We start from the raw sequence: 70,183 nt of genomic DNA, 5'->3' as shown, positions 1-70,183 counted from the left end.
ACCTTTCGAAACGCTTCACTAATTCATTGGGAAGCCGAGAATCCCACGAAGCTTTGATTTTCCAACATTCTTGTAAAATTATTTTGGGTATCAAAGTTATTGGGCAAGTAAAACCAATCGGATCGAAAATTTGATGTGTAACGGACAAAATAGTTCTTTTCGTGATTGGTCCATCTATTGTTATTTTTCTAACATCGCACGACAGCGTGTCTTCCGCGGTGTTCCACAAAAGTCCTAAAACAGATACTTGCTCATTATTTTCAAAGTTAGCGATTTCAGGAATTAATGCATTACTTTGCCAACCTCTAAGATCAAATTTTGCGGATGACAAAAGTCTGCAAGAATGTTCACGGAAATTTTCTAATTCTGCTACGCTGTCTACGCTGGCCACACAATTATCCACATAAAGAGAATCTCTAAGTTTTTTAGCAATTTCTTTAAGTTCATCTGGGGCTTGATCGAGATGGCAAGCAAGTGTACCGGCCAGAAGAAAAGGGCTGCAACTTACGCCAAAAACGACACGAGCGTGGCGATAAAGTAGTGTCTTTTCTGGATTGCCCTCTGCCCACCACAAAAAACGCAAAAAATCCCTATCGACTGATTGTAAAGCTATCTGTAAAAAAGCTCTACGAATGTCAGCAACCACTCCAAATTTTCCAATCCTGAAACGGTTTAAGATGTTAGGGATCAATTCTATCAAATTAGGCCCTTTCTCGATACAATCATTAAGAGATAGACCTCCTGGTAAATGAGTGGATCCGTCAAAAACTGGACGAATTCTAGTAGTCGAACTTTCCTTAATTACTGCTCTGTGTGGGAGATAATGAGAAGCAGTTTCAATTTTATTTTCTGAAATTGGAATTTTTTCTATTATTCCCTCTGTTTCCCATTCACAAAAGACCTTTTCATAATCCCCTAAGTTTCCTGTGTACTTTAGATTTTTTACCGTATTTTTCAAACGTTTTTCCGCTAAATTTTTATGATCATTTAGCAAATGGGGATCTCTTACCCACGGTAAAGAAACAATATATCTCCCATCATTTTGCCTTCCTATTGTATCTCTAAAATGCTTTAACGCCAATTCTTGGACTTCTTGTTTATTTATTTTCTCACTAGGATCAAGAATTCCTAAAGAATCTAAATTCCACAAATCATTTATTTTAGCGTCATTAACATGAAGAGATAACAGTAACAGTGAATTATCTATGTTAGCTTTATTTGAGTCTTTTCCCATGAGTGTCCATCCCAACTTAGTTTTAACAGCGACTAAACCGTTCGAAAAATGTCTAATTCCATTCGTGTATAATTTATCTGCTATATCCGCTCCTAACAACATGTGTATTTCATTATTATTTTCTTCATACAAACATGTTTTACCCATTGACGATATATCACTCAAAAATATACCAGCCCGCTTCAAAATTTTAATACACTGACCTGTCTTAGCCTTCGGAATAAAAGCGCAAATTTTCTTCTGATCCATTACTTCAACTTTAAAACTATGCTTCCGATCAAGACTACTCAAGAGCACAGAATAACGATTATACTGTGCTGTAGTTTCTATCCCTCCAAAAAGCCCATGCTTAACAATTTCAGTTCCCGAACTCTTTAACCCCATTTTATTTGCAGCAAATTCCGAAATGTAACTTTTTTGTGACCCTGAATCGACAATTACACGCAGTAAATGTTCTAAACCTTGATTTCGAATACGCACAATTAAAGTTTGCAAATAAACTTCATTTGACGAAGATTGGTTTGAGAGGACGGAATTTTCAGAAGGGACATTCTTATCTACGTTAAGTTTCTGCTTATATTTAGTAAAACACATTAAAGAAGAATGTTTTCCCTTACAATGCTTACAATTTACGTTTGCTTTACAAAACCGAGAAATATGCTTCCTAATTTCTAAACACTTGAAACACGCTCCCTTTTTCATCAGGATATTTTTCCGTTCTTCTAGCGGCAAATTACTAGCGGATTCACATTCAGAACTGAAATGGGTAAATGAATCGCAAAATACACATTTAATTTTTCTGGGATTTTCTATCTCATCGGTAGAAATCAGCTCAGATGCGGTAGCGATTTGTTTCCTATTCTTCCTTGAATCATTTCTAACACGGTTTTTGACAGTGTTTTGCCTATGTGGCGGGAAAGTCTCGTTGGGAGAAATTTGATTTATGTTAACTGACATAATATGCATTGCTCTTTCTCGCGATATCAAAGATTTTGACAGAAAATCAAGTAAGTTTGTCAGATTTGAATGGGTATTACTTTCTAATTTGCTATATTCTAAAACTTAATCCGCAGGAAGGATTTGTAATAGCAGGGGGCATAATACACTAGTGTAATTTTCCGATGACAAACCTAATGCTTCTAAACACCGTATTTGCGTTGTACAGTTGTCATAAAATCTTCGAAATGCACGAACATCATTAGAGTCTCTAAGAGGTTGCATATTGATGATATTATTCATATGAGCACTAATTAATAAGTCAGTTTCAGCATATCGGTCCTTCAATGCTTTTATCGCGTTATCATAATTTTCAGCTGTAATTGGAAATCCTTCAACTGTGTTCATGGCAGTTCCACCTAAATACGCCTTTAGGTAGTTGAATTTGTCAACCTTATTCAAAAGTTCATTCTTATGTATCGCAGATTCGAAACTGTTCCAGAATGTTAACCATTGGCTCACATCCCCGTAAAACTTCGCGATAGTCAAGTTCGGAAGTTTAACTCGTATAGTACTGTTGCTGGTTGTTTCAAAGCTTCTATTTTGATTTTCGCCGATGCGACTGACTTCCAACGAATTCTGACGCATTTCATTAATTCGTTTAGTAGCTCGAAACTTCCAAACAGTCACTTTCTCGCGATATTCTTCCGAAATTTCATATTCTTTTTCGAGTTCGTCCTGTTCAAAATTAACTTCTAGTTCGCTGTCTACAGCGCTTAGCATTTCAAATTTTAAAGTTAATATTTCTACAAGTTCTTCCACGATGTTTGTATCTACCTCACTCTTTGCCAATTCTGTTTCTAGCTTATTTACTGCTTTTGTTACAGCAACTCGCATTACAGCACGCTTTTTACGTAAATTTTCTACACTTCTTTTTGACATTTTAGATTGAATATCTTCATTTGTTTCAGACATTTCAACAAAGTTCTTAACTTTTAAATACAAATCAAATAACTTCACTGCAATCCCGGCAGGGATGCCATGTTGCGCGTCAAAGTAAGTTTCTAAATTCAAAAACTCTTACCATATTTTTAACCTCTTCAACGCTTCCAAAAGTCGCGGGGCAATGAAATCATTTGTACTGTAGTCTTCAGATATTCCTTCGTGTAGAAATTGTGACACAAGCAACTTGGACTTTTTAACTTAGAAAAATTTAATTATAGCACAATAAACTACAATGTTAGTTGCAAATAAAAACTTGTTAATTAATAAACACAACATAATGAAGATATCTGTGACGAACTCGCGCGAAATGTGAAGAACTGTGAACTATTACATACTGCGATAAGAACTGCTACGAGGTGCGCGAGTCCGGCTAATTTATTTAAACTTAACTACTCAGTTCAGTTCAGTTCTTGGGCGTTTTCCACAGTGGTGTTGTACGTAATTGGTTAGAGAATACAGTATATATGTACACTCCTGTTTGTGAAAATTGCAACACCATGACGGAAGCATCATAGTTGAATGAAATTTAATACACAGTTGAGTGGTAATGATACAAATAAATGATTACATTTTTAAACCAAACAAACAATAAAGAGAGATAGAAGTAAGTATTTTGTGTGGCCACCACGCGCCGCAATAAGAGCTGCTACACGACTCGGCATGGAGTGAAACAAAGTTTAAATATCTGTCTGCGGAAGAGTATTCCATATTGTTTGTATGCGCAACCAAAGTTCGTCTGTCGAAGCAACAGGACGAGGATCACGAGCAAGACGTCGACCAACGAAATCCCATACTTGTTCGATCGGTGACATTTCCGGGGAATATGCAGGCCAAGGAAGAAGTTGTACCTGCTGCGAATCAAGGTAGGATTTGACAGTCCTGGCGACATGTGGACGGGCATTATCCTGCTGGAATACAGCACCTGGCAATCCTTGCAGGAAAGGAATAGCTTGGGGCTGTAAAACTTCGTTTATGTATCGGGTACTGTTCAAACTGCCCACAATTCGTAGCAATTGTGATCGTCCATGATATGCTATGGCACCCCAAACCATAACTCCAGGTGTTCGTTCACTGTGGCGTTCGATAAAGCACTCCGGAATGTGCCGTTCACCGGCATAGCACCTGACACGAATTCGGCCATCATGATGCCACAAATTGAAGTGGGATTCGTCAGAAAAGACGACCTGCTACCAATCAGCACGCCAGCTCTTATGCACATTGGCCCATTGTAGCCGCAGGCGGCGATGGTTTTGCGTGAGAGGAATCCTGTATAAAGGAATCCTTGTGCGCAGCCCACATTGCAGCAGACGTCTCTGAATCGATGAAGCACACAATGAAACAAATGTAGCTGTTGACCACTGTGCTGCCAATTGTCTAGAAGAAGCTGTGCGGTCCGTCAGCGCCATACGCACCAGTTGTCTGTCATCGTGAACTGACGTCACTTTCGGGGTCCACTTCCGGATTTCCGAGCTGTCCGACCCTCGTCCGTCCACTGCTTTCAAACACGCATGATTGTGCTGCTGTTGCGCTGCACACGAGCGGCTACTGCACGATAAGACAATCCAGCTTCACGAAGGCCGACGATTCTGCTCCGTTCAAACTCCGAAATGTGCTCAAATTTTGCTTTCTTTCGTTGAAGAGGCATAGTAAAGATTCAGCTAACGTTTACTCTAGCATATAACCAGTGATAATCATACACGCCTCGCTACAGCCGTCTATTTATATTCGGTTCGATCCGCCTTTCAGAGGGCGCTGCTCAGCATACGCATGCGCTACCGGTCTGCAATTCTAATCATTTGCATATCCTGCCCTACTTTACATTTCCTGCAATTTTCAGCTCACTCGCGTAAGTCCTTCGTGGTGTTACAATTTTCACAAACAGCAGTGTATAATGTGCCAGCATTTTGAAAACTATTTAAGATTAAGAAAAATACTTTATAAAAATTAAAAAAGAAAACGAAATTTCTATGCACAGTAGAAGCTTAGTTTATGGCTCCCCCTCTCATCTCTTGGCGCCCCCCTCCACCTCTTCGGATTGTCCTGGTCCTATGTTAAAAATTACCTTGTTTTTACGGGAAGAAGATATCGGGTTTTAGAAGACCAGCTTTTTAACTTCGCACCCCCAATCCCGCACGTCACTACTTTTTTGGCTTGATGTCCTAACGGGGGCGGAAAAGTGACCGAACAAAACACAAGCAGAACAAGTTTTTACTGCGCTGATACTGAGTAAGCCGTGAGCCCCTCTCCAGTCTCGAGGGTTGCTTTTCATTTATTTTTTCCTCTTGTCTTGATACACTTCCAAGAACATCATAGCTATCTAGTCTGCTTGGGCTGGTAATTGAGTGAACATTGGAAAAGGGGGGGGGGGGTCGTTTTGAGCAAACAAAATTTTTTGGAAAGTCAAAACTGATTTTTTTTTTTTTAATTTTTTTCTCCTGGATTTAGCATGTTGAAACTGACTTTGGCGCCCCTCAGGTGTGGGGTGCCTTGCACGCCCGCTTGCGGCGGGCCTGGGGTAGAAAGAGCCTTTTAATGCCTTTTAAGGTGCTAAAACTAAAATTGAAACAGTTCAGTACTTCTTTGCCGCTTGAAAATCCATCTACGATCCTTCTTGGATGCCCAACAAGTTTATCTCCCTGTCAAAATTGGTCGAGATCCGACATAAACTGGATTTGTATGGGGAACATGCATACATATATTCTTTGTTTTATTTATATAGATTTTCTGGAAGTAGGTAGCACAGTTCTGTATGAGGAACAGTGATGGGAGGGAGGTCAAAAATGGCTGAAATAAAAAGGTTTTTAATCGCTTTTTTCCCCTGTTATTTATTTATTGTTTGTAAGAATTTTGACCATTAAGCTCTAGGGTTTCATGGATTCCCCGAACCCGCCCACTCTCCCTTACATAACGAAAGAGTATCTACAGTTGCGTTTTTCGATAGTTGAATTTCGAAAAAAATACCGGCGATGGACCACCGAATATTTCCAATCGAAGACACCTAACCTTTCCAATTATCGTCTAAAACTATGTTTTTATAACTACAATTTCAAAATTTTTCCGGGGGAGAAAGCCCCGGATCCCCCTATCTGACCGAAATGGGAAGATTAGGCGCCGCAGATTGGGCGCCGTCGATTGGGCGCCGCAGATTGGGCGCCCGGAACATTGGGCGCCGAGCACTTTGGGCGCCGGGAACTTTGGGTGCCGAGCGTTTTGGGCGCCGAGCATTTTGGGCGCCGGGAATTGTGGGCGCCGGGAACTTTGGGCGCCGAGCATTTTGGGCGCCGGGAAGTTTGGACGCCGAGCACTTTGTGCGCCGGGAACTTTGGGCGCCGAGCATTTTGGGCGCCGGAAACTTTGGGCGCCGAGCATATTGTGCCAAATATTCCCGGGGCCCAAAATGCTCGGCACCCAATGTTTCCGGCGTCCAAAATACTCGGCGCCCAATGTTCCCAGCGGCGAATTCTGAAACGCTCTCAATGCTTGCGTTCGACGAGCTCAACCGGTAGCTACCGGTTAACCGATAACGTGACATCTAATGATCACGTGCTTCAATCAACTAATCAACAGATTAATACGGTTACCGGTTGATGATAGAACGCAGCGGTTAGCTACCGGTTACTCAGTGGTCGACCGGTTAGGATCGTCGAACAAAACCATTGGCGAAACGAGAAATAAAAACGAGCGCGTTCTATTAAACAGCATGGTAACCTGGATACATTAAAGCAACCCCGAGTAAAATGTAAACAGAGCCGCCCCTTTAAATTGTGAGGTAGAAATTGCATTGCGAAATATTGCTGTTTAAGTTTTAGTTCGTTTTAATTTCACGATTTACCGTTTTTGTGTTGTGAAATATTTCCGTTTTCGTAGGGTTTCTTCTGAATCTTAATTTACGTCTGTATTGTTGTTATGTATGGAAAATTCTACTTGCTGTAAACATACGCAATAAACTCACATTGAAAGAGACGCAGAACAGATTTAAACATGGTAGATAATACATGCTGTTTCGAAATGAGTTTCTTTGACTGTTGATTTTTTTTTATATTCTTGAGAATAGTAACTGAAACACGATCTGAGTGTGCTTCTCTTATGTTGTTGATGTTTTAATTTATTGGTTTTCTCAATGAACAATGGTTGAACAATGTTGAAGATTTTGGTTAATTCATCAAGTTTTTTAACGATAAAGATAAAAATGTCGTGAGAAAAATCTGTTAAAAATACTACCATTTATTGATCTAAGAAATACATTTTATCTCAGGAAAGAATATAATCCTTTTCATTTAATTTGTAATTTCACCTTCATCTGTCTCAGTTTTTAGTTTTATAAAAAAAAAAAAAAGGGGGGGGGAAGGGATGGGTGGGAAGATATTGAGTCACTGCTCCTGTGCTCTGTGGGGCTCGTAAGAATTTGAGCGACCAGTGTCAGGCAGGTACCATGGTACTTGGAAATTTCTCACAGCCACACCACCATGCTCAGTTTTTAGAATGAAGCTAATGATTCCCTGCCCATTAAGGACATGTCACGATAATAAAAAGAGCAGCTCTAAAGCATTTGACCTTATTTGCCATTTAAATTTTTAACACCGAGCGTACATTTTAAGCACAGGGATGTTTTTAATATCGTCAGCCTCTGAGTCCCGGCCCTTATGCATTTGCCTCATCTGCCCCACTTGTCGTCGGCCCTGCCAATGAATGATGAAGTAAAAATATTTACGAGAAATGTCATATGTCATTTAGCAAGAAAATTAGTGTTTAATAGCAAATAATTTTATTAAAATGAAATGTAAACTAAGTAAGCAAACATTTAAGCAGTAAGTGACGTCCCTAAACCAGTGCAAAAGAATTTACCATAAGCTATTCAATAAATAAAAATTAAAAACTTACTTTTCTAAAAGGAACCTAAAAAAATGTATTTAAAAATATTATGAACAAATCGCAGTAACAATGATTGCTTCTGAATTGATTACTTTATTGAGAAATAATTAAATGGATTAATAATAACCTACCATAAATAACAGTGGCTGTGAGAAATTTCCAAGTACTGTGGTACCTGCCTGACACTGATCGCTCAAATTCTCACGAGCACCACAGAGCACAGGAGCAGTGACTCAATATCTTCCCACCCATCCTTTCCCCTTTTTATTATTATTTTTTTTTTTTATAAAACTAGAAACTGAGACAGATGAAGGTGAAATTACAAATTAAATGAAAAGGATTATATTCTTTCCTGAGATAAAATGTATTTCTTAGATCATTAAATTAAATGGTAGTATTTTCTGTCATATATCGATATGCAACCGGTTAGCGGTAACCGTAACTGTTATCTTTGTGCGTGAAGTTTCAGTTCTAGTTCTATTCGTGATGTATATAGTTGTGTATGTGTGTTCGTGATGTATATAGTTGTGTATGTGTGTTCGTGATGTGAATGATGTGTAATAAAAGTATTGTGCCGTAATAAATGATGCCTCGCCTCTGCTATGCGCAAATACACACATGCCCACTCCATCTCAAAGGATAAATACATCACAGCTGGCGACGAAATGATTTGCGAACCCGTGAAGTGATGAAATTCTTCAGCGGAACTCTCGTGAAGTGTTTCAACAGAATCTAATGGATTAGGATAAAGCTCGATGCAGCCAAGGTCAAGGTAAAAGTTTTTTAATCAATCTTCTAGTAATATTTTATCATGGAGGCTCTGGTTCAAGCTTTAATTGAGCAAAACAAACTTTTAATGGACAGATTGGCGGTAACGCCAGAAACGAAACCAAATGAAGGTTCAAAAGTTTCTGTTCATTTTGAAAAGTTTGAAGAAGGTCAGGAAAGCTTCGATTCATTTCTTGAACGCTTTGAAGCATATTTAAAGGTTCAAAATGTTCCTGAAGACAGACGTGGGTTAGTTTTTATTTCACATTTATCCCCGAAAATGTATAATTTGCTCAAGAACCTGCTAGCTCCTGATAATCCTTCGGATAAAGATTTTGATTGCTTGAAAACTACTTTAAAAGAGCATTTAAATCCGAAACCACTAATTATACCCAGTAGACATGTGTTCTTAAATCGCAAGCAGCGGGAAGGGGAAACGGTTAGTGACTATCTAGCTGAGTTAAGATCCCTTTCAGTTCCATGTTGTTATGGGGAAGCCATGCTCAATGTAATGTTAAGAGATGTGTTTGTTAGTGGGTTGCGGGATAAAGCTATTCTTAACAGAATTTTTGAGGAAGATGATACGAATTTAGAAGGAACGCTGAAAATTGCTTTGGCAATGGAAAAAGCTCTCAAAGGTGCATCTGAGCTTTTAGATAAAACAGTAAATGTCCATCAGATGGGAGAAAGGAAAATTGAGAGGCCAGGTGGGAAAAATAAATATAAACAAAAAAGTAAACAGAAAGATGCATTCAAGGCTAAGAATAAATCGTGTTCGCGTTGCTCCGGAACGAATCATGATCGTAACAATTGTAAATTTATAACTAGTCAGTGTCATTTCTGTCAGAAGGTTGGGCACATAGAGAGAGCTTGTTATGCAAAACAAAAGTCTAGAGAATGTAAACAAAGACAAGTTAGTGTCGAACTTGATTCCGAAAATGGAAACCAAAACTCAGTTCCATTACATAGCATTATTTCGGAGGAGGGGAAAAGACCTCCAATTATGCTGAAATAATGCTGACGATTACAGTTGAGGGCAGCCCTATAGTGATGGAGTTAGATACTGGTGGAGCGGTTTCTGTGATGAATATAAAGAAGTTCAGGAAAATTTCTAAGAAGCCTTTGCAAAAGACTAACCTGGTTTTCACTACGTATAATGGGGGGAAAGTTGTACCAATGGGAGTAGTAAATGTAAATGTTGAATATAACAATCAAAAATTGAAATTAAATTTATACATTGTTAGGGAAGACTTAGACACCATTTTAGGTAGGGAATGGATTTTCAAAATCAAAATAAATTGGAATTCAATTAAATCAATTCGTGCACATGGGAAATATGATCTGAGTAAACTACTTAATGAGTTTAAAGAGTTGTTTGATGATAAATTAAGGGAAATAAACAATTATGAGGTAAAATTGGAACTTAAATCAGACGTTACACCGAAATTTTGCCGATCAAGGCCTGTTCCGTTCGCCTTAAAAGATCGTGTTGAACAAGAAATCGACAGATTAGAAAGGGAAGGAATTATAGAAAAGGTGGAAACATCTGAATGGGCAACGCCAGTAGTACCAGTCGTAAAATCAGATGGATCAATACGTCTGTGTGCAGACTACCCGGTAACCCTTAATCCTAGTATAATGGTACAACAACACCCTTTACCAAGGTTGGAGGAGATATTTTCTTGTCTAAATGGGGGAAAAGAATTCTCGAAATTAGATTTCAAACACGCTTATTTACAACTAAAGGTTCACGAAAATAGTCAAAAACTCTTAACAATTAACACAACTAAAGGGTTGTACAAATGCAAAAGGCTTATGTATGGGCTAAACGCGGCTCCTGCTATTTGGCAGTGCTATGTTGACGGTCTGTTCCAGGGAATGGCAGGGGTTAAAGTGTTTATGGACGATGTTCGTATAACAGGACCTACTCAAGATGCACATTTTGAGGCACTGCAAACTTTTTTTCAAAAATGCAAAGAGCACGGATTAAAACTAAATTTGAGGAAAAGTAAATTTTTTGAGGAAGAGATTAATTTTTTGGGTCACAAGATTGACTCCAAGGGTTTGCATAAAACAGATGAAAAAGTCTGTGCAATAGCGAGTGCCCCTAAACCAAAAAATGTGCAAGAAGTTCAAAGTTTTCTGGGGTTAGTACAATTTTATGGAAAGTTTTGTCCAAATTTGGCCACAATTGCTAATCCGTTGAATAATTTAATGAAAAAAGGGACAAAGTTCATCTGGTCGAAGGACTGTGAACAGTCATTCCATAACATTAAAAAGGTGATTTGTTCCCCACAAATTCTGGTGCACTATGACCCTGCACTTCCAGTAACATTGGCAACCGACGCGAGTCCAGTAGGGTTAGGCGCGGTGCTATCCCACAAAATGTCCGACGGAACAGAAAGACCTATAGCTTTTGCATCAAGAACTCTTAACAACGCAAAGAAAAAATATTCACAAATTGATAAGGAAGCCCTTGCAATTGTGTGGGCAGTTATGAGATTCTACCTATACCTAAAGGGACGAAGATTCATTCTTATAACTGATCACAAGCCATTAGTTGCAATTTTTGGATCGAAGAAAGGTCTACCAATTTTGGCAGCAACACGACTTCTTCACTATGCTTTGACTCTTCAATCCTTCCAATTCGACATCATCTACCGAAACACCAAGGACCATGGGAATGCTGATTTTCTCTCAAGGTTACCGACTCAGTCAGAAGAACTGGAAGTCCGAGATGATGTTACGCTCTTCCAACTGCAACAGATTGAGACACTTCCAGTCACTGCCAGGGAATTAGCCAAAGGAACAGAGGAAGATGAAGAAAGCAGACCACTGTTGCAGGCACTTCGAAGTGGAGAGGGTCTAAAGGGGAAGGAAGCGGAATACAGTCTCCAAGATGGTTGCATCATGTACGGATCTAGAGTCATGGTTCCAAAACAATTCCAGAGCCGGGTGCTACAGGAGTTACACGAAGGGCATTTAGGGATTGTAAAGATGAAAGCGATAGCAAGATCGTTCGTGTTTTGGAAGAACATAGACAAGGATATAGAAGAAGCAGTAAAGAATTGTGTCCACTGCGCGCAAATTAAAACAGATCCCTAAAAAGCCAAAGTCCACCATTGGGAGTACCCAAGCAAACCTTGGGAGAGGCTACATGTTGATTTTGCTGGGCCATTGTTCGGATATATGTATCTGATCATCGTGGATGCACATTCTAAATGGCTGGAAGCGTATCCAATGAAGAATACAACAGCATTGAAGACGATCGAGTGTCTTAGGGACTGCTTCGCGAGGTTTGGACTTCCACTGATGATAGTTAGTGACAACGGGCCTCAGTTCAAGTCCGATGAATTTAAGATCTTCCTGAGCCGAAACGGGATTAAGCACAGACCTTCAGCTCCATTCAAGCCTTCCAGCAATGGTCAAGCTGAAAGGTATGTGTTTACCGTCAAGCAATCTCTTCGCGCCATGAAGGAGTACCCCGGCACCATCCAGCAAAAGCTCAGCACCTTCCTGATGCAGTATAGGAAGGCTCCGAACATGACAACCCTCCACAGCCCTGCAATGCTGCTGATGAAGCGTGAGATCCGGACACGCATCGACCTGGTGAAACCCGATCTGCACGCCAGGGTCCAAGACAGGATTAGGAAGGATAACTTTCAGTTCTCGGATCGTGTCTTTCACATAGGGGACAACGTGGCAGTGCGCAACTACCGTCACGGTGATAAAAGGTGGAAGTTCGGGAAAGTAGTCAGTAAAGACGGACAACTCCACTATACCATCAACGTCAATGGGCAACTGTGGCGGCGCCACGTTGACCAAATGAGGGACGGTGGGAATCTGGAGAACCAGGAATGGGAACGAATCGGCAAGGCTCCAAATCTTGCTTCCAGGGCCCACTGTTCTACTACGACAACAGCAGCGGATGCTACAACAAATGGGAGTTCAGCAGAGCCACCAGCTGAACTAGTCGTCTTGCCGGCCAACACCAACCAGGCTGAACCAGCGACGGATGGCAACACCACCGCAGCCAGTCCTGTGTCGTCAACAGCAGATCCGCCTCCTCTGCGCAGATCCACAAGATCTAGAAAAGCTCCACAGAGACTGGATTTGTAAAGGGGAAGGGATGTCATATATCGATATGCAACCGGTTAGCGGTAACCGTAACTGTTATCTTTAAGTTTCAGTTCTAGTTCTGTTCGTGATGTATATAGTTGTGTATGTGTGTTCGTGATGTGAATGATGTGTAATAAAAGTATTGTGCCGTAATAAATGATGCCTCGCCTCTGCTATGCGCAAATACACACATGCCCACTCCATCTCAAAGGATAAACACATCACATTTTCTACAGATTTTCTCACGACATTTTTATCGTTATAAAACTTTATGAACTAACTAAAATCTTCAACCTTGTTCAGAGAAAACCAATAAATTAAAACATCAACAACATAAGAGAAGCACACTCAGATCGTATTTCAGTTACCATTCTCAAGAATATAAAAAAAATCAACAGTCAAAGAAACTCATTTTGAAACAGCATGTATTATCTGTCATGTTAAAATCTGTTCTGCATCTCTTTCAATGTGAGTTTATTGCGAGCAGAATTTTCCAAACATAACAACAATACAGACTTAAATTAAGATTCAGAAGAAACCCTACGAAAACGGAAATATTTCACAACACAAAAAACAGAAAATCGTGAAATTAATACGAACTAAAACTTTAAACAACAATATTTCGCATTGCAATTTCTACCTCACAATTTAAAGGGGCGGCTCTGTTTACATTTTACTCGGGGTTGCTTTAATGTATCCAGGTTACCATGCTGTTTAATAGAACGCGCTCATTTTTATTTCTCGTTTCGCCAATGTACTGTAATTGGTTTTGTTCGACGATCCTAACTGGTCGACCACTGAGTAACCGGTTGCTAACCGCTGCGTTCTATCATCTACCGGTTACCGTATTAATCTGTTGATTAGTTGATTGCAGCACTTGATCATGAGATGTCACGTGATCGGTTAACCGGTAGTTACCAGTTGAACTCGTCGAACGCAAGCATTCCTTGCGTTCGACGCACCGGCCGACCGGTAACTAACCGCAGCGTTCTATGATCAACCGATTACCGCATCGGTTACCATTTTAAGCAGTTGATTGGTTGATTGGAGCACGTGATCATTAGTTGTCATGTGATTAATTAACCGGTAGCTACCGATCGTGCTCGTCGAACGTAAGCATTGAGAGCGTTTCAAAATTCGCCGGCGGGAACATTGGGCGCCGAGCATTTTGGTCCCAGTGAATATTGGGCACAATATGCTCGGCGCCCAAAGTGCTCGGCGCCCAAAGTTCCCGGCACCCAAAATGCTCGGCGCCCAAAGTTCCCGGCGCCCAAAGTTCCAGGCGCCCAATTTACGGCGCCCAATCTTCCTAGACCGTATCTGACTGAATTTTATACATAAAGGTAATCCACTCTCTCTGTATTTTTTCATACGTTTGGAGGGAAAAAAAAAATCTCGAAACTTTTTTACTGGAAGTGAGACGTGTCAACAATCCAACAATATTTCGGTTCAGATGGCAGTAATTAGCGGCCCCTCCCCCCGTTAATTTGTCTGGGAATTATGAACTCTAAAAATTATTATCTTTAACCCTATTTGAAAGCGAGAAATTTTTTTGGGAAGGGGGGTGGGATTTTGCGCCATGCACCCCTGATTTGTGAGATAAATAGCATGTAATCTGGAAAATATTGCATATATTTTTTGAAATTTATCGTATACAAGAAAGATGCAACAAGAAAACGTCTAAAATAAAGTAAGTTCGTGTATTTATTTTAGAGAGTGGTTTTAGAAGTAGCAGTCAGTCCTTGGAACAACAATGTGATACCTTCCAGGTGAGACCTTTTGACCAAAAAATTGACGTCCTAACATTACTTTTCAATGACTTTTTGAAAAAATGATCATGCTGCCTGGATTGGTTTATTGGTTATTGCATTAAATTTGAGCATTACTTTACTATTATATCACCTTTCGAGGAAAACGCATTAAGAAAGACGTCGATCGAGAAAGTTGTTCTCGTTTCAGCGCCTCAGAGTTTGGTTATTTGTTAAAAATAAAAAAAGAGCACTATCCGTCTACTTTAGTTTCCACTTTGTCTCGCTAGGCGACTCAATTTCATTGCAGACGCAGTTTTGCCATTGGAGCGAATCCATCTGTTCTTGCGAAACCTTATGTTTATTTGTTTTATTGCGATGGCCACACTAAAAGGTTATCATGCTCAATCAGAAACTATGAATTATGAGAGCAGAAAATATTTATAGCCGGAGTAAAATGCATATATCACCGTAATCTGTCTATTGCATTTCTAAATTTATTGTTCAACCACTGCATAAATGTTGTGTGATTAAATCATGAATTCTACTGTATCTAAATCTGCTCCATCGACCCCGACAGAGCAAGCGAAGCAAATTCACACGAATATGTCCATAAAGAAAAAAGCTAAACGAAATAAAGGAGTGCATTTCCCAAATGATGAAAAGCTTGTGACTTGTTATTTGGATCCTCCTGATCCTTGGTCGAAAGGTATTAAACTTCTTACATATGCTGCAATATTTCTCTTGTGTTCTCCGATTCTTTAATTTTTTTTCTTGCGTAGTTGTGCACACTGCAGTTATATTCTGCGTCTGTTCCTTTCACTCTTTAATGGCTTTAACTCTTTCGTTGAAAACGACGCATAAAAAAAGCTGCACTCCGTAATAGTTCGGTCGCTAATATTTAACATAAATGCGGAATTATCGAAAATAACAAACTGATTTATTTTTATTTTTTTAATCTTTAAATTTGGTCTGATGCATTTATTGCAGAATTTATTCTAGAATATAAATTTTATACCCTTCGTAATTAAGTAAATATCTTTAACTATTTGAAACATTTTCAAAAATAGATGTTTTTATTTTCATAAATTTTTAATCATTAATTCGTTGTTTTTAAATTAATAATGATTATATATAAATTGTGATTATCAATATTAAGATGTTGAATAATGTAAAAAAAATCTGCTTATGTACATTTTGTATGCATTTCAATCAGCAGCATGTCTAATATATTTTTTTTTTGAATATTTGAATAAAGGTTGGTTTATTGTTAAAATATGCATTGTTTTCCTACTTGAGACTTATAAATTACAAAATAACTCATACTATCGACTGCTGGGCAACTAAATGAAAAAAGTGGCGGTTAAAAATTTTCTTGTTGATTGCCACCTGATCACAACCTCAAAAAATAATTTATTGACCTTAAAAGTGTACAAACAGCATTAAATAATAGTAATAACTTTTCAACCAAAATAAAGAGAGAGTCTTTAAGAACTAATTTGTTAAAAATGTACTTCACTAATTGAATTACTGATTAGTTGATTGAATTATTGGTGGATTGAATTATTGGTGAGAAAGGATACCTATTGGCCCGAGCCTGAAGGGGACCAGAAATATATGTATGGACTTTAAGGTAAATAATATGGAGAAGGGCCCGTAAAAGTCGCTTGTAACGAGCCCCAAAAACTCTGTTCATGCCTCTGTTTATTATTACTGCAGATACCTTGAAGGATCATTTTGGTGCACCTTAAAAACTATGTTGTCCAATACTTTAAGTCTTCAGTTGAAATTATCGCAAGTGCTAAATGCTTATTTATTTATTTTTAAAATTCCTATTTTAAATTAAAATATCTATTGTATATTTTCCTTTTAATGTGCAGATTATGGAAATACCATTGATACACTTGTTACGGCATATGTTGCAGCGTGTGATAAACAGTCAATAAAACCACTGGCATGTGTGATGGATCAGTTACAGGTATTTGTTTTATAAATTTGAATGTTTCATTTGTTGGTAAAGGGTCATTTTGTGTTTCTTGATTGTATTTAAAAATTCCAGTTAAAACATTACCATGTAAAAATTAAGGTCTTGTTTCCTGATTTTTACAACAACAGAACTGTAGCTGAGAATCTTGTAATCAGTTTAGATTTAGTAAGGTATTTTTACCAGGACAGCTTTTACCATCCCCCCCCCCCCTAGTTTTTTCTACCTTTGGCAAACAACCCTTACTTATTGAATCTGTCTTTTTGTACTATTTCTGGGGACACCTAAATCTGGGTTCGCCAATATATATCAGTCGATATATATCATGACATATATATCACAATGTATACCCAATATTTATTTTGAAAATTATGATATTTTTATCTTGCTGCCAGCCATTGGAGAAAAAAAAATCAACTATGGTATTTTTAATATAAAAATTATATTAACCATAGTCTTCTGGTTCATTTATTATTAAAAATAACCAAAAAGTTATGAACTACATTTTTATGATGTATTAATGCATTGTTAATATAACAAAGTATAATAAAATTCTTTTAATTTTATATACATAAAATTATTAGTAATGTAACAATTTTAATTTATGTTAAAAGTGTGTAGTTAAATATTAAACGTTAGTCAGAAAAAAAGAAAATGTTTTATGACTGTGCACCGACTAATGCATTTTTTTATTGCTGAATCATACATACAACTGTGTAAAAGTAGCTAACAGAAGAAAAATGAGTAAAGGAGCTAATGCTAAATTATCCCCAGTTAATTTGATAAATATGTAAAATGAAATATTAGAATACAAAAAATGAAAGAGACCTTACTTTTAAATTGACGTCTTGTAATAATAATATGAGAAAATAAAAAGGTATTTGAGGATGTGCATTTACTATTTAAAAGACTTTAGTTTATGCTGATTGAAAATATCAAATATATATCAAAACATCCGATATATATCAAAATATCGGATATTTTCGAAACTGTCATGATATTTTCAAACCCTGACCTAAATACATTCATGTATAAGTTAGTCAGATTGTTTGATAATCGTGAATATATTAGGTAAAATATTCTACTTTGTTGCACAAGAGCCCACCAGGGGGATGAAGGACATTGTCCCACCAGAAAAGTTTGCAGCATGTGCCTTGAATAAATGAATTAATTTAAATATTCCGAGTAACTTTTTAAGAATTCAGTCACTGATTATAGCTATAAAATTATCCGTGTGCGGATTATCCGGTTTGCGGATTATCCGTGCATCATTCCGGAATCGCACTTTTTTTAAAGCTTCTTTTAGCTAAAATCAAGGTAATACAAAGCGTACTCTACTATCCATGCACAGAGATCAAATCGGACACGTGTCCTACCCATATAATATTCATTATTGGATGCAGTGCATGGTATAGCAGCTGCATGGTCAAAGGTAAAATCAGTTACCCTTGCACGATCTTGGAGAAAAATCTTGCCACAAGAGTCATTGGATGAAGCAATTGATGAAGCGATTGAATCAATGATGTTATCGATATTGTCTCTAAGATATATTGCCGAAGATAATATCGATAACATCATTGAGGAAGTTAAAGAAATCGAAGGTTTCGAATTAGTTGACGCTGAAAATGTCGAAGAGTGGTTTAAAAGTGACGAATGTGAATCAGGATTTCAATGTCTAACTGATGAAAATAGCGTTGAACTTGTTATTGAATCAAACGCAAGTGATGATACCGAAAAGAAGATGAAATACATAAAGAAAATACAATTTCACATTCTACTGCTCTGCAATCTGTGGAACATTTATTAGATTGCATGAGTGAAAGAGGTTACGATTACGGAGAAATAATTGCAGTAAGAAAAATTTGTACGGACATACGCAACAATTTAAAAAAAACAAAGAAAACAAAAATGTATCACCAATTTGTTTAAGCAATAAATTTCGAGGAAAAGTTCCTGGTCTGTTAGTATCTATATATATATATATATATATATATTTATATATATATTATTTATTTTTTTCTAATTTCCCCTTAAATAGTTAGCCTGCATATTCCTTAAATGATTTTTTCAGATTATCCGTGTTTTTCGATTATCCGTGCTATGCCACCCGGTGATTAGCACGGAAAATCGGGAGTATACTGTATTATAGCTGATTCTAGCTATGTATAGCCGATTACAACTTTTGAATTATTTCAAAGTTGAATTGATCCTTGAAATGATCTTTTAAACTTTTACTACCTTTTAAAAACTTATGCAGCTAATCTTGGTTTTATTTATACCACTGGCTGTTGCAAAAAAATTTTTAGTACAGTATACTCTCGATATCACGAAGTCGATAAGGCAGTAAAAAAAATTCGAGAGATCGAGTTTTCGAGACAAAGTCACACACATAATCATAATAAAATAATATTAAGAATTAGTCAGGATAGTTAAAAATAAGTGTAAACGTGAAATTAAATTTGAAAAAAAGTCTTAATACAATAACAAAAAATTTGATTTTTAAAATGAGCCAAAAATAATAGAGAAAAAGGAATAAAAAGGAACACTTTAGCAAAGTAGCAAAATGTAGTGATTTACCACGATTAAACTTATCAAAGATTTGGAATACCAAGTTGCAGAATGGTTTCAAACGAGTTTCGAGCACCCCGGAACAAAAGAAGTTAGACAATTCCCTGTGTCTCTAATACCGGTATTCTCCATTCCGTTTCAGTGGAAGTTTGAACTCAAATCATGGCTCAAGAAAAAGGAGGGTTTCCCCTTCATCTCCCCTTTTTACGAAGGTGGAAATAGAATTAAGAGGTTCAACGAAATGGCGTGAAAAGAGGGCGAGAAGTTTTAGATAGGTTTTTTTGCGCTTCTCAAGACTTACATTTTCTGACACCCCTGGGCTCTAGAATGAAAGTGACAGTAGCTAAGCTTCTTGTGAATCATTCCTTACTCCTGAGAGAAATTATGAAGGGTTTGAGAAATATTTGGAAAACATTCCACAAGTTGCTTCAAGACAGCGGGTTTTCCGAAAAAATTATATGTGAATTCGGAAAAGGAAGTCTTTATGTCAAAGAAGGTTTGACATAAAGATGAAAAAGAACATTAGATAACTAAGTAAAATCAAGGGGAAAAATAGTTTTTCGTCATATCAAGGTTTAGATATCAAAGTTCGAGATACCAAGAGTATACTTTAATCCCTTGATTATTTGTTAATACTTATTGTCTTATTTGATATGCTTTTATTACTGTTATTCAAATATGCTTATTAGCCTACCTTAATCATTTTGTTTATTAAAATGTTGTGGTTTTCATATAGAGTGTTTTTACATAAGCAGCAACAATTTTACTGTCTTGATCTAAACATTTTTTAAAATTAGGAGTACGAGAGTAGTATTTACAAATTGGAAAGCAATCCTCGAGCATTTGATTTGATCATTTTGGGTAAGTTTTAGTTTTTGTAATTTTTTTTGAATTCTTCCTTTATTCATTAAAATTTAGATCAAAATCTACAATGTTTTCCAATAATAATAACAATAATTAAATGATATTTTTGCTAAAAACTTGTACGTATATTTTGGCTGTTTTGATAGCAAATTGATGATTAAAATTTTAATTTGATTCAGAAGAGACTTCTTTTCTCAAAGGTATACTATATTTATGGATTGTGTCTTTTGGGCCCTTAAATTCTTAAAATTTTGACTTATTATTCCGAATATAAGTTTTTGGTATTGTGTTAAAGCCCAGTCTTTTTAAGAAGGGCGCTGTGCCCCGTCGCTTTTCAGTTAAGGTTTGATGCACCCTCCTTGCCCCTTTAAAGTTTTAACAGAACATCATCACAAAAGCAAACTTTTTTTTTCAAAAGATGAGCTTGTGTAGTGAAGATTTACCTTGAAACGTAAATCTCTCGTTTTACTTATCCACTAGAATCTGATTTGAGTATAAATCTGAATGTTTTTAGCATTACTTTTAAAACTAAATGTTAATAAACATATCATTGTTTTAAACAAAAAATAAAAGTAATTATACTATTGAAAAGTACTTGGGTTTTTGTATGCATATAGTTTTCCAAAAGGTCTAAAAAAGCACCTTTTCTAGAACAAAATTTCTATCAAAAAGTGTCCTTTTAGCTGAAAGCACTCTGCCCCGTTTTTGGTCTGGGGAAAACACTATGTGGTATATTAAATCTTTGTCACAATTGTTTGAAAATCAGTGTTGCTGCAGTAATTTTACTTTGCCTGGACTAGATTTATAAATTAATGCAGAGGAAATTAGATCCAAAAAAGAATTTAAATCCAGTCAGTGTTTGTTGTTTATTCATTAAATTTCCAATATTATGATTTGAAAGAGGTAGACAATTTCTATTATTCACCCCTCCCCCCCCCAAAAAAAAAAAATTCAATAGCCCAGTCTACTCCATGACCCCCCCCCCCCCTGTAGGTGGGCACCCTTGGGAAATAATGTTGGAAGTGAATACATAGCAAAGCTTAGATACAAATAAATGTGACATTTTTTATATGCACTTAGCTTACTATATTTTGTGACCTATTGTTTTAAGAAATAAATCAACTGCAGTAAACTCCAACTATCCGCTGGGCGGATTATTCCTTGAGTCAATCAACAATCAGGCACATGTATTTTCGCAGTAAAAAGGAAATACCAATAACTGTTTTCATTAAAAAATTGTAAATTTAAACTCTGTTGTTTTTGTTTTATTCATTTTTTAAATTTTTTGTGCTTTCTTCATCGCATATACTTTTGTTCTTTATTGATGTTAAGTTCTATTGTTCAAAAATAGGAAACATTTTTGCTGTACTATATATATATATATATATATATATTATATATATATATATATATATATATATATATATATATACAGCCTGAGTAAAAACTTTAAGGCCAGTGTAATTTTCTTTGAAAAAAGGAAAATGAAATTAAAGGGATTTTAATATTATTGTATTATTAATTATTAACGTTCATTGGTAAGAAATAACGCAGCAGATAGGATTTGTAAAGCATGTAATAACCAGAAAAGCAGTGGTTTATTCAAAGTTAGCATTTCAGCTTGAGTAAAAACTTTAAGGCCACTAGTATTTTTAAAAAACTGCAAGTACTTATACTGTAACAAATGTCACCTCAGTTAACAAGATTGTGGAAACCCTTCAACTTGAAGTTTTGTGATTAATTTCTTCAAAGTTGTTGTCCTACTTGTGACGATATCGTAAGGTAAAAAGTTAACTGTTCAAGAAAGAGGCAGATTGAAGCTTTTTCTTCAGCTAGGATAAGTAGGCGTACTATTGTGAAAAATAGGAAGATCGAAGACTGAAGTCAACATTTGTGTTTGATTAAAACACAATTAGGGTAAAAAGAAAACCCGGGAAAACTTAAAGCTTTGTCCTCGCGTCATGGAAAAAGAGTTTGGAAATTATTACATTACCTGAAAAGTACTCAACCAGGAAACTTATTCAGACGATAGGTTTAAATGTTTGCCAAAAACGATCTATAACACAATTAGAAGATGTGGAAATTTTACTAATGCGGCAAAAATGCTTAAACCTCATTTATTGAAAATACACAATATAGAGCGTTTCAACTTTAGCTAGGAAATCATGACCTGGGATAACTAATGAATACAAATAATTTTTTCTAATGAAAAGAAGTGGAGTTTGGATGGACCAAACGGACGGAAGTACTATTGGCATGATTCACGAAAAGAAAAAGAAATATTCTACAAGCGTCAATTAGATGGGGGCTCTTTCAGAACTTGAGAGTGTTTTGTTTACAATGGTGTGTGCTCAGTTGCGTTTGTTTCAGGTATAATGAACTCAGAAGCATATCAAAATGTCCTCCCAAGTCATCTTTTACCAAATGCTGAATTTATTGCTGGAGAAAATTGAAAATATCAGCAAAACATTGCATCTATCTATCGGAGTAACAGTGCAAAAAATAGGCTCCAAGTAAACAATGTTGAAGCTTTGAAATGACCAACTAAGTCTCCAGATCTTAATCCAATAGAGAACTTATTGAGTGACTTAGCAAGAAGAGTTTATGCAAAGGAGAGACATTTTACTTCATCAATAGAGCTGAAATCTACCATCGAAGATGAATGGTAAAAAATACATTCTGAATTTTGTCAAAAACTATTTTTATTCATGAAAACAAGAATATTTGAAGTAATTTGAAGGAATGGCTCCCACACAAGCTTATAAATATTTGAATTTTTGTCCTCATATGCTTTTTCTATGTTGGCCTTAAAGATTTTACTCAGGTTCAAATATTGATCTGTAATATTTTCTGATAATGAAACACTTACAATTAATTTTTTTTGTCTTTTTTACTTGTATTTAAGGTTAATAATTATCACTCATATGACTTTTTGATCCTAAGATTAAGATGTGTCCAATTTCTCAAAAAAGTGCACTGGACTTAAAGTTTTTACTCAGACTGTATATATATATATATATATATATATATATATATATATATATATATATATATATATATATATATATATATATATATATATATATATATATAGCCGCCTCGACTGTGTTTTAGTCGGGTTGAACCTGTCTTCGTTTTTATTTGCACTGATAATGGCACTTGTATTTTAGAGTGCCCTAACAGCTGTTTGCTGGTTTTTCAACCTTTTTTCATTTTGAATTTGTACTTTATATACGTTGTCATATTTTATTCACTATGCAGTACAAAGTTTTCGACTACTTTTTATGTATATATATATATATATTAGGGTGGTCCTTATTTATATGGGAAAATATTTTTTTTCGAATTCAACAAGTGACGCCCCCTAGTTTTGTGACATTATAATAAAAAGTAACATGTGCAAAATTTGAACTCGATCGGTCAATAATAACACGTGCTCCTAGGCCGTTGAACTTTTGACAATTTTCCCACAAATCTTCGAGTTTTTACTAAACATCCAGTACATTGTTCCTCCTAGGTTAGAAAAATATTTGTTCAGTGAGGTAGCTCTAAAATTAATCTTTTTAATTACTTTATATCATCTAAAGATTTTACGTTGCATAAGAATGGAATAATAGTTCAGAAACTTTACCTTATTCGTTCGCTTTTCTTAATGTATCTCAATCGCATGTATTTTTTTCCGATCGTTTTGCTCTGTCATTAAAATAATTGCTTTTGTGACTCATATTTGGTAAATTGGTTGTGAAATTCTTTGATTAATTGCGCTCCTCTTTCAGTTGTATCATTCAAAACTTTCAGTATTTTAACGATCTCTCTTCCCTTTAAATAGCTTCCTTCATTTTCCAGTAATCAGGATCAAATAAGAAATAATCTTTTGTTATTTGTAACAGGGTTGGTAAGGTTTTGGACACTATGGTAAAAACCCTGGTTTTTACCGTCCTGTCCAAAACCCTTGTGTCCAAAACTGTCCAAAAGTGTCCAAAACTATATTTTAGAAAAATTGTATTCTGTTAGAAAACATCAAAAGCAGAATAAAATGTATCAAAGTAATGTTTTAGATAGAACATTTATTCAATGAGAACATTCAACTTATTTATGCAGCTGATTTAAAACTAGTTATATAGAAGTTGGATTCTTGATTAAAATTTCAATTTGTATGCACGATTTTATTTAGCTTTTTTATATTAGTAACCAAATTTCCCTATGTTTATGCAGGTGGGCAAATAAAAGCAGGGTTTTTATCATCGTGTTCAAAACCATTGTGTCCAAAACTACTTTTTGAGATTTTGTGTGAAAATATCAAAAACAGAACATATAAATATATATATATATATATATATATATATATATATATATATAACTTATTTATGTAGCTGATTTTAATCTAGTTACATAGAAATTAAATTCTACAATAAAAATTTCAATTTGCATGCAGGAGTTTTTTTTTTCCACAAACCAAATTTTTCAACATTTATGCATGTATGCAAAAGAAAGTGTTCAAAATATGGTGCTATAACTGACTTAAATGCAATAAATTACAATTTTTTTTTATAGTTACAGAATGTATTATATTAAAAATATGAACAAAAAAAGAATAGCACTAGTTTTATAACATAAGTGTTTCATCATCAATTTCTTGTTCTTTCATCTATGATTTAAAAAATAATTTTTGTTAAACCATCAGGTAAAACTTATTTGAAAAACCATTTTAAATTTTTTTTTCTTTGGTTCCTAAATATTGCACATTTTGTAATATTCCTTTGAGTTATAAATGGAACTGAAATTAGTTGTCTTGGTTGTGTTGTGAATTTCCTTTCATAACTCTACCAACTGTTACATAAGAAAGTTTTTATGTAGTAGTTATTGGCAATTTTTTTAAGTAAAATATTTTTAATTAACATTTTGGAGAAAAATATTACCAAATATTCATTAATTAAACCTCATTATTATCTATAATTATGCATTACAAATATTGCAGTAAATACAAATTGATTAGATAACACCTGTAGCATAGTTTTGGACAGTTTAAGACAGTTTCGGACATTTTTGGACAGTTTTAGACAGTTTGGGACGGTAAAAACCACCTGTCCTGCCCTAAACCAGTTTTGGACAGTCCAAAACCCAACCCTGATTTGTAACTTATCAAACAGTTTTATTGACTTGTAATTGATTCTATAAAGAGTTAGATCTTTACTAAGAAAGTATTTCAAATCATGTACTGTTATCTGAATTTTTTATGCGGTCATCAGACACGTCTTCCTTATCAGCAAGCATTTTTTGGAGTAGTCTTTTCCTTTCTTAAAAGTTATTTCTTTCATCCAATACGGACAAAGCTACTAGTTCATCTCTAAATACCATAAGAAGTGATTAATGAATTTTCCCATCGCTGCTTCTGCTGCATGTTTGTCATCATTTTGTACGCTACTAGTTTTTTAGACACATTATATTATTAAAGGAGCCTCGATTTGGTTCCTGCAAAAAAAAAAAAAAAAAAAAAACATATCTTCATACAGCATTTAACTGTAAAACAGCATTTAAGGGCTTTCTCTTCATGTAAGGTCAATTTAAACTGTTTCCTAAAAAAAAATTTCAAACAATAAATTCCTTTTGTCACCCATCTGGCCCAGGGCTGAGCTCCAGGTTGCCGAAAACATATCCCTCTAGGAGGGAGTGCACCAGGAAATACTATTACAAGTTATGGTAATTCTCTGTAATCTTAAAGGAAAAGATTTGTCTCAATTCCGCTTTTAGCGAACAATAATATGTCATCAACTTTGTCTATTAGAATTTAAGTGGTATGTGTACTTGATTGAAATGTTATAAATTCTGAATGATGGAGATCTTTCAACAAACTTTTGAAGCGCTTAAATATTGGAATATCGGGTCTAGAACTATAACAGGCAAGAACTGCTTTAAAGACACACTCTGCAGTATGATTTCAAGTGCATGATGATGGCAATCCAAATGTAATATATCACCGTTCAGTTTTTATTTTAAAAAAATGCATTAACAATTTATACGACCAGTATTGCAAGCCCATCAAGCACTACAGCTTGAACCGTTAGCAATAAAGAGCAATCATCTAAGATATCATCTACAACTGAAGAAATATCTCAGGAATTCTGAGTAGCTGTTCAACATTGGGATCTGAAGCTACCACAGTAAGCCTATCGGTGTTCTTTTTCCAGTTACATCTGGATGTAGCTTTGTATTCCAGTGAATAACTACAAAATGTAAATTTAAATTCATGATATTTGATTTTACCTCTCAAAGATTTTCTCTTGCTCTCTTAAGGGATGCACGATTGATCACAAGGTCATTCGGATTTAAATTTACTGCATCAACATAGGTTATTATAAATGAACAGCATCTTTATCCCTAATATAGCATTTGTCTAACAGTGATGAACAGCAAGCAGATATCAATAGTTGTCACGCTTTTTTGCGTTTATTAGACCAGATGTAGAAAAAAGGTTTAACAGGTGGGAATGGATACTCATTTCGGTTTCTAAATCTTTTAAATCAGAAGAAGAATTTAATGATAATAAAAGACTATGTACTGAAATAAAATAAAATTAATTTAAAGTGTAGATTTTTACATTATTCCAATCTGAAATATTTTTTTAAATTTATATTTTAGATATGGAAAATAGTGTTATTTTTATGTTAAAGTAAGTGAGGATTTTCCGAAACATATTTAAAAAATTAAAAATGCATAAACATTTAAGCATATTCAAAGATAAAGAACAGCGAAATAAAATATAATTACCATTACTTATTTTTATAGCAATGGAACCTAGTGACCCTATTTGCCACAACTATTACATACACAGGAAATTTTGTAAATCAACACTCCCAAAGCCTGGAGGAGGAAATTTGTTGTTATCAAAGATCATTCATTAATGGCCTAGGCCATTCATCAATGCTCTTTAGAAACCCTTGTGTCCATCTTGGTAGAAAGAAATGTTCCCCGGGCGCTCGGTTTGGAACGAGCACAGAAGAGCAGTATGCCTGACCCAAGGCCTTTGGTGTACATGTACCCTCTGTAACATGTAAAATTTTACAGAATGAAAGTGAGAGAATGGTCGGTCTGGAAGTAGCAGCATCTATTGAGGTTCAAAATTACTTTAAATGTAAAACGTAAGAATATTTTTATATAAAAATGAGAAAATCCGCAATTTGTTCTTCGAAACTCAAAAAAGGGGGCACTAGGGGCACGGGTTAATATTCATGGATTGACTTAAAATTTTGCAAGGGTCATTTATTTGTATAATGGAACAAATTGAGGGGGCGTCGCGTAAAATATCTACCACTTCAAAAATAAGTACCACCCTAATACATATGTTCCGTGGATTAATTGGGAGGTTACTGTATCAGGGTTGTTTCATTTATGCCTGTTTTTTAAATATACACAAGTTTGTTATACCATTATGTAGACTTTTTCTCCCGCTAAAAAAACATTTTATGCTATTTTTGGTCAGATGAGTGCAAAAAAAGCAGTTATGTGGCTCTCATCCAGAATTTTTTCGAAACTGAAGTCCTAAATTTGCAATTTTAAATTATATTGGGTAGCATTTGGAAAGAGCATGAGAGTCGGAAGTTTTCAGAGAGAGGGAAACTGCTTCTCCTTAGAGACCCTGCCCCCTCTGGCTATGCCTCTAGTCATGCCTAGAGGAGGGCCCTACCTCCGTCTGGCTATGCGCATGTGTGCAGGAATGCCCACCTAGGGGGAGGGGGTCATGGTGCAGACTGCGTTATTGAAATTTTTAGGCAGGGTTGTTTTGAGGGTTATTTTAATCATTTTTGAAGGGGAGGGGGGTCATCTCAATATTTAGAGGGGTGCATCTTTGCTCCTAGGGGGTGGACACTCCTGCATGTGTGTGTGCTATACCTGAAAATAACCTCCCACAATGCCGCCTGGAGATTAAACTGCATACTTTATTGATCTAATAGAGGCACCTTTAATATTGCTGTTTTCTGTAATCTTGTGATTTGTGAATATCTCATCCTTAAGTGCAATATTTGTAGGTGAAAAGCTTAGTGTAAAGCATTGTGAAGCTTTAGAAGAAGTCTTACGAAGATTACAGTTTAATTTGATTGATTTAGAAGGCTGCTATTTAGAAGATGAGGTAATTTATTTTATGTGCATTTAATTCTTTTTTTTTTCTTTTAAATAATATTTTAAAATGTGTACATATTTTTTGGTTTGCACTTATTTTGGTTTACTTATGAAATTTATGTACAGTAATCAAAAACATTTTATTCAAAAGCAAAGTAAATGCTTATTAAATTGATGTTATTTTCCTTGCTAATTACTAGAATGTTTTTTTTATTATTGTTATTATTTTTTAAATTCATTTATTTATGTATATTTTTTTCAACCCTTAAATTGAAATTGGCAAATGGTGAAAAGTTATGACATTTTCTTTGGGGTGCACTTACAAAGTGATTAGTAATGAAATAATAGGATATGCATGACTTAGAAATTTATCAATGTTTTAAATTTTAATTATTTACAAAATAATCAAAAATAAAATTTTTTAAGAAATAATTAAAATTAAAAAGCTATATAACAATTTGTGTTTAAAATTTTGTTTTAATTCCCAAACAAACTGCAGCAATGTCAAATAGCAGTCATTTCAAGTTCTAATCTCCCACAAAAGCTAATGAAAAAGCATGTTTCTAAGCAACTGTGCTGAATAAATGGTTAATACATAAAATATATGACTCATTCTCATATTTTGATGAAAACAGTGACTGAAAGAATGCAAAATTATAATTTAAAAATTATTTTAACATTTGTAAAAATTGCTTTTCAGTACCTTGAAAGGAGAATCGCAATGTCTTTTTTTAACAGTCACCGTACCCAAAAGTATCAAAATATATTTAAAACTGTCAATATTTGAGACATCTTTCAATTTCAGCTATTAAACTGCATACTGGCATATTTGTTTCAAACTGGGAAAGCCAATTTTTGCATGATTTAAAACTTACAATAAAATGTATTTAAAAAAAAAAAGAAAAAAAAGCAGCTGAAGAGTGCATTTTAAAATTTTGAACTTAAGAAAAATATTTGCTGAGATGTTTGTTACTTAGGCTTCCCCAACAACATTTGTTTCACTTAAAATACTTAAAATACACCGTCAGCTCAGTTATTCCATCCGAGAACTGCAGTTTCGTGCTTTTCAGCACTCATCAGCCCGGAATAGGAATCACATGAGCTAGAGGCGAAAAATCTCTTAAGGGAGCTGAGAAAAAATTAGTCCCAAAATTACTACAAAAAACATTTGTTTCATTTGAAGTTTTATTATCTTTTGCTTAAATTGATCTTCATTCTTTTGTCTGACACAATTATGAAAAGTAAATAGTTAAAAAATCAATGTTTTTAACTGATGGTGGTCAGATATTTTTGTTATGTATATATTAAAAACAGAGTATTTCTCAAATATACAATTAGTTTTGTAAAATAAAACATAGCCATTTTATTAATGTAAAAAATATTTTTCCAGATAAATGAAAAATGTATTGCAAATTTTGTGAAATGGGTAAACACTTTCAACTGTACTTTTAGCCTTTTATTTACCAAGTTTATTTCAATATTTAACTGTAGCTTCTTCTGTAATTTATTTCCAGAAATTAATTGCTCAACTGTTAAACAAAGAAGACCATGTAGTAAATATGATTTGAATAGTTTTCATGGTAAAATTTCATATTAAAAGTCAAAATGTGTACATGATATTGTTTCTATCAAATTAACATTTTCAGAAATTTTCATTTGTTCTTTTTAAGTGTTCATATTTACTTACATTGAGTGATTGACACATTAGATGAAAGTGATGTCCTTAATAAAACTTAATTGACACACTGATTGAATTTGTACGTTTCTTAGTATCTTCTCACCTATCTACTGGAAAAATATTTATTTTAGCTCAACTTAAAATTTTTTCAACAAATGTGTAAAAGCATGACTGTTTTGCTTACTTTAAAAACAAAGATAAGTTAAGTAAATACTAATAGAAATCTTTATGAAATAATTATTAAAAGTTTTCTTTCCTCAACCAAAACCATGTTTTTAAGTAATTCTATTTACATTTTCTTATAACAAAATGATGAAGGGATCTTGAAAGTGCTTTGGATTCCTTTATTTATTTGTGAATAAAAAAAGAACAGAAAAAGTGCAAATATTAATTAAGAAACTAATGCTGTATTAATCTTATCAATTGCATCTAAAATATTTGAGTACAAAATCCAACTGGTAAAATTTTTAAGACATGATATAAAATTTCTCAAGTCAGATTCACAATGAATTGCCAATTTTTGCCCTGGTTTGTATTACATTTGTTATTATTAATCATGCTATTGTGTATATGTGCACAAAGTTACCTTTATTTTTCTTTATTTACTTGTAGTCTATCAAGAAAGCTATTTATATAACTTTAACAAATTATAGTACTTAAATACATTTATTTATTCGATAGAAGTTGCTTTATTTTGCTTTTGAAGTATCTAACTTTTGCAACTGTTTATTTTAATAATAAGTTTTTTGCAGCTCTGTACTCCCAGAAATTTAAAAGGAGAATCACTGGTTTGATAAATAGTTGGCTTTCTGTTTAACGACTTTCAAGGGACCACAAAAATTGTCCTTAAGTAGAAAGCATCCTTAAATAGAATGCTTTTAACACTACAGTGTATTATCTGGGACCGTGAAAAGCTGTCTTTAAATAGTGAAAGTTTTTAAATTGAGCCTCGTTAAACAGAGAGCCTACTGTATTTTTAAAAAATGGTTGAACATTTTCTGTATGTTTTTGGGCACCATTTGAAGTTCTAATGTTGCACTTTACATTTTAAAAATACTTATGTTACATAAGTCTACAACTTAGGCAAGGGTGCCCATATAGAAAATTGCAAGGAGGGGGGGGGGACTCATATATTTTCCCCATGGTTTAGCAGGATATTTTCCCCATGGAAACTGATTTTAGTGCAGATTAGAGTTATTAAAGTTTGACGTTTTTAATTACTTATTCATTAACCGCTGGAGAAGAAATGTTTTCACGTTTTTGCAAAGAAAAAAGTACTAAAAGCAAGCTTTAATTTCAAAGGGGAGGGGGGGCTCTAGCCCCCCTGCCCCTTATATGGTGCCCTTGAACTGAGGCAGTGAGAAGCAAATTGATGTAAGTGCCGAAATAAAGAATTTAAATAATAAGTACAAACAATAGGAGAACATCTCTGTTTTATGGCAAGGGATGATACTAATAGCTTTGATGGGTGCTGCTACACAGCATGATTTAGGAGAAAAAAAAAATCAATGAAAGCCTACCTAGGATCTGAACTTTAAAATCATTTTATTTGAAACTTTAAAAAGTCCACTTACATCCCTCTGCTCCTCGCTGCCTCAATTGTAATGAAGTTGTGAAATTGCATTTATATAATTAATAAAAAATCTGTCCTTATGTAAGTTTGTTAATTATGATGTGTCACACAAATAACAAATAAAATCAAAAACCCTCACAAATTCAAAAATAGATCCTATCTACATCAACCTATAAAGTTCAAAAAAGTAATTAAATATAATTATAAAATAATCCCCCCCCCCTCCGCACACAAAAAAAGAAAATTTTTCTGCTTAATTCTTGTAATAAACTGAAATAGCTGGAAATGCATTTCTGTATTTTTTGTTCATGTAAAAAGGGGGGGGGGGGGGGCAACCGCGAAACAAGAAGCATATTTTTGTTGGGATTGTTGACATTTGGTGACATAATTATATCACTCGATTTTCTTTAGATCCCCTGTTTCAGTGTTATTAAAAAAAAAATACAGTTTACTTTAAGATAGAAAATATGCCATGTCCTTGTTCTTAAAAATCAATCAATTTGTGAGTAGATGTTTGCTTTCTTTCTTTACTGATCCCTTTTAACAAAAATTAACAGCAACGAAACAAACAACAGACAAAAATTGAAATTTCATTTATTTTTAAGTTTATATTTCTATATATTTAACAAGATGTCTACCATTTACTCACCATTTAAGAAGCACCAGCCTTCAAGAAATAGTACTTTTGTTCTTAATAGCACAGTTTTGAAAGAGTCTTAAATATCTAAGTCTTACAGTGAAGAACTTGCAGGTTTTAGAATCAAAACTAGCCACCTACAGGGGCTCGTGCAACCCGCCTGCACCGGATTATCGTACACCACCTAGGCGGTGTACACTAAGTCATCTTTGAAGTTTTGATAAGACATAGTTCTCATAAAAGCATATGTATATTATTCTTAAAGTCAAATTCAGTTCAAAAAGAAAGAAACCTTAAACACCTTTGCCTGTATTTATTTAATTATTATGTTTCAAAAATTTGGAGGTAAAACATAAATTGTTGAGACAGATTTTAAAATAAATATGAGATTCGAAGGTAGGAAAAAAAAATTATATGCTGGTTTTTACCAGATTTTCCCTCTTCATGTGGAACCAACTGCAAAGTAAAATATAAATTGTTTTCTGATTTTAAAATAAGTATGAGATTTAGGGTAGACAAAACTATTTTGACACCACAGAAGTTTTTACCAGTATTTTTTATCCACCCAGAACTAACTGAACTTATTTTAAACCTAAAGCCATTTATTTAGCTGTACTATGAATATGTACCATGATGAATTTTATTTTTTGAATTAATGTTCAAGAGCATGGCGTATTTAATTTTCATTCACTGTAACTGAATTTTCAACTATGCATCTGAAAATATAAAATCTTAGTTATGCAGTTGATTCTCTAGAGTAATGCTTTTTTACTCTACTCTGCTGTTTTGAATAGTTCATTTTGTACTGGCACTTTTCTTTTTTAGTTTTATGTTTATTAGTTTTAGTATTCTGGGACAGTCACAAGTTCCTTGGCAAAGCTTGTACAGCTGTAAGTCAATTTTATTTTGTTTTTTGATGCAAAAACATTTCATTGTACTAAGTTTAGCTCTTGTAATACTCTTTTGCTTTCTCCTGTCATACCAAGTTTCTATCACGTCTGTATTTTTATCTCTACTCTGATTTTCTTATGTAAGATATTGCATATCTCCCACCAATAAAGCATGAATCTTCTCATGGCTGAGATTTACTGAATGTTGTAAAACAAGCAGTTGTTTGATGTAAATTTATTTCTGAAACTAAATTCAAAGTTCCGATAAACTACTTTCTTTGATATTTGTTGGAGGAAAAAAGTCCAGTCACTGACATTTATAATATTAATATTTATAATTAAATGACCTTAACTAAGAAGTTAGTATAATATTTACTTTTGCGAATTGTTAAGCTCTGCAAAATGCTATGATTGTTTTTTTGGTTTCTTCCAAAATATTAAATTTGGTTTCTTCCAAATATTAAATTAATTGAGGTCTAGCAAAATACTAATTTGCTTAACTGCAATTGAGGAAGCATTTAATGAACTATCTTAGTGTGGAAAAAAATTAACCATCTCATCATTTAAAACATTTTCCTGAAATTCTGAGTGGTTTTACGGATGTTGTTAAAATGTTGTGCAGTGTTAAAGGTAATGTTTAATGTATGAAGAATTTTGTAAAATTTTAGGAAATAATGTCAAAAATTCCCTGTGCAAAGTTTTTACTCATATCAATTCTTGACTCCACAATCTCACACTCTCTTATTGTGTTAATCTATTTTTTCTTGCAGTAATTTTTAGCCAGATCTATGTTTTAAGCAACTTATTCCATCCTTCTAATGATTTTACATTCTTTAAATTATATTTTAAACATGATTGTGAATTTCTTCCAAATCAATAACCCTGTAACTTTCTACAGTCAAAATCATTGTAAAAGTTTACATTATATAAAAAAAAATCTCTATAAAGATTATATTTCTGCTAAAAATACATATAAGAATTGCTTGTTTTATGGCACAGAGAGGTATAATGACAAGGGATTTCATGCTTTATAGTCTTAAAAAGTTTTCTACCTTTATTTTACATGTGTCTAAACTTAGCTTTTCATTTCAGCACTTATGGTTATTATTTTACAATTTCAGGGTGCTGCAGCCTTCTTTGATATGATTGAATATTATGATTCTGCTGTTCAGTTAAACATCTCATTCACCAAACATATTGATTGCCGTGGCTGGCAAGCCTGCTCTCGCATGTTGAAAAAGGTGGAGTATTTTTCTCTTTAGTTTTTTTCCCATTTCCAGTTTTTCTCGAAGCTATACTTCTGTTGTCACAATGAGATTATTTTCACCTTGAAGTCATGAAAAAATGCAATTGAACAATAGTACAACCTTGTTTATCCGGACTAATTACAACCAAAATTAATCAGAAGAATAAAAAATCCGGGTATGAAATGAAAGAAAGTTGGGGCTTAATTGAACCAAGCACTGTTACCAGAGGTACATTGTACTAGTCATCATATACAGTCGGACCTCGATATAAGGTCACCCCTTGGGACTTCGAGAATGTGACCTTATAAGCGGAGTGACCTAATAACATTTCATAAACTTCTATCAAAAAAACAAATTCTAAAATATAATGTTTTCAAAACTATATCACTTGATTCAGTTATGATGTTTTAAATAAGTTGAGTCAATTAAAACTTATGAAATTAGTTAGAGTTTAGGAAATTATTTGTTAAAATTTTAATTCAGAAATTTATACAAGTGGAAAAACGGCTGGAATGAGATAATCTCCAGTGATTTGCTGGACGAAAATGGACATGTGCTTACAATGGACACGTGACACTATGGGAGTCCTGCCTTCGAAATTTGTATGCATTGCTAAAAGCCATCTCTATTGACCTTGACCCTTATCTAAAAGCTGTCTAACTGCTAAAAGGTTTTTTTTTTCTTTTTGAGGAGGCGCCCGGCCCCCTTCTCAGGCTGGGCCCCGGGGATTTTGCCCCTGCTGCCCCCTTCTCAGTGACCCTGATCACATTTGCTTCTGTAGCCTCCGGGTAATCCAGGTAATAAGAAAAATTACCTGGCCCCCTCAAAGTCCTTGCAAGCTATCTCGACATGACGAGGGGGTGGCCCCCTGGACGAAGAACGGTGGGAGTGTATACTCCTCATAGGGTGACCCAAAGCGTGAAGACCACTCCATCATGCTCAGCTGAAGTGTGCTGGAATGAGGCGATGACAAACTTCAACCTTGGGTGCCTCACGGTCATAGACTTCCTGAAACTTCAAATACCCCCTTTACCATGACTTGTTGTTTAGAACTGCATGGGTTCATGGACTTGGTCTAGATGTTTCTGTCTGCCAAGTGAGATAAGAAACAAAAACACAAGAAAAACAAATCTGGAAAAAAGCATTCTTACCAATAGATTATTACAGTAAAAAATCATGTTTTGTGAGACAACTATATAGAATTGTTTACAAGACATTAAAAAATACTTGACAAATTTTTACATCATTTCTTTGCAAAGAATTGGTCTGCTATCTTCTGCTTCAAACAGGTCTTTGTTTCAATGAAGTAGGCTCATGCAAACACTTTATCATTTGTAGATAAAAATAAAAAGTCAATGTTTGGCATACTTATAATTATTCTTGCATAATTTAAAATTATTTTCCATGTAAATTTGATCTAGAGTATCTGGAGATTTGGATCAATGAGGGCTGGATAAGCAAAGATGTTCTGTACTTTAAAGTGACTGTGTTCAATTAATTTTATTTTAAAATAATTTTTGTAACTAACAAAACACAAGTAATTATTAATTGCTTTACTTTCGCAAATAAAGCAAAAATATATTTATATTCTTATATCCTCCATAATATAGCTATTATGAAGGTCAAGTTAATCTTTTGTAGGCATGCATTACTTTTTAATTTATCATATGTTTAGAAAAATATATCTTGTATAATTTTGCAGTAAGCATATTTGTTAATTTACACATAAAAAAAATTTTTTTTGGCCTACTTTTTGTGATCTATTTATTTTTGAAGATTTAAAATGTTATGTTTTATCATAACCATAAAACCATAGTGGAACATCCTTCTACAATGTTGCAACAAACTATGACCATCAGAGACATATAAAAAAAAGTTTTTGATAAAAAATAGAATACTTTTATCTATTCAAAATAAGCAAAATTTAACAAATATGTTTATGATTATTGACAACTTAGATTTTATTTTATTTTTCTTTTTAATAATCAAATTGTTTTACTTTAGACTACATCTTTAGTGCACCTTAATGCTCGCAGCACTGGGCTGAACGAACAAGTACTCCTCATTGTTGGTCGAGCATTGCGTTTGGGATCGAATTTAGTCACACTTCATCTGGAAAACTGTGGCATTTTTGGAAGATGTCTTGTGATTTTAGGTAATTATGATGTTATTGCTTGTTATTTAAGGTGCATCATAGGATATCAGTTTGCATTTTTATTTTTTATAGTTATGTTTTTGCAGCAATGCTAAAAATATTAATAATAGTAAAAACAAAAGTTACTTGTTTTCTGAAAGAAGAATGATAGAACCCCCCCCCCTTTTTTTTGGCTGTTATTTTTATTGCAAAAAACATACAATTTACGTTGTACTCGCTAACAAGGACGTAGCCAAGGGGGGGGTCCATGGGGTCCGGACCCCCCCCCCCCCTTCCCGAAAGACCACTGTCTGCTTTTTCTCGGTTGTTGCACCTCAGGACAACAAAAATTTTCCAAAGAGAGAAATTTTATGAAACCCGGTATTTTCCTCTTAAAAATTCCCATTTATCGGCAATTTTCCCGCGTCCGAGTCAATTCAGAACACGAGAACCTCGTGAAATAACTGCGGGTTCCCAGTTGCCGCCGGTCTCTTGCTGTGTCGCGAAGAATCCGTCCGAAAACGATGAATTTCCAATTCAACCCAACTGGGTTGTGACCTTGAAATTCGGCCCCTTTCCCTCAGCCCACCAGATTGTCATCGGCAAAGTAATTGAAAACAAACATTCCCCAGTCTCATTGGGGTGGTTTTCTTTCTTTCTTCTTTTTGTTTTGACTCTTTTCCCGTTTGGACTTGATTTCCTAGACACATGCTGCACGAAGGACAGCCAGAGTGAGGTGCATCCCTGGTGAATCAGTAATTGAAATTCCGATTATTTTCTGTTTTAACACACAGTTTTTTGCTACCACGCGCTTATAGGAAACATATCTTGAACAAAATTGTAATCAGAAGAAAATTAAGTGTACATAAACTAGGTAAGTTGTAGTGTTTCTTTAAAAGTTTTCTTAACAATACGGGCAATTTATGTGTTAATATGTTGTCCCATTTAAAAACTAAGTTCCGACAGCAACGAAAAAGAAATTCTGCACATTTCGTGCGTTTGAGGATGAGAAAAAATGAACATTAATTATTAATTAATTTATTTTTGCTGTTTATATTTTTGGTATGATTTATTTCAGATTCATTTTATATTTTGATTAATAATCTTATTTAAACTTTTAGTTTATTTTTAACAATAATAGATTACTTATCTACCCGGAAGCTTACAACTTTTAAACTGTAATCCTGAAAAGTTCGTTTTTTTTTGAACATAAGTGAATAAATAAATTTGAAGTTGATGTTGATGCAACGAAATTACTTTTCGCTGTATCAAAATTTTATGAAGCGAAGAATGAAATTGAAAATTACTTGAATATTTTACTGTGATCAGTTTATGAAATTGCAAGTTCGGCCATATTAACACATGTAATTTAAAAGTAATTATTTGAAATTCGTACTTTTAAATCTTACTGAAATGTGAGTCTATGGTCCCAAGAGAAGAGCGGCTAGTCATTTTTAACTGAAGAAAAAAATCTTTCTTCGATGTTGTTCCGTTTTTCAAGAAAAGCATATTTGTATTTGTTTCATTGGAATAAGTATTCTGATTAGTATTTACCGCCTTTTTACTGAGGAATTATTTAACAAGCGTCTATGCATCCATCATTAGTAAATTGCGAAGGTAGCATTAAACGTAACAAAAAACGGACATGTGCATTTGACTATAAAATTACTAGGTGAAAGTTTCTGCTATTTACTGCGCATATAATTAAAAAAAGGTCAATGCGAGGTAAATTCTCTTGTGTTTTTTACGTCTATATTAGATTTTTTTTTTACTTTTAATTTCTTCAAGTTAAAATTATTTGCTATTTCTTGCAGTAGAATATCTTTTACTAACATCACATAAAAGAAAGAAAAAAAAAGTCAATACCTACGTTATAAAATATGATATGCTTTCGAGAATACAGGATGATTACAAAATCGCTCCTAGAATGGAAGTTATACCAATTTGAAAATGAAAGAATCAGAAGTGTTATTATTGTTAGATGAATTTTGGAAGGTAGATTTAAATCATTACTGGATTTTCAACCACAATCATTCTAAGAGTTTTTACAAAAGATTCTCTTTAGGCTGTTGAACATCAGATGACGGTTGAGCAAAAAATTTACAAACTGAGGCTATAAGAAACCTATAAGTTTTGATTTCAAAAATTGGCTAGCTTTATGCATATTACATATTGTTGAAAATGTATCTAATTTAATGCTACTGTATTATCGCAATCAGGACGAAGATTACCTTAATGATCAAAATTTGACGTTTGACTCCAAATCATGGAATTTTCGAGTCGAACACTTGCTTACTGCTAATAAAGACAGTAAAGTAACCAAGTTATAATCAAATATTGACACGATAATTCGTAATAGAGTATATTGCCATTTTCCCTGTAGTTGTTTACAATTATGTTTTTAATTTGAAAAAGACTGATTTGTACAGAAGTTTTTTTGTATTGGCAGAATAAACTGAACTCGTGTTTGGTGGTGAGATAGGTGGGTGCGATGCCTCCTCTTGATCTTTTAAATGATACATCAAATTGAAAACATCAGATGAAAATCGCCAATAATGTTTAAATCATTCATGACCTCATAAAAAAAATTTATAAAAAGCAATCATTTGCATTTTTTCCAAAATGTTGTTAAAATAAAAATACATATATGCTTAATTTCATTCACCATACATTCCATTACTCGACAGGTAAAAGATCTCTCAGGTATTCGTTTGGCTTGACAAAATTAAACCCCTAGTGCAGTTTCGCATCGAAGAGAGCTCAAGTGTCTCCATCTGCTGGAAACTCGGCATCGAAATTTCCTGTGCAGTCACATCCGCGCCTTAATGGTAGCATTTGAAAGACTAGATACCATATCGGTGGTTCGCACTAGGTCCGAAAAGGCTAAAGCCTCTAACGAAGTCCCATTAGAAAGAAAAAAAAAATACCATAACGGATCTTAAGATAGCTTTTTTTATCAATTCGTTTTGCAAAAAAATAATAATAACGATGAAAAAAAACGGCAATACGCATTTTTTTTTTTTTTTAATGATTGCAGCAAAGGAAGTCTCCGTCCATCAAAGAGTTAATAGTTTGTTCAAGCTTTTAAATGATGGTTAGAAATGATAATTAGAAAACGGATAAAATTAGAAATTTCATTCAATTTGGTATTATCAAAAGAATGTTATAATGCAGATAAATAAAGAACTAGTTCAAGCTTTTTAAATGAAACCTTGCTAATATTTTCGTCGAGAGGGTGGTTGAATTTTGCCAGAAATCTTGTTCAAATCGGACAGGGTGGCGGAATTATGTTATATTGCATTCATAGTTATACATTCGACTCGATAGATATAGATTTCTTTATTTTTTCAAATAAAATGACTTGTACATATTTTGTTGAAATATATTACAAAGCTTTAATATTTTATTAAACTATTACCTGCGTTTTCCAAGTAATCCATAGAACAGTTTTCGTTTTCCGATTTTCTTTTATTGTACACTTTTTGTTAATAGGAATTTATATCACTCATTTTCAAAACATCAGAACAGAGGAAGCTTATGTGATGGAATTTTTCTATCCATGTATGAAAACTTAGTATGGGATAAGTTTTAGTTTAATGTTAATTTTATAAACTGACAATAATTTTTTTGCCACTTAATGTAAAATTTTTGTTAACTAATTTTTTAATAAATGCTCTATCAATTTAAATTATTTAATTAATTTTAGTTAATTATCATTTTTAACAATTAGTTTTAATTGGATTTATTTTTTAACGTAAATATGAGCTACTAATTTTGCTTTAGCATGCCTCCTCTTTTGAAGTTCGTGAAACCTTGGACCCCCCCCTTAACAAAGTTCTAGCTACGTGCCTGTCGCTAATTAAAAATTTTTGATTTTTAATTTCTTTTAAAAATTGAATACAAAATTGAACTTTGAGCAATCATGATTTATAACTTGTTTTTCATCAAAACTGGTTGTTAAAAAAGAAAGTTTTGCAACTTTGTTAAAGAAAATAGTTTTAATATAAAAATTATGGCTATTAGCCAATTTTGCATTATTTGCAATAGTTTGCTTTGCCATAAATATCTTCCTACTTTAGCAGCAAAAAAATACTCTTCCATGTAGCGACCATCTTTGGTCATTACATGGAGCCCAGATTATGTGAATATGCTATTATATATTTTAACCCCATTTGACAGTGCATAAATTACAATTTTTAAAAATAAATGTAAATTTTTCTCAAGATTTTTCTTTACTTTTAAAAAATTCTGTAGAATTCGAAATGATATTTTAATCTTAAGAAATGATATTAAATTAACAAAGACAATTTTTAACAAAGAAAACTAGAATGTGATTTCTTCTTATGGCTTCTGATGTTATGTATTCTGACCTTCAGTTTTCATTATATTTTGAAATTAATGTTTTACTGTTTGTATAGTTGCTGCTTTGAAACTGAATACTACTATGAGGGAGTTATTCTTAGCAGAAAATAAAATATCCTCTGCAGATGGTTTCCAATTAGGGAATTTGCTGCGAACAAACACTCATCTGGAGTTATTGGACTTAAGCAACAATAAGCTTGGAGTAAGTATTGAAAATATAACTGTAAGTAATTTTTAATGTAGTAATAACCAGTGGTGTAGAAAATGTTTTTTCTCCCAACATCTCCCCAAGTCCATGTGAAAATTTCTGCAAGATATTTTATAGACTGAGACAAAACGTAATTCTGTATTGCCATAGGTATAGATAATCATATAATATAAAAGTTGCATCTTTAAAAACCTGTAGACTGAATTTGTAGATTTTTAAAAAGTTTATTAAGTGAGTACATGTAAGCTTTAATATGGCCTTACACCTTGTGGCATAGCCAGAGTTAACTTAAGGATGTGCATACTGTCATTACTGCAAAGGAAGCTAATTTTTCAGTTTTGAATTACTACTTGGAAAAACCTAAAGCATGCATAAATTTTTTTGTCTTTGTTTCCTTCTTCGTTTCCTTTGTAATTTTGAATCATTTCTTCAAGGATGAGTGTAATTTTAATCAAGTTGAAAAATAGCAAAGATAAATATCATTTAAGAAAACTGAGAAAGATACCGCAAGAACTAAATACCTACATACTGAAATCAGTGAAAGTTAAAGTATATCCTTGAAAGTTCAATTTCCAAAAGGATTTGACAGCAGATGTAAATATAATTTAATTGCAGAAGAAGATAAAAAGTTGGTACAGTACAAAGTTAAATTTTTCAAGTACTTCTCTATAACATCTACAGAAGTTGAAAAACTATTTTCTTTAGGAAAAGTGATAAGAGAGAGAGAGGCATGCTATTTATTGTAATAAAAGTAACTAATGTGCATACCATTTTCTGTGTGAATAATTTATATGATATATATTTATTGCCTCAATAACACTGCAAAAATACAAGAGAAAATCACATTATATTCTGGTTTAACAATGTTTCTCCAGTTAAGCAAAAAAAAAAAAAATCATTTCATATCTTTTTAACAAACTTCAAAAAGGAGGCAGTTATCAGTTTTTAGTGCATATTTTTGGCACTTTTTGTACATATTGTGAAATAATTTCGTGTGTGCAGAAAGGTAATTATATTTTACTTTATTAAAATGAGGTTTTTTTCAGTCTGTTTCATATTCTCACTTACTTACCTAATCAGAAAGTTATAAAACAGGTGCAATACTATTTTTACTGCTATTTTGTTCAGTAAACATCGATTTTAAATACAATATTTTCTTTTAGGATGAAGGGTTAACCCATGTAATGGATAGCCTGGGACAACAGTCTAATACCTCTGGGAGAGGTCTGAGTACATTAATTTTATGGAATAATGAACTTACTGAGAAAGGCATGCCGTGCGTTAGCAGAGCTTTGGTAAGTTTTCTTCATTCCTTTCACCAATAAAGAACATGTACAATGAGATAATAGCAAAATTTTATGTATCAAAGAAAATTTTCTGTAAATGTTTTTTTTTATTTCCAGGAGTGATAGTGGATTTAAGTAAAATTTTTTGACGACAGTGGGAAATTTTTGGAAACTATTAGGAAGCTCACATCCCCTCTCCCCCTTGTAAAAACCCCCTTGTAAAACCCATGTCCAAATATGCATACAAAAATAATTAAAATCATTGAAGAAAACCATTTCAAAAGTTTTTTTGGGGGGTGAGGGGGGGCAGAAAATTCTTCCAATTTCTTTCGTTCTTTTTTTTCTGTTAAAACATTATATAAAAACTTGAAGGAAGAGAGTTAAGGTTAGCAGTTATATAAGTTTTTGGCCCCACTTGGAAAAAGCGAAGATCCAGCAATGGACCACTGCACACTTATTACATCTGTAGACTATAAAGGTTCTTGTCTTCAGACAGATTATTGGGACTAACTGAATTTCCAACACTCATGTGAAATTCCACACCAAGCACACAACGCCAAAATACCTAAGTTTGTTAAAGTATTCTGAGAACCGAGTGCCAATGTTTTGCTTAAGTCAGGAATTTTGAAAGATATTACTTCTTTTCTTAGTCCGTAGAGAGTTATTGCTAAGAACTTCATTTGAGGAAAGTTATTGATTACTATTCTATTATTCATTATTCTATGGAAGTCTTGAGTTGCTTTTGCATCCATTGCGATAACATTAAAAATTTGTTGTAGACCAATCTAGCCTGGATCTAGAAATTTTGGGCTTTGTTTCATATTACCTTAAATTTTGATATGAAACTTTTAAGATACATTGAAAATGGAACAAATGTTGTTCTGCAAAATCACTATGGAGAATAATTAAGAACATTACACATTACTTTTTGAAATAAAAATTTCATTTTCCTTATTTATGTATTTTCTGACTTGCTTCAGAGAAGAGGGAAGGTTGCTTTCAAAACCGAGCCATTTTTGGCTTATTCCAATTTCCTCCCATGTGGTGAAATCTGTAACATTTTGCATGGAAAATTTAATACTCAACCTTTTCTCTCTTTTTTTTTTCTACATACTTGGTTTCATTTTATATAATTATTTATTTACCGAAATGTATCTGTCAGCAAGCAGTTTACTAAAACATCATGGGAGCACTTTCAGATTTTTGACTTTCTACTGTATTTCTTATTTTTGCGAGCTGTGCAAATTAACTTAAAAATATGTAGGCATTTAGACATACATGGAGCACTAGTAGGGAGAACTGAGGCCAAAAAACATCTGTGCCCTGTAAACCATTGATACTATTAGCACAGTTTATATTCTTTCTAAATAGTAGTTTACTCGTCCTAAAAGCACATACAACAGGAAACAAGTAAGAATGGAATGACTCTTACAAGTAACCTTACCTAAGTAAGTATCACCGATTGGAATAAAACTTTGCGCATCAATAGAGCACTTTAAAATACTGAACCCATATTTTCTTGAATCGACTACAAACACCTTTATTAGGGTGAAATTCACCCTTAAATTTTCGGATAATTGGGAAATAGAAGATATAATATATTCTTTTATTTTTAAGTTTAATTACAAAAAATTCAAACAATGATTCACAATTTGAAAAAGCTTAACGAGCTAAAGTTGACATGTTTCAGAATTTTTCTGAAAGTACTACTTTATAGGGGTAAACCATTCTCTGCAATATTACCCTGTCACACTGAATGACCCTAAAACTTAAATCTATCAGAAAAAGGTGGTGTTATATATCAATAGAAAGCTCTATTTTTTAGCTTTACAATATTTTTTAAAAATTTTATTCTACTATAACTGAGGAAAAAGTTACAGCCATTTGTAAAAACACACTTTTCATTTTTTCGCACATTTCGAGTTTATTTACTGGCTTATATTTCAAACAATTTTTCAAAATAGAGGTCTAAAAATTGGCAAGATTGCTTATCTTGTCATAAGTATCCTTCATGCTAAATTTTATTGAAATCGGAAATGGTGAGGTCAAGGTCATTTTCCTGACATGTAATCGCTCATAGGGAACTAGCGGCAAGACGGGATAAGATTGCAGTGGATGCTTTTCCCCTATAAATAGTATTCTCAAAAAAATCTTGAAACATTTCAAACTTTAGTTTGTTTAGTTTTTTTCTAATTGTCAATCATTATTTGAAATTTTGTAATTGAAATGCAAAATAAAAGAATATATTGTAACCTCTAATTCCCAATCATCCAATATTTAGGGGTAAATTTCGCCCCTTTAAAGGTATTTCATGCAGTAAAAAAAAACACGGGTTCAATATTTAAAAGTGTTCTATCGATGTGCAAAGTTTTATTCCAATCGGTGATTCACACTTGGGTAGGGTTACTTGTAGGTATAATTTTTTTTTTAAGTCAAAAAGTGATACTTATCTGTTAAAAATACTTGAAATATTATTTATTTGAAATTGAAATATTTATTTGAAGTTGTATTGAAATATTTTTTGATTTGAAAAAAAGAAAAAAGTAAATCAGTGTTATACAGTCGTCCCTCGCTACTTCACGCTTCGACTTTCGCGGCTTCACTACATCCGGTTTTTTCTTTTTTCAAATATAGTAATTAGCCTTTTTTATGCGCTCGTGTAAACTTTTTCCTACAAAAGAATAACAAAGTATGTCTTCCAAGTAAGGTAAGCTCTTCTGAGGGGTTGTAGTTGCACTAGTTGAGGAAGTGGAGGTATAAAATCGCAGAAGAAAGTGTAGGAATCGCTATTTCATTTTAACCGTTAAACACTATTACTAGAAAGTATAAATCAATAGGGGATTAATACATCTGTAAATAGTGTTCAACACTGTACTAGCTTTTTAAGTTGTATGCGCAATACCTTTAATGAGGATAAAGGTAGAAGAAGAACGGGGACACATGCGATCACTAACTGGCAATTCATGGAACAAGTTAAGCTATGAAGTGTGTAAGAACTGCATGTGTGTATGTAGTTTTATTTCCCAATAAATAACTATGTGATATCTATTACGTCTAATATATCTCATTTTCTCATATTTTGTGTAATATATTAAGTAATGCATATGTAATGGTGGCTTAGGGTGCTGTTTCATGTCTCGGGGGGCTCTAACTATGTTAAAAACTTATTTAAATTGCCCTAAGTAAGTTAATGCGCTCTAGTTAGGAAACTACTCGGTTTATAAATACAGAATCCTATTTCGCGGTAAAGCCTGGAACAAATTAACCGCGATAAACGAGGGTTGACTATATTTAGGAAGTCAAAGACTAGTTTCTTCAAATTTATGAAAATTAATTTTATTTTATAATTTTCTATTATTTCTGTTACTACTTTTTCTGAAAATGTTGCAAAATAATTAAAGCTCAAAGTTCCCTGTGCGTTTTTTAACCTACCAGTTTCTTCTCTGTTTTTTCCTCTTATCTCTATTTGCATAAAAGTTCAGGTTTAGACAAGATTTCTATACCATGTTTCCTTTCTGGTTATTTATCCCAAATGCATTGAATATTGAAGAAATTATGTGAGTAAATAGTAGTATTTTGAACTCTTTCTTTCTTTTTTTTCTTTTGCAGACTTCTGCTCGAGCAATAAGAAGATTAAATTTGGGCAGCAATTCAATCCTGAGTTCTGGAATCCAAGAAATGAAACAAAGTTTCATTTGTAACAGAACCATAGAAATTTTAGAGTTGGAAAATGCTGGCATAACTTCAGAAGGTAACACCGTTTATAGTTTTAAACTAGAGTAGATACTTCATTGGTGTAATACATTACATTACACATGGGAACATTTTTTAACAAAACTTTTGGTTAAATTTTTGAGTTGTTTTAGAGTGAAAAAGATATGCTGATTTCAGAATTGTAGTTAGTTTTCATCTATTATGTCAGGTGTTTCTCTACACCTTATGTGAATGACCCATATGACCACTTTCCGTGAAAGGTCTATCACAAGAAGTTCTTTTGCTCTCCTATTGGCTAATATAAACCTTTTAAAGTTGATTTGAAATGAGGTGTTTCTTTTAAAAAATATTATTTCTGTCACAGCTTGTGACAAATTTTAATTAAGGGTGTAGTATGGTCTGGAGGCTTGATTTTAAGGTAATTTTACGGGCCTAATAGGAAAAAAACTAGCTATTTTCATTATCCATTTTTATCAGTTTTTTATTTATACTTTAAAAGTACAAAAATGCATAATAGTTGAAAAAAAATTCAAAATTGAAGTTGGTAGAGGTTGGCAACGTATGGACTCTAAAAAAGGGGGTCTCCTGGTTAACATGATTCCAATCCTCCAGGTAATCTGAAACATAAAGTTAAGGTTAATTCTTACTAAACAAGGACGTAGAATTGTCTGGATGTAGCCGATTTGAAAATTAAAAAAAAAATTCACAAAATGGTATCGTTTTGAAACATTTTTTTCAATTTTTGGCTAATTTTTTGAACTTTGGTATTTTTTTTTTAAATAATAAAAATCAAAAATTACAAAAACCCCTGCTTGGAGACAATTTTGATAGTACTGAGAAAGTCTGTACCAAATTTCAAGTTAATCGGTGCATTAGAACTTGAGATATCTTGTCAACCGTATTGAAAGAACTAATTTTGAGAAAAATGCGTTTAAAGTTTGCAGTCTTACTTCAGCAAAAGAGTTTTTTTTAACAAAATCAACTGTAACTCCAAAAATAATTTGAATTTCCATAAATCCTATTTAGAAACTTATACTTAAAGGTCCAAACTTTGAGAATATGAAGGGGGAAAAAAAGATTATTTTGAATTTCTAGACTAGAATACCCCCTTAAGTTTACTCTCATGAGAAAAAATAAATTTTCAGTAAGGAATGTAAAATACAAGGTCTGATAATGAAATAATTGGACTCAGCATGCCCTTGCCATTAAGCTTGGTGTGGAGGAGTGAAAATGGAATGTAGTCGACTTTGATACTTACGTTGCATCGGGCATTTTATTCTGTCCCTCGGCCTAGTTCAATTAATATTTCATCCTTGTTTGAGCAAGTAAGACATAGTTGTGTCGAAATGCCACTGTCACGATATCAAGCAACGGATGAATTTGAAGTTCCTTGTGAAATTTTAAAAAATTCCATCCAGATTTTCTAAATTGTTAGAAGAGATCTTTTTCATATGTCACACATAATCGAATTTTTAAAAGGCATAAATGATTTTCAGTAGGTACGGCAGTTGCAGAAGATGATGTGCATTTCAGTCTACCAGTGACAACAAGAGATATGATGAAAACTTTTAAAAAATTAATGAAATCATGCATAAAGATCAAGGTTTGCACGTTTGGATGATGTCAGTTAGTACAAAACTTTGACTGAGAGACTAAAAAGAAAACATTAGACTTAACATTCGCATTGGACAAAAGTTTGCACAAAACTGTTACCCAAAAAAACCAAAAACCTCGTGCATTTTTTTTTTTTCAAATAATAAAGGTGCAGAATTAAAACATATGAAATGTTTTATTAATATAAATACTGAATGATAGGCCAAGTAGGAAAGAATGCATTATGAATTCAGCTTGACTTTGAAAATTTTATTTAAGAATGTTTAGATATCTATCATAATATGAAGATGTAATATAAATTGTATCTAGATTCTAGTTAAAGCATCCTATGATCTAATGTTAATCATATCAGGTAGTCATTACAAACATCAACTTAACCGCAGAACGTACTTTAAATATTCTGAATGATAGAAATATTTAATGAAAAATAGAAATCTCTGCTTTTTTGGTTCTACTAGTGAAGAAAACACAAATAAATAATTTAATCAGTCAAATTCATTTTGAAAAAAAGACAGTAAGCTTAATATGTTTGATAACACTAAAAATATTAAAACGTATGGAGTACAGTAAGATATTATGTAGTACTTCTATAATGAGTTCAGTACTAAAAAGCTCAATAATACTAAAAAGCCAATTAGTTGGCCCAAGCTTCGGCATTTGATGAATGGTCTGAGCTGCGCTTCGTACCATTACTATTGTAAATGCCCTACATATTGTGAATTGTTCCCTATGAGCCATATGTAGCTTAAAAACTTGAAATGATGGACTAAAACTGAGGTCATTTTTTAGTCTTGGGCCAAAAGTCAGTCAAAAACAAGTCACAGATCTAAGTCAGAAAATCACTGTTCCCCCATGCTACACGTCTCAATCAAAACCAGTTGTAAAATTTTTAATCTTACTAATATTTTGAATATGGGAGACTATAAACATTTTCAATCTTGCATTATACAGCTAGAAGTTTGATAAATTTAGCAGTGACATATCAAAGAGTACGTTTCGTCCTTGGGTCATGTTTTCAAAATTTCAAGCGACTCAGTTCAGTTCTGAAAAATAAAGTTTATTTAAAAAAACATTATTACTAAAACATGACTGTTTCAAACGCTTAAGGAATGCATAAAAAAGAAACTGAAAATAAATAATAACAATAATATTTTTATTTGATTATGAAGTGGCAGTAATAAGCATGCAGTTTTATTTTTGAAAGATAAAAATTACAACTTTGAGAAAAAAATGCTCAGGATTATGAAATTACTACTGATTGGAAACGTCTTCGATGCATGCATTTTTGTTGTTTTTGACACAAGTCATTGTGTTCTCTCCAGGTAAAAAAAAATGGCAATATGTTTCTTGATTAAAAATGTTTCAGTTCGATTAAAAGGACTTTTTCAAAAAAAAAAAAAAAAAAAAACATTGTAGAGAAAGTTTTTTTGTTTATTTTATTTTACTTATTTATTTTTTTGTATGCTATATGCACTCAAACCCCAAGTATTTTTCAATAGTATCAATTGTTTTCTTAAATTAAAAAAAAAAATGTATGTATAATGTTTAGTTTGAAAAACCTTTGCTAAAAACTGAGTAAATTAGATTTGTATCACCATCTTGCAGTAGCAAAATTTACGCAAGATATAAATTATATGAAGAAGATACAGGAACTACAAATTATTTGATAATTTTTTATTATAATGATTATTTATTTATATGTCTAAAATCGTCTTTATACTGTTTGTAGTTTAATCAATTAGAAGTTAAACATTCTTTATAGTTTGAAGTAGTGTAAAAATTCATTATTATTTTTTCAGGGGCTTTTGCTTTAGCAGAATATATTTCTCAAAATCAGTTTCTACAGAAATTGGATTTAAGAGGTAATGACATAAGACTCGAAGGCCTGAAAGCCCTTTCTCGGGTGATGAAAAACAGTGCAAATGTTGTTAGCTTAAGAGTTGATCCAACTTCCAAAGATTTGGTAATATTTTTATAAAAATCAATTTGAAATCTTTTGTGTACACATTTCTTACATGCTTAATACATTAATTATGAAAAATATGACATATTTTCTTTTCAAATTTTTGCTTATTGTTCATTTTGTGATTACAAATTCTTTCTAAATGTATGAGTTTCAGTGCATATGTTAAACTTCACTATCTAGCTTTCAAGTTACTGAACAGTGTGAACACATATTTTCTCCTTGTGTCCACAAAAAGAAAAATAAATAATAAATTCAATAAATAAAGTAGGTAATAAAAAATCAGAAAACTAACAAACAAAAAGAAAAGAGGTAAAATAAAAGTTAAGAACAAAAGTAAAACTTTATAAGAGGGCACAGAACTCAAATGGAGCAGTTGCTCTGTTACACTTAGGTGTAATTCACTAATCTGGGAGAATAGGGAATAATTATTTTAAAAACTTTTGTGAACTTGCATAAACCTCTATGGTATATAAAAAAGAAGTAACAACATAAAATTGCACATTACTGCATATACATGTTTTAGAGTTACAAGGAATACCTTTTTCAATGTGAAAAATAAATGAGCTTGTCTCTTCACTCTTAAGATCACTTATTTTGCATTGAAAAAGGACTTCCTTGTAACCCCGAAACACGCGCATACAGTAATTTGCAATATTTGTGCAATTTTACGTTGTTATTTCCTCTTTTTACCTCTGTGGTATGCTTTCTATATCAGAAACTTTAAAAAATTTCACTGATTTTTTTTGTGTCGTGTTTAAGTTTGGAAAAAAATTGTAGTACAAGCTATTGATCAGTATATATAAATTGTGTAATTCCTAGCTTAATGGTTTTAGATTTTCTCTAAAGTATTGTGTTAAAAATATTTTTTAAACGCAAAATAAATTGATGTTACTAAAAAACCTTAAACTGTTATTACGAGTTACTAATACTAAATGTGAATTAGACTTCCTTTCTATTCTCATTTTGGCCGCAGCTCAAATTTTTGCATATTTTAAACGTTTTTTGATGATTGAAAGAGATAACCTCAGCACTTACACATACACACACACACACACACACACACATATATATATATATATATATATATATATATATATATATATATATATATATATATATATATATATATTAAAAGATATGCATACATTCATAAGTTGTTGAAACAGTACTTGTGTATTATATAAATGCTTATACTGTTAAGAAAATATCTAACTTTATTTTTCAGAGTGAACCTATCAAAGAGCGCCAAGCTGAACTTCAAGAAATCAACAAGTTTTGCCAAAGAAACAAAGAAGCCAAAAGTTCCTTACCTCCCCAAGATGCTCAGCTGTCCACCCTCTTCAATGGAATTTTTTCCCATGTGCTTCCCACCACTTCACCAGTAGACTCTCAGCAACAGAATATTGGAAAGTCTCCTGTCAATGGACCTACCCCCAACTGCCTGAAAGGCCGTTTTCGAGTATCTGTCGTGGTGTTGAACCAAGATGGCTCCGACTGTGTGATGAAAAAGCCTAGTCCGGCTTCTCGCTCCATGTCATTGGACACGAATAATTCCTTCTCGGCGAGCGATTCAATCTTGAAACCATGTACTGTTGATATGAGCGAAAGTGTCAAGCACGTGCCATTGGAGAACCTCGTCTCAGATAGAGTAAAATGGATAGAAGATTTGGGTGTGGCTGGTGAGAAAAGAAGTCAAGATTTGGGCCATCAGCATGCAATATGTGATGAAATGAAGCCCTCAGATCTCAAGCAAAAGAAATCTGTGGGACTGACTCTCAACCTGAGTTCTCTTAACTCATCAGAATCTGAACTGAAAGCGAGACGCTTAAGCTCTCCCACAATCTCCTCTGCTCCCCCGGTGTCACGTAAAACACACAGCATAAAAGGCTGTAAAGAACTGGAAGGGTTAGATCTACGTTCTACAGTGCCATTATCACCCACTCGATTGCATGAAAGTTTTGGTAATGTCTTCATTTTTCTGTTTTAAGTTGCACAATATTCATGCAATTACTATACATGTTCATGTATGTGTACACAGTTGGTTAACAGTATTGAAAAATCTAGCATATCGCTCATTTGGAACGAGAGTGCCACAATGCGAAGAAATGAAATTTTACAGTAGATGCGTTTGAAGATTAACTCTTCAGGAAATTTGTTGTAAGAAAAGTAAATTTGCTGCGTTCTCCAGTGGTTAATGTTATAATAAAATATCTGTCTATTTTCCAAAGAAGATAATGTCATTTGAAGCCCTGTAAACAAAAACAAAAAATTGTATAGTGGTACTCTTCTTCCAAACGAGCAATATATGAAAAAATTCATAAAAAAAGCGATTCACATTTTATGATTCTTTAAACTATGTAAGAAAAACTTTTAATGCATAAGTCTAAATATTATGTCGAAAATACCAAAAATCATAAAAACAAAATCTATTAAATCAAAGTGTATGAAAATTGAAAATTCTTTAAAAATACTTTAGAATAAAAAGAGTGGACTTGGAAATTCTCTATTGGGTTAAATGCAATGTAAAGGACTCAGCAGTCTACAACTTTGGGAAGATTAAGTTCTTGGACCAATCAGCTTTTAATCATTGAGTGTTATAAAATGTTAAGAAACAAAGGAAATATTTTAAGCAAAGGGTGTACATTGTTTTATGTTGAATTAAAGAAACCACTAAATAGAAAACATGCCATGCTGTTAGAAAGTTTTTTTTGTAAGAAAATTCTGAAAATATACTTTCTTGTGATAAAAAGTTCAATAAACATTTGTCTGTTCTCGAGGAGTTTAACGGGCATGATACATAAAAATAGATTGATACATATGCTTGTATTTTAAACATTGGGTTTTCATGTTTTATTAGAACTGAAATTATTCTCAAACTATCTGAATTTTAAAAACGGATTATGTAATGTGGAATACATGAGTACAAATATTATTCTGATGAAATAGAAATAAAAAAGATGCTTATTTTGAAAACAAATTTAAAAAGAAAAAAAAAAAAACAACTTTTTGCCCATCAAGAACTTGCATCAAAATGTGTGGCCTTAAAACTCTCGTGTGAGCATTTTCTAACACTTAATTTCTTTTTCTCTCTAAAAAAAAGTCAGTGAATGAAATATTCCCAACCAAAAAAAAAAACATTAGTTAGACTATTGCGGATCTTAGGTTGGCATTTATGAGAGAGTTGACATTACAGTAATGTATTACAAAGGCATAGATGCATTTATGTGTGCTTATATGTGTACTTAATTTATCATTTTGTCTTTCTTTAATCTATCTATTTTCTTTTAGATTTTCCAGAGCCTGAAAGTGAAGTCCCCTTGAATGCCCAAATGAACATAAAATCATCCCAGACATTATATATGGTTCACTAAGTGTAAAAATTATTTCTTATAAAATATTTTATGGAATCGTTATGGTTTGAGATATATATGTGAATGTTTAAAACTTTGTAAAGGAATGTGTATATTGGCTTAACATGCTCGCGGTTATATTTGTTTGTCCGTAAAATAGTATTTGTCCCTTTCTCTCCTAGCCATTTCCTTTTAATGGCAAAATCCTCAAGTACATTTTGTTTTGTTACTGTTCAACCACAAAAATTAGTTCACAATTAGCATTTACTTCTGAAATGTGAATGGACATTTTCTTAAAAAGAAAAAATGGCAGGGTGGGGGGGGGGGGGGAGCAAAGAAAGAATATGATGAAGTTAACTGCAGCAAGTTATTCCACATCAAAGAAGAAATATTTTTCGGCAATTTTTTCTGAAAGAAAAACTTATCAAAAAACCCTGCATTTAAAAATTCCTCTATCGAATATAAATATTTAAAATCAACTTTTTTCATTAAATTTTTTTTTTCATATATATGCATTGTCAACATATTTCATAGATTCAGGTTTTTGAAGCTTCAATTGAATGCCCAATGAGTTTTTAAACTTGAGGTGTTGATGTATATTTACATTATTCTAATAAAAATCTCCAAAACAAAAATTTTAAATAAAAGACCTTCACTAAATTTTTACTTTTTTGGTTAAGTTATGTTTGTTTTATATTTTTAATTTGTTTGTTCGGAGCTATATTTGAAATAGCTAAATGAAAACGATGCATAACATTGTCATCTGGTAAAACGATAGCAAATGTCTGAAAATTCAAATATTTTGTTATACCTAAGTAAACCTGAAAACTCAAAATCATATACTTTTTTAATATAAATGCTGAAACTCACAATTTCATCACCAAGCTCATTCTACATTACTGAAAAGCTTAAAATGAATCCCCTACCTCCAGCATTACAAATGTTGATTTTAATGAGCATTTGAATTTTAATTTTTAAAAATGAATTTCAATAGAACATTTGCCATAAGATTAATTTTTTTCAAGTTTCTGCAGTCAATTTGGTTTATACAGTTGATGCTTCTTTCCATACATCTTCAATTTTTGTTTTTACTAATCCTAAAAAAATCTATTGGTATGATTCATTTTTAATTCTTTTTTATGAACCTAAAAACAACTGTTACTGTTCTGCCTTGTCACATTTTTCATATTTCTTTTCATTCATAAACTCATTTATTGCATTGGAAAACAGGTTCCTTGTAACCCCAAAACAGGTTCATGCAGTTCCGGTAAATTTCAATTGTTATCTAATTTATTTATTTTGTAGGTTATTGCAATTTTTTTTTTTTTGAATAATCAAATACTTTTCAATATTTTATAAATATTGAAATGCTTATTAATATTGATTTGTAATTTTCAAAATGTTGTATCACAGCAGGCTGAAAGTAATGCCTACTTTAGTGTGTGATGTATAAATTAAATTTAGAAAGTACTTTAAATGTATATGTACTAATTTCATTTAGTATACATTTTATTTGACACAAAATCTGAAGTTTTCAATTTAGCTCATCTTTGAGGTTTGCATATATCTCATATTCAGTGGTGCACACTCCAGGGGGTCCAGACGCCTCCCATGGCTGATATTTTTTAACTGACTATAATCTTATGTATGTTGTACATAAAATAATTCCAAGCAAAAGTAACAATTATTTCAGATTTAATCAATGAAAAAATATATATTTTTTTCTCTCTTTCTTCTAGGATGATGATTTTCCTTCGCTGTTTTAATTTTTAACTATGAGAAAAGTAAATGCATCCCTTCTTGTGCTTTCTGGTATTTTAATAAGTACAGTCAATTCGCAATACAGTCGACTCCCGCTGCAACGCGATCCGACTTACGCGAAATGGCTATAATGCGAATTTTTCACGAATAACAAATTTTAGAGCTAACGCGAATTTTTCGCCCACAATGTGAATTTTTTTAGAAGGAAGTATCAGCTTCGTTATTGGCTACTAAATATTGATTACGTGAATGTTATTACGTCCCTTTGAACATCACTGACAGCCAAAGATCCCATGCCAAACTAATCTAGTGCATCAAATAAGTGAATCTAGTGAAGGTGGCACCTTAGTGTCACCTTCATCTAAAGTTTGAAAATGTGAAGAAAAAGAAAGTTTCTGATGAAAAAATTTTTAAAAAGCCTAAGATTCTCGATATGCTTGAACAATTACAAAACGTCGAAGGTAGCGCGACAATAAGTATGAGTGAATCTTCCATATGTACAATTAAAAGTAAAAACAAAAAGATGTCGGTTAAAGTTTAGAACTTAAACTTTAGTTTCAATATTGAAGCTTGCAGAGCAGTCTAGCAAAGTAAAAATTATGAAAATGGAAGCTACGCGCTCTTGCGTTGTGGATTAATAAAAAGATCATGTAGAGGAGATGTAGTCACAAATTGAAACGTTTTAAATAAAAGGTGTAGCGTATTTAAAAATGTATTAGATAAGAATAACGATAAGATATTTGAGCATAAATCATCACTAGTATCCTCATTTTTTAACTCGTAAATATTGCTACTAGTACTATTTTGTGCATCATTTTAATTTTATTGCATGCAGTGTGTACCGTGTTGTGCATCTTAAGTATTTCATGTTGAATAACAGTTTTTTTTATTTTTTAAATACAGTAAAAGTTCAGTTCTTTATGGAAGAAACTGTAATGGTTAAGGAATGCTTAAGAGCAGTTTGAGGGGTATAAGTGCCTAAAAGTATTTTTTATGCTTTAAAAAATTTGTATGCATATATTTTTCCACAATGCGAAATTTCAACTTACGCGAGGAGTCTTGGAACGCATCCCTCGCGTAAGTCCGGACTCGACTGTAACTCGAGTCTAAAGGGACTGACGAAAAACTTCGACTAATCAGAAGTTCGACTTACCGTTAGTTTTGGTTTTGACATTTTTGTATTAAAAAACCATCAAATATTTTAATTACTATGTGCATATAACAGACAAGATTACATAACTTAAATGTTTTTAAGCTCAATATGCACAGTTTAATGAAAAATAATGAGAGAAAAAATATCAAAAGCATGGTTTTAATTTCGATACTGCTGGAACCACTTCAATAGAGCTGATTGTACTTCAGGATAGGTGCACATCTTCATTTGTTTCAAATTCAAGTTCATGGATTCTACCACTTTAGAAGTTTATCTTTTTCTTTTAGTGTCATTTCAGAATGCTTGCTTAGACATCTTTAATAGTAAAGAAAGCTCACTCTGTCTCTCGGGAACTTATCAGCAAATGATCAAACTAAAGAATGAAGGGGAACACAGCTTAACTTAGGTCAACCTTTGAATAAAGGTACTATCAGTTGACTTGACAGCTTAAAGGCAAATTCATAGTCCAGCAACATGTCAAAGTGTAAACAGTACAGTACAACAAAAGAAAACAAGCAAACTCATTTCCGCACGTGTGACTCCTTTATTGCACATTGGCTTGGTGCTCTTCATGCTTTAGAGGTCTATTGTGCAGGAATTGCAAGTGAAGGTGAATTAATTTTTCTCTCATAGTCACTGGTTTCTTTCTTTTTATTTTTTTTTTCTTTCGGAATAAATTTCAAGTCATCTTTGAAAAAACTTCGAGGTAAAGGAAGTTAACTTCAAGATATTAAGAATAATTAGCATGGAATTAAAGACAACGTGGTTGGGACTTGATAAAAACTTCGAGTCATAGTAATATTCGAGTTATCGCGAATTGACTGTATTTGTTATTCATAAATTTATTTTATTAACTAATGCTAAGTAATTATTCAATATATTTTTTTAACTGTTGGAGTATGATTATGAGGATGATGGACCTTTGTTTCTGCCCACTATCCCCCTTAAGGAATTCCTGTGTGCGCTACTGCTCATATTGTTCCTTAGTGTTCTGTGTTTTTCCATTTCGAAGCCTCCAAAATTTACAGATTTTTTAAAGTGTCCTTAAAAAATTAATAAAACTCACCATCAACTGTACAATACCTATAATTTCAAAGTTCTATGAAAATGTAGAAGTAACTGTAGAGAAACAGTTTTTTTGTGGGAAAATTATACATACTAAACATTTCAAGTTTAAAAGTAAAAAATAAATGCAATAAATACATGTGATCATTTTTATGATCACATGTATGCTGCTGTTTAGTTTTATCGGAAGCTATAAATTAACCCCGTCATCTATAAGATTAATTAGCCTAATCGTAATTAATTAAAATTGTAGTGTATAAGAGGGAAATATTTTGAAAATCCAATTTCAATGTATGAGAAATTTTGTTTAGTGCTTGGTGTACATGAAAGTTTCTGTTCTTTTGAATATTTACTAATTGTAAGTATAGATGCTTCTTTAATTACCATCAATTTTCTCAAACTACAGCTGGTTACATCAAACTAACAAACAAAAGTGGGCTTACAACTACAATATATTTGCATTTTTTTTCTAATGTAGTTGATTACTCCTTTTAAAAGTAGTGGTTGAACAGTAAATATGAACTCAGCACCATCTGAAGATTTTATTATTCTTCATAAAACTGTGACCTTTACACAATTTGTGTCATTTGTTCCTTAAATGTTCTTGAGTCTAGAACGAATTATATTTATTTTTTTGTTTGGTTGTGTAGAGCTTCAGTGTAGTATTTTACAAGATTTTTATTTTCTCAAAAGGATATTTCTTTTAAATTAAGTCTTGCTAGATTAGACCACAATTAGAATTGTTACTTAATTATCTTTATTCTTAAAGAAACTTTAATTTTGGTGATTCTTTTCTATTTATTATTTTCCTTGTAATTTCAGAGATTTAATGCTTGTTGTTGTATATTAATTCTATGTTATAAAACAAATTCATTTGTCTGCTCTTTTTATTTGAAAGTTACTTTTTCCTCCCTTCTAAAAAACATGTACTTGAAATTTATTATTGCTATTTTTAAAAAAATGCATTTGTGAACAAATTTGTTTTATAAACTTTTGCATGTTTTGAGTTGGCATTAAATATCTCTGGGCAAACAGCCAGTGAAATACTACTGTATCTTTCAGCTATGTGATGTTTTAGGAAGAATGGTTGACTGTGCAACTCTTCAATTCACTTAATTTGCACTTAGGTTTTATAGCTAGTATAATTTTGAAAATTTACGTAATGCTTTTTCGACATTTTTCTTTTTGAAGCACTCTCTAAAACCTTTTAAGCATGAATGTCTTTGCGAAGTGGAAAATCATTTTTTTTTCAATGACTATAGTTAATTTTTACTTTAGCTTATTAAAATTCCATATCATGCAATATTTAACTGCATTTGTAATAAGCTAAGGATATTTTTTAGATCTCATATATATGCTGGAGTTAATATGAGCGCAGCTTAGCATGCAGTTATATTTTGATGCTTATATCTTTTATTCTGTGATATATCTAAAAATGACACCCTACCAAGTTCGGAATTTTCATGGGTCATTCTAATTAATTAACAGGGCCGTGTCCAAGGGGAGGGTTTTAGGGGTTAAACCCCTCCCATTGGGGAAAAAATTAATAAGCCAAATTTAGAAAATGTGTATTTGGTTTTTATTAACACAAATGTAAAAGTTAGTGTGCAGTGATATCGGAGGAAAAAAAATAAATAAATACAACTTTTAATTTGAAGTTATATGCAATTTACAACTGTGAGAGCTTTATCAACCAGAATAATACTTTGGAAAAACTATGGAGAATGAACCACAGAATGATTTGACAATACCAAGCATTATGAACTTGGTACATGTTGCAGCAATGAAGATGCGTCGATTGTGTTTGGTAATGTAATGTGCATCTGCAATAGGCTTTTTCTTGTCTAGTATAATAAGCATTACTTCAGAATATGAAGCCTGATATACATGCTACATTATAAAAGAACTTGTGAAAAGCTTTTTAAACATTTTTATTGCATATACTGCATAGTAAACAAATTTGAATAGAAAGAAACAAACAAGGTTTTTTTAAAGTTTGAATTAAAAAAAAGCTGTAAAATGGAGTACTGCTGTTACTTTCTCAGCCAGAATTATCCTTCAAGTGCGGGAAGGGGGGGGGGGAAGCAATCTTTACAGCTATATAAATGTCATACTGGGATCGGCAATTTAACGTAAGAATAAAGTTTGTAAGGGATTGAACTCCCTGCCCACAAGTTAAGGATGTACTAGTTTTAAAACCTCTCCCTATATGAAAATCTGGACACGGGCCTGTTAATTAATATGGGTTATAGAGGTTATGAACACCAATGGCATAAAAATTCAGGAAGTCATGGTACTTTTCCATATAAGCTAGTTCTCTAACTTCAAAAGAAACTGGCCCAACAGCGTATTGCTGTTATTAATAAACGTAATAGCTGCTAGCAGGGTTTACCGATATATATCAAGTCAATATATATCATGATATATATCCGATATTTGTTTTGAAAACATCATGATATTTTCAATATTTATTTTTTTAACTACGGTATTTTCAATACAAATATTATATTCAACATAGTTATATTGTTCATTAATTATTTAAAATAACCAAAAAGTTATGTATTATATTTTATGATGTATTAATGCATCATTATATAAGAAAGTAATGTAATATTCCTTTTTTATTTTATATTCATAAAATTATTGGTAATGTAACAATTTTAATTCATATTAAAAGTGCCTAATTAAATATTAAACATTGGTCAGAAAAAAAAAAAGAAAATGTCTTATGACTGTGCTAAGACTAATGGAATATTTTTTTTTATTTCTGAACCATATTACTGCAAAAAAAAAAAAAACTCAGAAGAAAAATTAGTAAAACAGCCAATGCTAAATTAACTCCATTAAAATTTATAAATAAGTAAAATAAAAAAAAAAAAACTAAATATAAATAATGAAAGAAACATATTGTAATCTTTACTAATATTATAAAGAGAGAGGGCGGATTTTTGTGTGTTTATATGTTCGAGGTAATCTCCGGAACCACTGCACCTATCTGAAAAATTCTTTCACTACATGAAAGGTGCTTTCTTACTGAGCAACATAGGCTATAATTCGAAAAAAATCCGATAAATAGTTCTTTTTTTTATTCCAATTTAAACCCAAATTTCACGTAAATTGCCTATTATTGGCTATTAAAAGAGTGAAAAGGTACTTGCATGTATTAATATTTCATATCGTTGAAAAGGGTAGAATTTTCCGTATTCTAAGCAATTTGTTTCAATGCTCTAACTTCATTACAATGGGAGCAATTTGCGTTTTTATCTCGAACTTTTTTAGGCTTAACTGAAATTTAGGCACTACTTTCTTCATTAAATCTATCAAAAGTGAAGGAAAACTCCCACAGTTTTCTTTTTGACACCCTTGAAAAAAGCGACATTTTTTACTTCAGAAATATCTCGACTATGGTCGAAAAAATAACCTTCTATCTCCAAAGGAAAAAAAGTTACAAGCCGTTAAAAATCAAGTTCGAATAAGTCTCATATCCATTAAAATTACTGATGTTTTGTTTTGCATTGCCATGGTTACATCTTTTAGCTTCGCTTCATTTTAATTTCTTAAAGTTTCACGAACTTGGCGCAACGGAATTATAAGCAATAGGGAAATGTTTTCGCCAATTCTGCATATTTTACGATCTACGATATGATAATTCCCCCAGACAATGTAGAAATTGCGAGAAGAGTTTGAAAACTAGGAGTCTTATATTATTTGATGTCTTTTTTTGTTTATTTGGCGAAATAGTTTAAATTGCAGTAAAAACCACTTCACTTCGCTAAATAGAGTTTTAAAGCAACTGTAAATCTAATTTAATAATTTAACGAAAAGTTTTAAATTCCAAAGAAACTTTAATAAGTTTTTTTCTTTGAAAAGGTGTGTATGCATTTTATACAAAGAAAATTTCTCATTTTACATCAGATGGGAAGGGAGCTTCATTTTTTTTTATTCAACGGACTTCCATTAAATTTTTAGCACGAGCATCGCTGTGCGGGTACTGCTAGTAATAATAGAAGAAAATAGAGTGATTTGAGGATGCAGTTACTATTACAAGACTTGTGCTGATTGAAAATATCGGATATAAATCAAATATCCAATATATATCAAAAGATTGGATAGTTTTTTAAATACCATGATATTTTCAAACCCTGGCTGCTATCGCTTACTGAGGTTGCATGATTATTTAACCTAACCTGCATTGCAGTGTAATTTTATTAAGTATAAAAAAAATGTAGTATTTTTGAAACAAAATAATATAGGATGGAGAAATGGAAATGTTATTCAAGAAACATGTTTAGGACAGATTAATGAGATATAATGTGCTAGGGAACATTGCTTATATATAAGTTTCGCTTCGTTTAGATTTTGAATCTTCCTCTGCAAGCAAATTGATAAGTTACATTTCAAAACAATAATAAGGGGCAAAAAATGTTTTTTGAAATATCACCTTTTAGAGAGTGTCTTGAACATAATTTATAAACTTTTTTCCCCCTTGCAATACTTCATATATTTAATGAAGCACTGTAATTTATGAGTATCGATCAAAGTTATATATCTTTGTGATAGCATTAAGTCTGTATCTTTGAAATATGCAACGATGTATACATTAGGTTATTGCTTAGATGGTTCATTTAAATTTAGTAAATTATAGAAATTTGTTTTAATTATTTTCCAACTCAGTTATAGAAGATTTGCAGATGAGTCTGTGGTCTATATCAGTTGTTTTAATCTTCTAACTCTCTATTTATAGATATTTATATTAAAAAAAAAAGTCTCCTGTTTTTATTACATGAGAAATTTACTTTTTTGGAATTATAGTTGAACTCATTTAATACAAAGGATCTTAATTTGAGGCAATATGTATTGATAAAAGAGGATTATTATTATTTTTCTTTTTGTATTTCATTTTTTCACACCTTTTGACTTTTAAATAAACTCAATGTTATATTTTTCGAAAACTACAAACTTAGAATTAATATTTGAAAATGTCACTAACTTTCTGTAGCTCTTTTTTGAGCATAGTCTGAGTGATATTAATGATTTTCAGTGGATACGTTATCATTTTGGAAGAATCCATCAATTTCAATGCCCAAATCTCAATGTCCAAGTCCATGTCTAATTCCGACTTTTCCTCCTCCTTGTAATGGCAATTTGACACAGAACATTATATACAGCCATGGTCCCACTAAATTCCGCTTAAGCTTATAGGCCCCGACTGTCACTAAAACTCATGGTAACATTCCATTCAGCGCCTCTTGCAGTCAAAATGGGTGACGTCCAATCAAAAATAAACCAACTTTGCAACTTGTCATTGATTGGTGGATGCACAGGATTCCGTTCAATTTCATGAGCAGATCATAATTGCATCGGTTTAACACAGAAAATTCATAAATTGTCAAGGCCCGAAAGTGTCAGCGCCATCTAGTGGGGACATGATACAGCTTGGTAAATGCATTACGTATATCAAAAACAACAAGTTGGTCATTTACAGCATCAGAGGGAAAAGCTGCCTCGCCTTTCTGCTTGAAGCTATTCCCAAACGTCTTATGTCCTCTGCCAAATCTGATATTGATTTCCGTTGTGAGGGCTATGTAGTGTATATTGGAACTTTGATTGTCTTAAAATTTTATCTAAATTGTGTGTTAATTCCCACAAACTATCCTTGTAATATTTTTCAGCTGATGGGCATTCAATTTCTTGTTTCACATTTTACAATTGTATCATAATTTTATTTTTTATTTTGTGTTAATTGAGTTCAACTACATTTTAAGTACAGTGAAACCTGCATGAGTTGACCACTTGTGGTGCAGTACTTTAGTGCTCAATTAATAAAGGTTGATATATATATATGATGTAGGATTGATTCTGTACCTGACAGAAGCAGTCAACTTCGACAGGTGGTCAACTTTACAGGTTTTACTGTATTTGCATTAAGGACAATTCAACCGGTGAAATACATTTCTTTTTGGATTAATTTTATAATTATTGAAAATTCTGAACAGAAAATGATAGCATACCACTGAAATTTCTTGTAAACAGTTAAATGGCAAAAAAATAAATAAAATAAAAATATAAATAAATTTAAAAAAAATTATATAATGCTCATAAAACTTGTGTTAAATAAAGCTTTCTTTAAAAACATTTTATTTCTTTTCGCTTAATACAAATTCTATGTTAAGGGCTTTAACAGAATAAATACACATGTTCCATAACTTTTTTTTTTTTGATGAATTTCCTGGAGTGAGTTTGTGACTGTACTTATATTTTGTTTGTTGAAGTAATTTTCATGTTACTTATATTAGAATGTACAAGTTTTTGACTAACTATTTGTCAGTTTAATCAATATAAAATTTGTAAGTGGCATTGCCATTAAGCAAATATTTTCATACTTTATTGGAAAGTTTATTTCGTGTGATTAATTCATTGTTTCATTGGTAGGATTCAAAAAGTTCAATGAATTATTATTATTTTTATAAAACAAATCATCAAAAAATAGATTATTAAATAATATTTAAAACTCATTATTTTTTAAAAAACAAACCATGAAAAGAAAGTAAATAAATATTTTAATATCATTAAAGTAAGAGTATAAATAAGAATTCTAAGAAAAGAAGTTGTTGGAATCCACTAAAAAGGATAAACATTTGAGGCAATTTTGCTTTAAAGATTTTTTTTTTCCAAATATGTATTATATTATTGTTTTAAAGTTTTGGTGTTTAAATTTTAATTACCTTTATATCATTCATAACTATAATTTTAAAGTACATATTTTAATCCTTACTGATTAAGTTTGCTGAAAAGTTTTAAAGACTTTGAATATTTGATGCAACTGAAATGGTACATTATGCTTAGTATTGTTATTTTGGGGTTTTCAATGGTTTGTTGGATTGCAACTTTAATAATGGAAAGCAGTTTGTTTTTGGTGGTGCTTTGTGAATTCCTACACAACTGCATTTTATGGTCTTGTTGTTATTGTGGCAGCTGATACTAATGTGCTTTGACTTGAATCGGAACATGGTGCTTTTTGAAAACCCTTAAAACAGTTTTATTGAAAATTAATTTAAACTTTTCTTTAAAGCGCAGATTTGTCTTAGAATACCTTAAAGCCAAGGTCTCATCAATTTTGAGTTTTGTTTCGTGTATAAATTGATATCCCTAACAGAATATACACTTCAATGATTTTATGAAACAGTGAATTTTTTAAAAATCATTTACTTGATTGATATAAATTTGCTGAATCCTGCCAATAGATATATCCTTATTGTTTGTTGTACCAATTAGTATTTTCCATTGTATTGGAAGAAAAAAAATGTTGTGAACTTCTGCACTGGTGACTTAAAACTGAAGTGAACATTTTTATTCCGCTTTTCCTATTTTGAAGCAGAATGGTGCTTTTTAAATTGTCTGTTATGTAGATTTTAGGTTTATTGTTTCTGTTTTTAAAAGTATTTGAACTTTGTTCCTGCATTATATAAGCTTATCTTTAAGCTGAAATTATTGTCATGGTTTTGTCGTCAATTTCATGTATTTGACACGTCAGTGCAATATTGCATACACTCAAATAATTGGCAAAATATTTTTAATGGCTTATATTTAAGTCTGTATATATTTTAGAATTGGCAGTGCAACACTTTTCAAATTGATATTTTTTGCACAGAATTAAATATGTGTCTCATAAAATTTATCAGTTACGTCAATTAAAAATGTCTGCAAAAAAAGGTAGCTAATATTAGTGAAATTTGATTATAGTAGAAGAATTGTACATAGTTCAATGTATATACGTCACAAGCTGTCATAAAAAAATTATGTTCCATTATATTTTTCTAATTCTTCTGTTATGACTCAATTTTAAAATAAGTTGAATATTTTAAATTTGAAAAAATAATTAATAAATATATAAAATAGTATAGTTAATTTATTTATCTATGTGTATGTATATATATATATATATATATATATATATATATATATATATATATATATATATATATATATATATATATATATATAGATAGATAGATAGATACATAATGCATACATATTTGTTTTTAAATGTCTTACACGAAGGATAATTCGTATACGATTATTAAGCTTCTCACACTGGTACTCAATTTGAAGGCAATGGGGTTTATACTGTGATTTCTTTTTTACCTGGTTACAGTATTTTCTTGCTTCTTACCATGGAAATACAGGACACATTATTTGAGTGTAATTAGGAAGAATAGTAACTTGGTTATTAAAAAGAAAACTTGAATGACCCATAAGTTCAATTTGGTAAAAAAGCACCAAATTTCATGAATGATAGAAGAAAGGAGGTAAGAAAACGTTCATTTTTTATTTGTGTCTTATAGCTTGTATTCATACTATTTTAGTAAACCAATATTTTAATAAACATTGAGCATATAATTAAATGAATAAATTAGCAATGTTTTGATGCACAAAAATTGCAAATTACTGCAGATGTGTTTCAGTGTTACAAGGGACACCTTTTTCAATGCAAAGAAGCGTGAGCTTTTGAATGGAAAGTCATTCGAGGAAATGTTCGGTTATTAGCTCATTATTGAGCATGTATACAGAAAAGTAAAATTATAATTCAAAAATGTTTCTTTTGCTTTTCTGGGATAACCTTTTGCTTCTCTTGAACAGAAATGTTCACCAATGCAGAAACAGAACTTTCTCTTATTACTTAGTCTAGACTGACTCTTGAAGTTTTGCTGCCTTGGAGGGTTATTTACTGACATGGCTAAAGCCATGCTCAACCAAACATGCAGGAAGGGAGCAATTCAGAAATTTAAGGACAGTAGGTCATACACGTCTGCAATGGACCCTTGAATGGTATGATCGAAGGAAGTGCTGTAGATTTGCAACCACAAGCTTTTTTTGTTATTGCGTAAGCTACCTGCTAAGATAAACAGAGTGTGTTAAAGTGTGACCGCAAAGAAGTGACCCTTGGCTCTACCCTTTTCAGAATTGTCTATTTTCGTGAAGGGGCAATATGGAGAGGCAAATTGAAACGGAGTTTGCAAGTGCGTCATTGGTCTTAGAGTTTGAATACAATACGTCACCTTGAAATTTAAGAAATTAGCCAAACAGGCAAAATATTTTAATTTTGTGCGGTCGAGGTAAATGCAACATAAAGCATAAGTAGTTAGATAGACCAAGTTTTTAAGTTAGCAAAACTAGGGGAAAATTGTTTTCAACAATTTTGCCATATGAGAGAGAGAATTTTTAACTTTCATACGACAAACTTTTGCAAGCAATCTCTTTTTTTTTTTTTACAATCTTGTAATTTAGTTGAAATTATACTATGAAGTAAATTTTCCAGCAATAATTGATGCTGTCCAACAATACAGAGGAAATAAAACCCGGTGATAGCTGCATCTAAGCTAAAATGAATCTTTTTTTTTTTTTTTTTGTGTATTCAATGTCATTTGTTGCCATGATGTAGGTTTTTAAAAATCTTTCCTCAATTCAAAAGCTAAGTTTACCTGCTATAAAAAAAAATATGCTGGGATTTTTATATTTATTTTAATAAATATATATGTATTTAAATTACTAATTGTAAATAATACTTTTGAAAATTGTTTATTTCTTGAATATTCTTGCGATGTACATGATAAATTTAGTGATAAAAATATACTGTGATTAATGGACCATAATGAACTGTGATGTGCTTGTGTTTTATTGTTAGAGGTGCTGAAAAATAGATTGTGCTTAATAAACTCATATGAATCTGATTCGATATCAAAAGTTGAACCAAAAGTAGAAGAGATTAATTTTACATTGATCAAGACCCAATCCAATCAAAAAACTTTACATTAGAATTTTAACCCTAATGTTACCTTTTATTGTTCAAATACTTTGCTCAATTTTATCATTTTATTTATTTATTTTTTTTTTTTTTTTTTGTTTTTATATCATTGATGTTTTTTTTAGAGCCAATTACCATTGCTTATTGTTTTCACTTGACACTAGTTGATATTCCCTTGATTTTTTTTTTCTGCTTAAGAGCATTTGAAGATCGTTATCCACATTTGTTGCTGTTAGTTTAAACCTATCCATTTTGCACTTAGCAAATATACTCAATTCATTTTTCCCTAGAGATTAACCTTTTAATTAATCATACTTTTTAAAGTTCTTTTTTTTTTTTTTTTTTTAAGTCGTTGAAAAAAACGTTGAATGATTGGAATGTAAGAATATTTAGAAAAATATCACTATTCAAGTAACGTTTAAAACCCAAGTTAGAGGGGTTAAACTTTTGTGATTACATATCTGTATTCAACTATACCAACTAAAAAGTAAGAATTTTAGCTTGTCAATACGAAATTTCCAAATTATGAAAATAACCCTTTAATTGTATCTCTGATTTTATTCAAAAAATTAAATATCGTAAACCGGGGTAACTTTATGACTTCTGGTATTTCAAATGTTTTTTAAGCGAGCTTATTGTTACTGCTTTTCAATATAGTTACTGATTTTAGTTTGGCTGTATCATCACTAAAATAGGTTAGTGGTAGGTTTACTGTCTGTAATCTCTCTGTGACCTCTTTGGCAGTAGTTAAGTGGCTTATTTTGGAATTGAGAAAATGTTTCTGTAACCTTCGTTCCAGAGTCATCTATTGTTATTGATGAATATCACCCATAGCTGCCAACATTGAAAAGTGAAAATTAGAGAGACTTTGCATGAATAAATTTAGAACAAAAGTTTTGAGCGTAAAAGGGATTTTTTAAATACAAGGACTGCCTTAAGCATTTGCCACTGTGCCAGATGTGATAAAATCGGAATTTCGGGGGAAAAAATTCCAATTTTGCACATTTATTGGCAAACAGAAAACTCTCACAAATTTCCATAGAAAAAAAGTATCTCATTGCATTATCCTCAAAAGATTGTCAAAAATTAAGTTATACTTCATTCTCTGACAAAAATACATTCGAAATGTGGCTAATTTACTGGCTAACAATTTGAACTCCTTAGCGTGGCCCCTGAACTATAAGTAGACATTTCATTATTTTTACTTTTTTAATTAAAAAAAAACTACAATTTTCTTGTTTGAAAAAAAGTTTTAAATGAGGCATAAGTTTTTTGCCTCTAATTAGTGATAATAAACATTCCTTGTTATCCCATCTGTTACGTTTTACCGCATTTTTTTTCTAATGAAGGAAAATGAAATAAATATGTTTCAAAAATGATCAGGCATTTATAATTTTCATACTGGTGTATGATGAGTAGATCCAGAGTGGGGGGCCATGATCCCTTCAAGGTGACCAAAGGTAAAGGCTAAAAGCTAAGAGGTAAAGTATTATGGGGAAAAAACAAAAGCTGCATTTTGGAGCTTATATGAAAAAAGTTCTCATAACCCCTTATTTATGCCCATAAATGACACTTGTGACCCCCCCCCCTTCGGAAATGACCCCCTCCAAAACTAGAAGCTGGATCTGCTGTTGATGATAAGGTTACATTTTTGCGATTGCGGTTGTTTTACCATAGGGACTGCTCTCTAAATTCTAATCCCTGGATAAATCCTTTTTCGGGGAATTTTCTTGTTTTGATGAAAATTTAGGCGATATTAACTTCACAAGAAAGTTTGGGAATGCATCAAAATTCTTTATTCTCACGAATGAATCAGAAGATTTGGCAGCTATGATGATGCATGAACAATTGAGCTATTCATGAAATACACCGTCAGCTAAGTCATTCCAGCCGAGGACTGCAGTTTCAAACTTATTAGCACTCATCAGCCCATCATAGGAAAATGAGTGAGCTAAAAATGGAAAACCTCTTAAGGAAACTAAGAGAGCCAAACAAACTGGTAGCTAATATGGAACAAGCACAGACCAAATGAGTGACCGAAACAATGGTTCAGTTAAACTCAAAGATTGAAGGCAAGGCATGTATTTTCAGTAAGTTGCCGCCCTATAGTCCTGAAAACTGAACACTGCCAGCTCAGTCATTCCTAGGAATGACTGAGCTGGCAGTGTATTTCATGTATTTCTGCCTTAGCCCTGGCGGTAATTTACTGAAAAAGTTGAACTATTACTTATATTATCACCTTGTCTGAATCATTGAACCCATTACTACATTCAAACATTCTGAAGACTGAGCACAAAATATACAAACTCAAATTATCGGGATAACATTGCAGTATCTTGTCCTCATGTTAATCATGCTGGTATTCATTATTTTTCTTTTTTACTCATTGTAAATTCTAAATAATTTACCAGAATGCTCTGTCCATGCATGTACCATGCTATTAGCAATCTAAGTTTTAAATGGACTATGAAATTGTTATCCTGTTATCAATCCTCGTTCCCCTCTGAGAGAATCATTTGTTCAGCAGCGTTACAAACTTGGAAAAGATAGCATTGAAAAATGGTGAAAGAAAGAATTGATGGATATTTTTTCAGAGAAATAGGTAATAGTTTGCTAGAGATTTTTAAATATCTGTTATGGCTCCTCGGAAAAGTAAAAAAAAGAAATGCTATTTCATTCACTAGCCCAGCCAAAATATGCAGAAGAAAACAATTTGCACAAAATATTTTCATAAAGTAAAAATACCTATCTCTTCCTTTTTTTTCATTCTGTTGTACCTCAAAAAAATTATTTCGAGTACTGCTTAAGTCAATATTCACTCTAATTAAAAGCAAAAAACCCTATTCCCTTTGGGTATCAAAGCTTTTTTTTTTTTTTTTGTGCACTTTGGCTGGTTTTTGCAGATTAAGACAACAAAATCAATATCTTTCATACGAGAAGAAATGCCTGTCCTAATGAAACACAGTTTATAGGAATAAAATGGCATTGAATGGTGGGGTAAAATTAATCAAGTTGTCTCTTCTTTCAGTTATCTCAATAATCAGGGTATTGCAAGCCAACTGAAGATAAAATCTTCCATTTTGTTTATCTAAAATATAAAAAATTCTGATAAGGATGCTAGAAGAAACTATCTATAAAATCTGTCCTAAGGTTACCCCGTTTTATGCTATTTAAAAAAAATATTTTGTCATGTGAGAGGTATTGCCTGCCATAAGAAAATGTATATAAGAGTAAATTTAAATATATTTTCGTTTTACATATATCATGGAATGTGAAACGTTATGGGTCTTTATTTACTGTAAACACTTTTGCTTAAATGTAACTAGTGTATTTAACAATCTGTAAATTGTGAAAATGTGAGTGTAAATATGGCTATTTTCTTGCTATCAGTCTTTTTTTTTTTTTAATTATACATGTTTTGGTGTTCAGATGCTGTAAATTATGCATATAGCTGTGACTATGAGTTGAGAATGTGTGATGGATTGTTGGTATTTTCTTTCTTTTGGTATATTTTCTTTTTATCA

At 32.4% G+C, this 70,183-nt stretch overlaps 2 protein-coding genes across 2 annotated transcripts; both read left to right on the top strand.

Moving 5' to 3' along the window:
* The first annotated feature begins 12,127 nt into the window (after positions 1 to 12,127).
* On the top strand, positions 12,128 to 12,934 carry LOC129224943 (uncharacterized protein K02A2.6-like). Its single transcript, XM_054859491.1, has one exon. The coding sequence runs from the start codon at positions 12,128 to 12,130 to the stop codon at positions 12,932 to 12,934; it is 807 nt and encodes a 268-aa protein (XP_054715466.1).
* A 2,285-nt stretch (positions 12,935 to 15,219) lies between these two features.
* LOC129225281 (protein phosphatase 1 regulatory subunit 37-like) lies at positions 15,220 to 52,896 on the top strand. The gene is made up of 12 exons (XM_054859868.1): positions 15,220 to 15,391; positions 16,563 to 16,660; positions 20,032 to 20,095; positions 28,126 to 28,226; positions 34,116 to 34,235; positions 36,246 to 36,396; positions 40,794 to 40,939; positions 42,109 to 42,240; positions 45,841 to 45,982; positions 49,359 to 49,522; positions 50,751 to 51,486; positions 52,814 to 52,896. The coding sequence occupies exons 1-12, from the start codon at positions 15,220 to 15,222 to the stop codon at positions 52,894 to 52,896; spliced, it is 2,109 nt and encodes a 702-aa protein (XP_054715843.1).
* The last annotated feature ends 17,287 nt before the right edge of the window (positions 52,897 to 70,183 follow it).

The sequence above is a fragment of the Uloborus diversus genome, chromosome 6 (assembly GCF_026930045.1).
Source record: "Uloborus diversus isolate 005 chromosome 6, Udiv.v.3.1, whole genome shotgun sequence".
NCBI classification, from domain to species: domain Eukaryota; kingdom Metazoa; phylum Arthropoda; class Arachnida; order Araneae; family Uloboridae; genus Uloborus; species Uloborus diversus.
Note: the sequence above shows the minus strand (reverse complement) of the source record. Positions and strands in the feature narration are given on the sequence as shown.

Coding starts and splice junctions, on each gene's coding strand:
- LOC129224943 (XM_054859491.1), top strand. CDS start 12,128: ATGATAGTTAGTGACAACGGGCCTCAGTTCAAGTCCGATGAATTTAAG.
- LOC129225281 (XM_054859868.1), top strand. CDS start 15,220: ATGAATTCTACTGTATCTAAATCTGCTCCATCGACCCCGACAGAGCAA. Junction 34,236..36,245: donor GCTCTCGCATGTTGAAAAAG/GTGGAGTATTTT, acceptor GTTTTACTTTAG/ACTACATCTTTAGTGCACCT. Junction 49,523..50,750: donor ATCCAACTTCCAAAGATTTG/GTAATATTTTTA, acceptor TTTATTTTTCAG/AGTGAACCTATCAAAGAGCG.